Source organism: Triticum urartu, chromosome 3 (assembly GCF_003073215.2).
Source record: "Triticum urartu cultivar G1812 chromosome 3, Tu2.1, whole genome shotgun sequence".
NCBI lineage: Eukaryota > Viridiplantae > Streptophyta > Magnoliopsida > Poales > Poaceae > Triticum > Triticum urartu.
This window is the reverse complement of record NC_053024.1, coordinates 38,121,164-38,193,252: the sequence shown is the minus strand read 5'-3', so window position 1 is coordinate 38,193,252 and position 72,089 is coordinate 38,121,164. Positions and strand designations below refer to the sequence as shown.

Here is a 72,089-nt window from a genome sequence, read left to right as displayed (position 1 = left end):
TAGACCAAATTAATACAAGTTCATACATAAAGTTCATACAACACTTAAATGCAACAAACAAATAACTCTCTAGCTAAAGCATTTAAATGCAACAACAAATACGATCAAGATCGCAACTAAGGTAACAATGGATCCAACAGCATAATGATACCAAGCCTCACTATCGATGGCATATTTTCTAATCTTTCTAATCTTCAAGCGCATTTTCTCCATCTTCATCTTGTGATCATCGACGACATCGGCAACATGCAACTCCAATTCCATCTTCTCCCCCTCAATTCTTTTCAATTTTTCTTTCAAGTACTCGTTTTCTCTTTCAACTAAATTTAACCTCTCGGCAATAGGGTCGGTTGGAATTTCCGGTTCACATACCTTCTAGAAAAAATTTCTATGTCAACTTGATGGGCATAATTTGTCATAAACACGAAATGCAACTAGTTTTAAAAGAGAATATACATACCACATCCGAATCATAACAAGGACTAGGGCCGACGGGGACGGATATCAAAACCATGGCACTATATGTATAACAAACTAAGATAATTATACGAGTAACTATATATCCAAATCACACAAACATCAATTTTTATATAAAATTTCATGAACAAGAGGCTCACCACAAGGTGATGCCGGCGACGGGACGGTGCGGGCGATCGACGGTGGCTACGATGGAGATTTAGAAGGCACTAAGTAAACCACACCTACATATGCAAACTAAGTGTTATTTTTGACCTCAAATTGCATATAAATCAAATACTAGCACATATATATATATATATATATATCCTCCCAAATTACTGAACTCACAAATTAATCACTATATAAAGCATTGCAAGAGCTAATCTAGCAATGAGAGATGAAAGGACAAAGTTGCTAACCTTTGTGATCATTTGAATGGATGGGGGCCTTCAAATCTTGACAAATTTTGGGCAAAATGTGTGATGAGCTCGAGAGGAAGAGGGGAAGAACAGAGAGGAGAGGGGAAAGGGGAAGAACAGAGCGAGCTCGGGTGGACGAAGGGTTTATGTAGGACGACCTTTAGTACCGGTTTGTGCCAATAACCGGTACTAAAGGGGCTGGAGGGGCCCCATTCTGACAACATCCTGCCACCACTCTCATTAGTACCGGTTCGTGGCACGAACCGGTGCTAAAGGTTCGCCACGAACCGGTACTAATGAAAGCGGCCCGGCTAGCCGTTGGAACCGGCACTAATGTATACATTAGTGCCGGCTCAAATACAAACCGGCACTAATGTGCTTCACGTTTGACCCTTTTTCTACTAGTGAATGGGCAGCGGCGGCGTGGGTGGGGATGACGACATGATCGAACCTGAGTCTCTGATACCAAATTGGTAGAAACTAGGGTTCTACCCGGTCTAGGGCGTAGCCTGTAAGGGAAGGAGGGAGGAGGGAGGAGGAGATTGCGCGGCGGCCGGCGGCTGGGCGCCGTCCTTGCGGCTGGTGCGACGGCGGCGGACGCAAGAGGCGGCTAGGGTTTAGGTCTCCCGGCTCCCTAAAGGAAGCCGAGCAAATATTGATTGCTTCTTACTTGATTAGATTGATACATCTTCTCTCCTTATATAAAAAGGTTTACTTGACTCCTAAGCAAACGATCCTAATACAATAAGATAATTGGGCTAAGCCCCTAATAATGATTAAGATACTTGGGCCATAACCCACTTGGCTAAGCCCCTAATATGCTCGTCATAACATCCTTCCTCTGAAAAATGCACTGCAGGCTATGGCTATGGTTCTGTCCACTCAGTATAGTGTCCGCGAAGGTGGTCTCCAGTCCAGTAGCAATAATTCATGTGCCAGGACATGAACTGGCCCACTGGCCATTACTACTTTCATCTTGTCATGTCATGTCACACTTCTGTAGCTACTGGCCCCATTGACTAGCTGTACCGTTCAACTGTTGGTCTTGTTCAGATTAGCTCATCTTTTTCAGCAGCTTGTTGTTCGGAGATACGGATTAGAATTATTATGCAGACCTACAGTATCACATTGCTTTCCAAGAAACACGCAGGTCCAAACTAGTCATCGCAAAAGCATGTTTACATGCATAAACAGTGTCATCCAAAAAATAAGTGGAGATCTATACGACTATTTATATCCAATAATAACACAAGCTGTAAAAGAAACTTTCAGTAGTACAAAATCTCTAAAATTTCTATCCCATAGGAAAACCTGGGGATTCAAACTTTTTTTTTATGAATACCAAGGTATACTTGGATTACCCTGTGACACATGGATGTGGTAAGCAATCTAAACTATTTGAAAAGCTATACTTCGATTATTGTACTGCAATACGAAAGCGTCCAAGCTCTACTTCAATGCGGCCATCAACATAAATGCACCCAGCTGGCCATCTTTACCTGCTCCGTTTTCCTCTCATCATCCATGGCCTTAAACCGTTCACTGGAAAAATATGCAATGCCACATGGATACTGAGAGTGGCAATTTTTAGTTTTAAAACTAGAATCTTCAAAATAATATGAATTTGCACATTTTTTGTGATAATTAGCCAGCACGTGAAATCCACAAAGACATATACAAGATGCCAGACCATTAAAGGTTCAAAATAATCAAAATTATTACAGAAGCTTATGCTAGATTCTCTACCAACTCTGCTCTAGCTACTACTCCCTCTGATCCAAAATAAGTGTCATTGTTTTAGTTCAAATTCTGATTGCCAAATAGTAAAACATATTATTATTCAAAAATGCAGTTATTCATCCATGATATGACTGTCAATATTAACCCTCTACTGCAATAACAATAATCAACACTAACACAGTTTAAGAAATAAAGACATTTTCGTCATTGATCCATTAATCTCTTCCTAATTATGTATAAAAATATATAAAAACATCCAGGCAGGAACATCAAAAGGGCGTCATAATAAAAGGACCCATACCTCGAAAGATGCATTACAACTTATACATGAGAAAACCAACTAATAGCCAATTTTTGGAGTTCTTTCTGATCTGTCATAGTTTAGGAAGCTGCTACAGCCACAACCCCACATACCTGAATCAACCTGACAACCTCCATTATCTGAAAATCCTTTTGGTCTTGCTCTTTTATTTGAAAAATAAGGGCAGCCCAGTGCATGTAGCTCCCGTTTGCGCAGGGTCCGGGGAAGGGTCCGACCACTTTGGGTCTAATTGTACGCAGCCTTTCTGTAAGAGGCTGTTCTCAAGACTTGAACCCATGACCTCATGGTCACAAGGCAGCAGCTTTACCACTGCGCCAAGGCAGCAGCCTTACTATTTCTGAAAAATAGTTCCTGAATAATCCAATAACACATCATATAAATCAAATAACTTCCCCACAAAAAGAAATCAAATTAGACTGTTTTATTTTGCAAGAGAGCTAACCATGGAAAATATATAATCACGTAAAGTCCTTTTTTTGCGGGTGATAATCACATAAAGTCCAACACAGAAAGAAGAGAAGAACAAAAGCTAGTCTCGACGAGTCTCCATCAACTTACTTCCCGACGACATCCGCCAAGGGAGGATGCAAAACAACACCATATATTATGATTAGCGAGATGTACGGCAGAATCTGCACATGCCACAATTGCCAGTACAGATCATCTAAAAGAGATTTGCGACACAGTTTACAAAACCACTGACTTGTTTTATCACAGTTAGTCCAAGCAATCAAGTAAGTTCAACTTGGGGCTAGAGGATAAGAAGAGAACGCTTGTGAAGAATACTTAAGAGATGTGCATTAGCTAGCTAGTTATGATCCCTGATTCTCGTGAACAACCTAGCAGCCCACTGGGACAGCCTTCTCTTCAGTGTGAAGCTCACCACAATGCCAACAGCACGCAAGTCGAAAGAGACACAACCCGACTGCAATGCAGATTACCAAACGAATGTTAGTTGCAGGGAGCACAAGAAGCATCAAGGTTACTGTTATAGATTTACATGGACAAAATGTAACAATTGCAGCCTAAATCTAGAAAAGAAGACTAGAAAGATGATGCCAAATGTGGAAAACATGGAGCATTTAACTCTTTAACACAGATGCATCAATCTAATTGGCACCTTGGAGGACATATGCAGCTTTGCTCAGCAGCTGAAGACCACTCTCAACATGGCCTAGGCTCCTAACCCAGCTTTCATGCTCAACGTTTGAACTAGGGAATTTCAGTAAAACTTTCAACTCGAATTTGTAATAGAAACCCAAGATAAACCAAACTTTCAACTGTGCTGGTTCAACTTTCACCTAGGGGCATCAAGTACTTTCCAATCAATTAGAAGCCCAACAAACAGAACAACGTTTCAGTTAGGATGAAAAAGCAACTAGATCAGGTTTGCACAGATTTTGGGGGCTAATTTCACCTGAAGAGCTATGTCTTTCAATCCCCCACAGGCACTAGTCACGATAGGCGATCCCACTGTCCTCATTGGTTAAGGACTGGCGCAGGACTGTGAGGTGCACCGTTGTAGAATGCCAGATCACCGGAGGATACGTGTGAGGGGCAGTGGCACGGTGCGTGTGGAAATGACTTACAAGCCAAGTGGTTCACTTGTGATGGAAGGCTAAGGGGAAATTGGAGGCTACGATGGTAAAAGAAGGATATGGTTTATTTTTATTTTTGCAGGAACCAGGAAGCAGACAGTGAGAATCAGGCAGCTACAGTCACCTAATCGTCATTACTAAGAAGTTTACGCACACTAAGTAGCAGTCAGGGACATCATGATTTACCATTAATTGGGTGTACGGCTGTCAGCAATTGCCTAGTGCTGTGATGCCAAAGATGGAAAACATGGTTGTGCCATACAAATTTTACCAAGATTGAGCAGCGCACATAAACAGATAAATGGGGAGCATTGATGGTCAGATGATGCTTCGTTAAGCAGTGAACAATTACCCTCCTCCATTCCTCACCCAAACTTTGAAATAAATTCAAGCCAGAGGGGCTTATCGCCTTTAAGCAGGGAACTCAAATTCAAAAGTTTCATGGTAGTATAAACGTCCTATGAAGACATGCCAAATTGACCCAACTGTGCAACTACATTTCCCAAAATACGTCAGCCTGATTCAACTTTTAGTATACTAGTTTGGAAAGAAGAACGCGGATCATGAAGTGATTGATAGGGGCATAAATAAGGCTCCAGATTGATACAGGGGATTGTCATTGGGGACCGAATGTGTCTGTGAGATACTACTGCAATGCACACTAGTGTCAATATCTTAAAAAAAATTTCGAAAAGGGGGGGCTCCCCGGCCTCTGCATCAGAACGATGCATACGGCCATCTTATTAAACAAAAAAAGGCAAAAGTGCCAACAAGGTTCCACAGTCTCCAGCTAAACCAAAAGGAAAAAGAGACAAGCAGCTCACACAGAGCTCCAGGCGGCTAGATATACAAACTAGCCCAAAAAAGATGCCACAACCGGCTGGCTAACAATAGATAGGGAAACTAATTGCCTATCCTATTACATGACCGCCATCCAAACCGGTTGAAGATATCCCGAGCGACCATCTCCCAACGGATAGATCCAGTAACCAAATGCTCCCTGGCCTCCATCGGAGTGAGTAGCGACCATGAACGGATCAGTGCCGTAGCTCGGAAAATAACCTGCAAAAAATGAATCCGTGATGTTCTGTTAAAAACCAAATCATTTCTGCAATTCCAGATAGTCCATAACAAAGCGCAAACTCCAACCTGAATATGTCTTGTGAGAACAGGCCCAACCCCATGAAGCCATGTCCTAAATAAAGCAATGACAGAAGCCGGTGGAGGAAGATTAAAAGCAATATGAATCGTCCGCCAAAGAACTCTAGCCAACGGGCAATCAAAGAATAAATGCTTAATCGTCTCATCCCGATCACAGAAACTACACCTAGTAGGACCTGTCCAATTGCGTTTAATCAAGTTGTCCTTTGTTAAAATAACTTGTTTATGGACAAACCACATAAACACTTTTACTTTTAAAGGCACCTTGACAGCCCAAACAAACTTAGAGGTTGGAATATCAGTCGAATTAATAACATCAATATACATTGATTTAACTGTAAATACTCCAGAGCTAGTCAACTTCCAACGCAATACATCGGGTCGGTGAGAAAGTTGAACCTCCATTAGTCTCCTTACTAGATGAAGCCATTCTTCCCAACGATTGCCTGCTAGCGACCGTCGAAACTGAATATTAAGGGGGATAGATTGGAATATCGTTGCCACGAACACCTCACGTCGTTGAGCAATCCGATATAAAGACGGATATTGAATGGCTAAAGGTGATTCACCAAGCCAAGTATCCTCCCAGAAACGGGTACTTGTACCGTTTCCAATAACAAATCTCGTCCTATTGAACAAAGATTGTTTGAATTTTATAAGTCCTTTGCAGAAAGGCGAATCAGTCGGCCTGACTGCGACTTGGGACAATGTTTTAGTTTGGAGGTACTTGTTACGAAGGATCTGTGCCCACATGGCCTCAGTCCCGGAAGACAGCTTCCACAACCACTTACTAAGAAGACATCTGTTCTTGACTTCAAGATTTTCAATACCGAGACCCCCTTGGTCTTTCGGTCTACAGATGATGTCCCATTTAGCAAGCCGGTACTTTCTTTTAAGTTCATCACCCTGCCAAAAGAAGCGCGACCGATAGAAGTCCAGTCTTTTCCTAACACCAACTGGGACCTCAAAGAAATATAAGAGAAACATAGTCATACTCGTGAGCACCGAATTAATCAAAATCAACCGGCCTCCGTATGACATGAGCTTACCCTTCCAGCAACTCAGTTTTTTCTCAAATCGATCCTCGATGCACTTCCATTCTCTGTTTGTTAGCCTACGATGGTGAATCGGGATACCAAGGTAAGATAAGGGTAAACTCCCCAACTCGCACCCGAACAACTGCCTATAAGACTCCTGGTCGTCTTTGGCTCTACCAAAGCAGAACAATTCGCTCTTATGGAAGTTAATCTTTAACCCGATTAATTGTTCAAACAGGCATAACACAAGCTTCATATTTCTCGCCTTGGCCAAATCATGCTCCATAAATATGATTGTATCATCGGCGTACTGAAGGATGGAAACACCTCCCTCCAGAAGGTGAGGAACCAAACCACTCACTTGACCATTTTCCTTAGCCCGGCCTATCAAAATTGCTAACATATCCACCACAATGTTAAACAGGATAGGGGACATCGGATCTCCTTGTCTTAGGCCTTTATGTGTCTGGAAATAATGACATATGTCGTCATTCACTTTAATTCCCACACTCCCTTTTTGCGTAAATGATTCGACCTGTCGGCGCCAGGCTTCATCAAAACCTTTCATACGCAATGCCTGTTGGAGGAATGGCCACTTAACTTTATCGTACGCTTTTTCGAAATCCACCTTAAAAATTACTCCATCTAATTTTTTGGAATGGATTTCATGGAGCGTTTCATGAAGGACAACCACCCCTTCAAGGATGTTCCTGTCCGGCATGAAAGCAGTTTGGGATTGTTGCACCACAGATTGCGCAATCTGTGTGAGCCTATTAGTTCCGACCTTGGTGAAGATTTTGAAACTGACATTGAGGAGGCAGATCGGCCTGAACTGCTCAATCCTTGCAGCATCCGTTTTCTTCGGAAGCAATGTGATAGTTCCAAAATTCAAGTGAAATAATTGAAGCTGTCTAGAGAATAGATCATGAAACATAGGAAGTAAATCCCCCTTAATAATGTGCCAGCACTTTTTATAGAACTCAGCCGGAAACCCATCCGGACCGGGAGCCTTATTGTTTTCCATTTGTGCAATAGCATCGAACACCTCCTTTTCTGAGAACGGGGCAACCAGGATATCATTATCAGCAGCAGTAAATTGAGGCACGTCCTCAACCCTGGACTCATCGAGGGACACACAATTGGCCTCCGGCGGTCCAAATAGCTGTCTATAGTATTCGGTAATATAGGTTTTGAGATTATCCTGCCCTAAAATAATACCTTCATCCTGCTCTAGCTGAAAGATCCGCTTCTTCCTGTGTTTACCATTAGCAATGAGGTGGAAGAATTGAGTATTCGCGTCCCCTTGGACTACTTTGCGGACCTTGGCACGCAAAGCCCACTTCAATTCTTCTTCGCGGAGCAGTTCTTTCAGCCTCTTCTCCGCCTCATTTTTAACTTGGAGCTCGGTAGGCAACAACAGCGCGGATTCAGCTTTTACGTCCAAGGCCTGTACAAGAGAGAGGAGCCTATCCTTCTCAATCTTATACACCCCACTTAGATGCTTAGCCCAACCCCGTAAGTAGCTTCTCAAATGCCTAATTTTATTCTGCCAGCGCTCGACCGCCGTCCTTCCTCCAACACCCTTAGCCCACTCCCTGGCTATGATGTCTAAGAATCCCTCGCGTTCGAACCAGGCCATCTCAAAAGAGAAGGTGTTTTTGTTTCCTATATGGTTCGGCTCCCCTGAGTCCACGAACAAAGGTGTGTGATCGGAGATTCCCCGCGTGAGAGCTTGCACCGTAACAAGAGGGAACTTCTGTTCCCACTCCACGCTGGCGAGAACCCGATCAAGCTTCTCATATGTCGGGTTTGGCAGAGCATTAGCCCAGGTAAACTGTCTACCAGTGAGCTCTATCTCCCTTAGATCTAAGCTTTCAATAATAGTATTGAACATAAATGACCACCTGCCGTCGAAGTTATCATTGTTTTTCTCCTCTCTCCTTCTAATGATATTGAAATCACCCCCGACCAAAATCGGAAGCTGTTCGGACCCACATATACGAACCAGATCCGCCAGAAACTCCGGTTTAAGCTCGGGTTGGGCGGCACCATAAACCGCTACCAGCGCCCAGTTGAACCCATCAACTTTAGACCTAACTCGAAAACTTTACCGCGAAGTCACCCATTACTACACTCCGGACTTCAAGGGAATCACATCTCACACCCAGTAAGATGCCCCCCGATCGACCTCGTGGCGGGAGGCAATGCCAATCGAACTCAAGACCACCCACAAGAGAGGAAAGAAACTGCGGCGCAAAATTATCTCGACCGGTTTCCGACAGAGCAACGAAATCTAACCGATGTTCCAGAGAAGCTTCAGCAAGAAACCTCCTTTTAGCCAAGTCTTTCAGACCTCTGCTATTCCAAAAGATTCCTTTCATAGTTCATCATGGAATTTTTTAGCAGTCCGAATCCTAGCACTCCTACGAACAGCAGAGTCGGGGTAAATTTTTCGTTTCCACTTACACCTTAGCTTGGGGTGCTCCGTCACCCGGTCCTCATAACCGGACTGAACGGAATTGCTATCTACATCATCTAAGGGCACATCCTCGCCCTCCGACTCCTGATTAGAAGGTGCTAGATCCGCACATAGATTATTTAGCACTCTAACCCCTAACGCATCAATTTCCTCATCATTCATGGGCTTGACCGCAGCAAGATGACTAATAGTCTCTAAGGCCCGCTCCGCCTCTAAATCTAACATATCATTCACCGAGTTGGAGATTTCAATATCATTCGCGCCTAGAGAAACTCCTAATTGGTTTGCATTATTAACAATCTCCTCAGGAGCAAAATGCAATAACGAATTAGATATGTTAACGGACATACCACTAGATAGCGCAGCATCGTGAAGTTTGGCCGCCCTCATAGCGCACTGCTGCTGCATATCGTCCACCTCTGAACGGTCCAAAACGCGGGCACTGATCCGTCTCCCCGTCGAGACCGGGTCTGGGATACCGCCGAAGGCAACAACCTCCTCACGAGAATGAGAAGGCTGCGGGCTCCCGATGCCCTCAGACAAGTGCCCGGCGGGTGTGGCAAGAGGCGGGACAGCTGGGGCCACCTGCCCATGCCCTCCTCCTGCACCGCCCACCGGCTCAGAGCGAAGCGTCGAAGTCGCCGAGGAAGCGATCCTCCTGACCGCAGACGAAGAAGGAGAGTCTAGGGCCACCTGCCCCAGCCCCTCCTCCCCCGGCGTCCCGGGGGATACTGGCGCCATAAGTAGGGTCTGAGGAGGGGGAGCTGAAGCCACCTGCCTCGGGCTCCCGCTCCTATCGCTGGCGGCCCCCGACATGGCCGGTGACACCAATGTCTGTATAGGTAGGGAAGAGGACAAGGCCACCTGCCTTGACCCCGGTCCCATAAGGCCCCCCTCGGTCATAGATGACAATGTCGGAACCACCTCAACCGGTATAGCAAGGGAAATAGGAGCGACCTCCGGCTCTACATCCCGAACTGCAGTCTCAGCCAAGTCCAAAGAAGGAAGTGTGTGCTCAAACTCATCATCAGTCTCTACCCTATCACTCCATAGCCTGGGAGGCGCAGAAGCAGGCTCAAAGGACCCAAAACGCAGAGTCGTCGTGGGTACCGAAGGCGGAGTGGAACCAGCTCCGGACCCCTCCCCAAGCAACTGAGCATCAGGACGAGATCCGGTCGAACCCTCTCGAGCAGACTCGTCTGGCGCCCCCGTGGCTCCTGCACCACCATCACTCTCGTGCATATCAACATCATCCCCAGCAACCTCGTCAGTAAACATCTCAATGTCCTCAAACTCTATGTCGAGCGGGAATACCTCTCCCCTATATGTCCAGTGAACGACATCAGGCACGAAGTCAACATTCAGAACACTCACCAATATCCGAGCCACTCCATGAGCCCGAGTGAAAGCCATATCCACTCTCTCCGTTTTTCCAACCATGATACCCATACTCGCTACAACTCGAACGTCCTGCAGAGGCTTAGATGGGGCCCCAGAAAACCGCAACCAGATCTGCGTAAGCGGCTTGCCTTTAGGCTCCACCTTCGTCCACTCGTGAAACTCCAAAATACACGTAGTACCTGGAACTCTACACAAGCCAAAACTCAGTAATCTCTGTAAATCCTCCACAGAAGGGAAATCCACCTTAAAGACATTCGCTTCGAGTCTGACCAGCTCCCACTGATAGTCCCCCGGTGCCAACTCCTGAAGTCTGTGGATAATCTGAGCTTCAGTCACCTCTCCCTGAGTTGCTTTCACAATCCCGGTAGTCATGCACTGTGTATCCTCGGGGATCTCCCTCGCAGCCGGGGACTCGAAGAACAATAACTCCGCACAGTACAGCCCATACATAGTCAGAGATGGAGCCTGGTCACGCACTAACGGGCAATCTCCCGAATCATGTGCAAGCTTGCCACACGAGTCAAACAGCTCTGCGACACACTCTGCAATAAAATGGCCCTTCTCACCACACCGGTAACACAGCATCCTCTCCTTCTTGCGCGCCCACTTGGCCGCCCTCTCGAAGTCAGGCCTGTCTGATGTATCACCTACAGCCCCAGGCACCGTAACATCAACCTTGGCCAGTGCCGTTACCACCTCCATAGCCTGAGAAGTAATGTCCGTAGACTGAGCAGAATCCGCCTCAATCGTGGTGACCCTCTGGTCAACAGCAACCGGGGGCGGAGGTTGCCGACGAAACCTACCACGGCCCCCGCCCCGACCACCCCGACGTCCATGGAATCCACCTCTCTGGCGGGGGTCCGGGCTGGAAGCCCCCTCGACAAAGCCACCAGGAGGCCCGAGGAAAGGTCTCTCAGGAGACCCGTCACTCTGCCACGAATAACCTCGGCCTCCACCGGTAGACGAGGATCCGCGGTGCTGTCCGTCACCATAAGCATCAACTCCATCATCACCCCACTGATCACGGGGCGCCTCAACAGACTCCCGAACTGTCCACTCCTTCCTGGGCTGCGAAGATCCTGACCGATACTGAACCGGCCTCGCTGCATAGTGCGGCGGCGGAGCAGCCCGAGGCGGAGCACCACCCGGGGCCGACACCACATTACCAGGCCCACCGCCACGGCCCATGACTGTGGATACCAGAGGCGACGGTCCCGGAGGTCGCGGTCCGGCAGGAGCTCCTCTTCCCGCAGGAAAGTCCGGCGGCCTGGCCGGCGAAGGCCCCGAAGGTCGCGGCCCTACAGGGGCTCCTCTTCCCGCAGGAAAGACCGGCGGCCTGGCAGATGAAGAGCCCGAAGGTCGGGGACCTCCACTGCCCGTAGGCATCACCGGCGGCCGAGCCGCCGCAGGCACGGGCGGCCGTGCCCCTTGGTTTCCGCCAGCCCGACCGGAGGGGGCGGGAGCGCCACGCCCGGCCCCGGCTACAACTCGCCCGGCGTCGGCTGCGCTGGTCCCCGCGCCAGGGGCCCCTGTACCAGCCCTCCCAGGCGGCGGCGGCGGCCCAATCGCCCCGGCGTTACTCGCAGTTGCGCGGGGCTGCACTGCCGGCGGTCCACCCGCTCCTCGGCCGGCCATCGCCAGCAGCGGCGGGATCCGGCAGGCCCGACCAGGACCGCACGGAGGAAGAAAGGGCGTCCCACGCCGACGAACCCTAGAGGAAGAAGACGATACGCACGCAGAGGCGGAAACTACGTCTGTGCATGCGGCGATAGTCGTGCATGTGGCGCCCGGTATGGCCTGGGCCTCATACCCAGCCATATCCGGCCCACTTAGCACTGCGGCAACGCATGGAGAGTCCGGCCCAAAGCGGCCCAGCAAATCGTTCCATCGCTCGCTACGTTTCTCCTGGATCCCGCTCGGCAGCCTCGACGGCTCCACAGCCGCCGCCGCCGCCAGTGATCCTGTCCTCGACCGATGCGCAGCCCTCCTCTTCTTGACCACCGTCCAAGAATCCGGATGTATTAAATCGAACAAAGTAAGGTTTGGTAGGCATACCCTAGGCAACGGTCCCTTCCACGGCCTGACCGCCGAAGCCGCATATCTCCGGTGAACGACACGGCGTACCAATTCCTTCCTCTCGTCTGGACGAAGCCCAACCCTCGCCGGATCCTCCACCGGCACAACCGTGTCCACTGTAACGGCCACCTCATCTTCGTCATACCCTGCATGAAATAGATCACAAATCAGATCCGAAGGCGTAGGTGACGGCGGCGAGTACTCTGAGTTGTCGCTATCTCCGTCAGCCTCCTCCTCATCCGAAGCCAAAAGGGCCCAGAAGCGACCGCCGATGCCCGCCCGAGCAGCCGCAGCACGCGGCACGGCGGAGCCCCCCGCTGTCGCCCGGGGAGTCGCCCGGGGAGACGAGCTAGCCGCCATCCGGGCGTTATGTCAATATAAAGCGGGGTGAAAGCCTTTTTGGGTAAAGGAGACGAGAAGAATGAGAGAGTCACACGCTAAGTACGGTTAACTGAATAATATTAATACCAATGACATTCTAACATCCTACATATGATTAACATCCTACTGAGTGTCAATATCTTATACCTTCAGTAATTTTATTCCGATGCTCAGTTCGATAAAAATGCAGCTGCTCGTCCCAATTTTCAACAGACGGGAATGTGAAAATAGGCGAGATTTTCCTATGCCTCCCATTTGCCAGATAAATCCCTCGTGCCTCCACAGATCCGGTGTGCTCTGCTCCCGACTCCGCTGGCTAGTCGGGGTTCAGCGGCGAGCGGCGAAGAGGAACGGAAGCCGCACCTCGTCTGAGGGGAATTTTTTTATGTCTACCGCGGAGACTTTCCAGACGAAGGTTGAGAGACTATATTCTGGCAGGTGGGACCGCCCGGTCAGATCTTTTTTTTTTTCATACTCCCACTTGTCTTTAATTACTATTTTTTTCTTAATAATAAATTCATTTACGACATGCTCATGTCAAATGGTTCCAAGACAAGGAACAAGAGTGACACGCTCTGATTTTTCCATAACACGACCATTAAATTCACTGTTTTTTTTTCTTTCTAAAAATTATTCAAATATATTAATAAGACGTAACAGTAGTTCACACATCCATATCCATATATATACGTAGAAGACAAAAAAAATTGCAATTACATCCTCCGATCGCTTAGCAACTATTACAAACACCGGCGGAAGCCGAAAACGCATCAATGCATGATCACCATCGCCCTACCTCATGTCCACCATAACAGTTCGTAACAGATGGACAGTTGGATTAAACAAACAAACCAACTTAGTTATACGGCAGGAGTATTATTGTTTAGCTAGCTAGCTAGCTAGTTGTACCCTCCTGGTAGTAGAAGCCGGGCCGCGCGTACGCTCTCGTAGCAGAATGAGAATTCCATGCGAGATCGATCAGATGATCAGAGCTTGACGGTGAGCGCGAAACCACCCACCGCCACCATGACGAGAAGGAGGACCACGCCGAACCGCAGCAGGCCATTGGCGAACGCGAAGACGCGGCCGCGGTCATCATCCTCATCCTGGGCGCCAGAGCGGCGGGGAAGCCGGTAGGCGACGGTCATCTCGACGGCCACGATGGCGAGAATGGTGGCGAGGACGCTGTAGTAGGCGGTGCTGCGGCCGCCGAATACAGGGCCCCTGGCCGGCTGGAACAGCCCGGCGCTCACGTCTGCGGCCAGGGTGAGACAGCTCACTGCCCACAGCGCACGCGCGAGCTGAACGTGGATCGACGCCGGCGGTGCATGGCCGTCTGCTGATGCCAGCTCCGTGATGTGGCCTAAGCCTTCCATTTTCCATGTTGCCCGTGGTGGCGTCGACTTGAAAGCTTGCTGCGGTGGACATGCTTGATCAGCGATCAGCTCAACACGGTGTGGACAGATGAGGAATGGGGATCGTCCGTACATATCAGAATGTCAGGCGATGTATATTTATACAGTTTTGCTAGAACTCATCTAGATGAGATATAATTTGGTCTCATTCACCTTCTATAACCACTGGATGTGATACTATAAGATGCGTGTGGGCTGACGTGGGTTGTATCTGTTTTTGTTTTCAAAATGAATGAGACCAAATTATATCTCATCTAAATGAGTTTTAGGCACTCCCATATTTATAGACGCTGTACTCCGTCACGGCCGGTCTCGCCTGGGTAGGAAGGAACTACTAGTTGTCTCTTGTGTGTCTTTGGCTGCCAGGAAGCTTCCTTCTCGCCACAGTTTTTTTTTTTTGCGAAACTCCCCGCGACAGCTCTGTGTCGCCCGTACCGATTCATAATATTTTTTTTAGCTGCGTCGCCTGGCTGTGCTCGATCGATACAGTTCGGTGTTCTTGTTTTTGCATCAGTTTTCTTCGGGTTTTCTTGTTTCTTTGTTTTTTTATGTTTCATTGTCGTTTTTTTATTTTTCTTTTTGTAACACATCTCTACATAATCATGCACGTTGTACATTTTTTTGTATACATGTAAAACATTTTTTGTACTTGTTTAATATTTTTAAATACATGCTTAACAGTTTTACCAAAACATATTTTTAGTATATTTTCAAATACATGTTAAATATTTTTTCAATACATGTTAAAACATTCTCTGAATGATAAAAAAAATCATACACATGATTAACATTTCTCATACACACGATTAACATTTTTGGTACACATGATTAACATTAATAACTTTTTCATTCACGGTATACATTTTTTCGTATACACTGAAAACATTTTTCTGTATTTTTTCAAATATAGTAATAACATTACTCACATTAAATAAAATTAATAAAATAGAATACCAAATGTGAAGGAAAAAAAACACATAACGTCAACGTGACGCGGCTTCTGGTTACCTGGCCGGCCCAGGTGCAGTGAGCCATGCCTAGCCATTGCGGTAAGTGCGGAAACATACCAGCGAAATAGAGGCAAATAGGAAACTTCGCGTGAGGGGTTTCTCGTGCGGCCGTCGCAGCCATCATATGAGAAATGTAGGCCCTTCGCCTCTAGCTGTCATCTTGGCGCTGAGGTGGGGTGATATCGGATCTTCAAGACCTCTATGTTCTTCGTCAACGTCTAGTGATTTCCATAGTTTTGTGAGAATAAATTTTCTCTCGTTCTTTTTGGCAATGCCATGAGGTTAGAGAGTTTTATATCCTCGTAGATCCGATTTTTTGGATCTGGTGAGTTTATGTTGTTGTGTCAAATTCTTTTTTGTTGGTTTGATTTTTTGTGGAGGTGAAATCTTTCATGGACATCAGGGTGAAGATATAGTGATTCAATGCCTGAACTTCTAGGGGATTATCCCCCGCCCAAGTACGTACACCGATCAAGGCTTTCCATCTTTTTAGATGGGTGACTCAAGGCACTCGTAAAATCCATTGTTAGTAATGTGCGTGTGGGTGAAAGAGTGACAACATCATTATTGCTACAATCTACAGTCTCTTTATCGTAATCTTTGGAGTATTTTTTTTCAAACAGTGATTGATACTGTGAAGTTGTTTACTAGAGATTTCATTGTAATTCTTAGTCATAGGAGTTATCTTGCATTTTTTTTATATTAGGTCCAAATAAGTGTACCTGTAATTGTTATATCAAAGAAAAAAGATGACGTTGCAGTAAGCGGCACAAACCCCGTCCTGCAGCGAACTCTTTGGGCCGGCCCATGTGCATGACGAGCGCTTGATTTAGTTTCTTGTTTTTTGTCCTTTTTTAATGATTTACCCTTTTTATAAAAAAATAGAAAATTTTCATGGTATTTTTAAAAATTGAATTTAAAAATATTTCACAGTTTCTTAAAATGTTCACAAAATTTTATTAAATGTTTTTGAATTTGTAAAAGAAATTGTTTTAGAAAATATTTATGAATCTTAAAGTTAACTGTATTTTTTCCATGGAATACTTTTTCATAATTTAAAATAAATTAAGGAATTGAAAAGGAAAAATATAAAAAAAGACGTATAGAAAGCCACTAGACAAAAACAAAGAAATAATAGTACAACAAAATAATCCAGAACCGTTCTGAACTGAAGAAGAGAATAACTTGAGCCTGAGTCACACTCAAAGAACGAACATGTGTCCAATTCCTTCCAACTAAACGGCCATCGCGTATTTGCACTTAACAGTAGACACTTAAGTAAGAGGCGGATAAGATGCATTCATCCCCATCAAATACTAATTGAGTTCAGAAAAGATAGTACGTAGTAGTTTCTGCAATTTCCTTATTTTTCTTTAGCTTAGTTGCGGAAAACAGAGCTGCTTCAGAACGTATGTTTTCTGAACTCAATTTCAGACATCTCGAGAAGTCGTTGTCGCGGCCACCCTTCAAGTTTAGCCAAAGTATATGCAATTAACCAAACAGTAGTATATGCAATTCCTCCAAACTAAACTAAACTGCGACTGAGCCTGCCCCACAGTAACCAAAAACAGGCCAAACACTTCTTTCTCAAAAAAATAAAAAATAAAAAAATGACCACACCTCCCAGTTAAGCATATCCGTGAAGACCAACCATTCAAGTTTAGGGAAAACGACCAAGTCATTACATTCATTACATACATGATCATCCTTCTTGCGGCGGCTGGCGTGCACGAGGCTGAGCCAAGTCCTCTCGGCGTTGTCGATCACGCGGTTTCCCGCCACCTGGGAACAGCAGGAGGAACTACCAGGTCTCTTTCATACTACACGTTCTGGTGATGCCGGGTGTGTTTTGCTGCACGGCTGACGCGACGTGGACCTGCCAAATGCCCAAATGCCAGCGTACGTACGTCGTCGGTACTGCTACGAAAGATAGCACGTTGCACCTCGATAATGCGCTCTCCAGGCCGGAGCCCTTTGTTTATCTTTTTTTGGTTTCTTCTGAGAACTCTATTTGTACTTCACAAAAAAAATCTAGAAAAAGTGTGCTTGTACATATACATGTATAATTCGTACTTTAGTGATCTATTATTGTTTTTGAAGCTGGAACATCCTTCCAGTATTGAGAAGTCATGTACAAGACGACCGAGGCGACGTGGGACCGTTAAAACAACACAATGTTTTTTTTTTTTTGAGGGGACAACACAATGTTGATGGGGGTGGTTCATTCAGAGAACGCGGAGAATAATACATATATACACCTCGTACAAAAGAAATACATAAAGCCTGTCCAAAGCACATACTGAAAATAAGATTTAAGCATAACTTAGGCAGATCAGACAACAAAAAGCAAGTAACAGTCCCTCCTGCAACTGTTAGAAAAAACACGAGGCGTAATCACAAGCCTTGGGGCTGGGGCGTGGTGCGGCAGCCACTTCACCAGATACAGCTGACCAATTAACCACTAGCCTGTATACATTACAGTTAGGAACCAAGAAATCAGAGGGGTTTACCTTGCGGCTAGTTAGAGAGTAAGCAGAGTTCCTGATGCTAGCTAGTGAAGAAAGAAATTAAAAACCTGGAGATTAGGTTAGCTAAGCTAATAATCGTTCCTGATACTCTTGAATAACTTAAAATCAATAGTATAACCTGCTTGTTTCAAAGCCTGCTTTACACTGGACGTCTCAACCTGTGATTGAATTTTCTTCAGCATCCATTTCAACCAGGAAGTTTGATATAACTTTAAACTGGCACCAAATCAATACTTTTCAGCTAAGGAGGGAAAACCTTTCACCCCTTGCACTGCATTGCACTAATTAAGTTGAGAAAAGAAAAAAGATAGCACTGGAGAGCATCTGCATTGGACTACCTCTATGGAAGATCGTGTAGTGATGGTTTCTGCAATTTCCCTTTGCTGTTCTTCAGCTCCACTGCAGAGATACAGAGCTTGCCCATTCACAGATGATGGATCACACTTCTCACCAACATAGCTGCTTCAAAACGTACTTGAGCACCTCTGGCTTCGTCATCTTTCGCCACCCGCCCATGTTCCAGAGCTCTGGCGTAGGGTACCCTACCTCCCTCCCTCCGGGGCTGTGCTCCTGGAGCGCCGCACTGCACACGTGGTGCAGTGTTCATTCCGCAGCCGTGTCTGTCAGTTTGACATCACCTTCATCGTCTGTCTTTTGAATGATGCAGTTTGACGATACAGTGGAACACAGGTTTATAAGAGAAAAATGTTCTTTCTTACATTCGAAGAAACAAAAACGAAATTCACCACTTGCATTGAAAGAATCAAATGATAAAGAAACAGAATGCAGGTCTGGCGATACAGGTTACGCAGTTTCAGTGTGGCAACGCCTCCGGCCCAAAGCTCAAAATCAAACACGACAAAATTCATCACTTCCACTTGAAGAACAAAATCATGCCAAAATGAAAGTCATCGATTACATTCAAACAACAAAAGTCGTGCCACGCAGGTCCACCACAGGAAAGGGCCTCCGACCACAAGTTCAGAAGGAGATAAACGAAATGTGCGGGTTACGTCCAAAGAACAAACCATGCCACGCAGATTCAATACAACGAAGGTCTCTGGGACAATTTCAGAATGAAATAAGATGAAACTCGATGCATTAACTCCAGGGCAACTGCCCAAAGAAAAACAGGACACTTCCGTCACCAGCTCGCTACAGTTCATGGCACTTGCACATCTTCAGTATGGACAGGCCTCCTCAGCTTAGTATGCCTCGTGCTTTGACAGCCGAAAAAGAACCGCGCCACCAGTCCTAGGCTGCCACCATTTTGCGGAGTATATAATATGAATTAGGAAACACAATTTGGTTTATGCAAGAAGCCAAGAACACATGTTGAGAAATTCGGTTCAGATGCCAATATTATTGAACTCTAAAAGGATGATTATGATAATCTAAGCAACAGTATGGCGTTCCAATGCATGAATCAGATGAGTCAGAAAATTCTCTTGTGAGAATATGAATCACGATTTGAAACATGTGTTCAGATAAATATACCTTGAGCCATCTTCCTCCTAAATATTGAAGACATCCAGGTCTTTGCCATGAAGTCGCTGGTGCTGCTCTTGAAGCCCATGCACCCAGCGTGAAGAGATCTCTTGCATATCCTCGCCCACCCCGAGCTGCTGCAAACTGCCCAATCCCTCTACAAAGCTTAAATTTGGACAACCACCTACACGCAGGGCTGTCACTTGAGGGAGGTTGGAGATCTTCTCCAGGCCTTCACAATTCTTAATATCGAGGAGATCAGATAGCAGAGGGAAGTCCTCCACAACCTTCAAGCTATTTGTTCCAAATAATGTGACCACCTTCAAGCTGACGGCGACCTCTCCAAGCTGTCGTGGAAGAGCCCCCAGCTTCGGGCAAACTTTTAGATCCAACAACACCAAATGAGGCAGAAGTTGCAACCTTGCATATTGACCATCCTCTTTTCGGATCTCAGCACCTCCATCCTCTCCACGTTCATCAGCAGCGACTTGTTCCTCGAAAAATGACCACACCTCCCAGTTGGGCATATCATTGAAGATCAACCATTCAAGTTTAGGGAAAGCAACCAACTCATTGCATACAGGATCACCCTTCTTGCAGCCAACAAATTCAGGCCCAACCTTGGTAACTGCATGTGCTCCCTCAATCTTAAGAAATTTCAAGTTGGGTAGCTGCCAGATCGGTGGAAGATGCGCACATGATCGTACATCTATGAGTTTCAAGTACATTAAGGAAGACAAACAGGTGGTAGCAAACCAGGTGGGATACCGCTGACCAAAGAATCTAACAATACATAGGTCTTCCAGGTTGTGCGGAGGTATTAGCTGCTCAAAAACGTTCTCAGTATTACTAACATCTTCTTCTGAATATGACCCCTCTCCACGTTCAGTCCACTCTAGTGTCAGTTCTTTTAGATGTTTTTTGTCTGTAAGCACTGTATTTGTACTGCAGTAAGTTGCTCTTTCCAATTTAACAAGAGAAAGATACCTCATCTGCGACAAAGAAGACAACTCTTCCAACTTCCATCCATCTTGTACAACAGTATCCTCTCTTCCATCACCAATAGGATAATCTTCTACAAAAGTGAGGAACTTTAGTTTCCCTATCCCTTTTGGAACCTGATTTATTTCGGTGTAAAAAAGATTAAGACATCTTAAACTGCACAAGAGGGTCATTGCCAAAGGAAGACTGTGCAGATTATCACAACCTATCAAGCTCAGTACTTGAAGGTTCTTTAGGGAGCCAATGGATTCCGGAAGACAAGATATGCCAGTATAATCCAGATTAAGTAGACGTAGATGTATCAACTTTCCTATATAGTCTGGAATGCTTTGCACAAGTGTGTAATTAAGTACCAAAACACGAAGAAGCAGAAATCTCTTGAACAATGTATCCTCAATTCTCCATGGACCCATAACAGTTAGGAAAGTCCTCACCTTAACATCCACCTTATCCACTCTAGGTAACACTAGCATATCCTTCTTACTGACAGCAGTAACACGTCTATGTTTTGACATATTTCCACCCCTTAATGTTTCAACATCTCCAATAAAACTCTAAGTTTTGACATATTTCCACCCCTTAATGTTTCAACATCTCCAATAAAACATTCTTCTCTTGATATGTTACAAGCAAGTTGTCTTAAGAGGTCATGCATTCTGCAACTAGCCTGATAAATTAGCTCATAGTAGTACTCTTCTGCTATGTCTTCTATTAATTGACCTTGCTGATCCTCGATGAAGCCTTCAGCAATCCATAACCAGGTAACTTCATCACGTTCAATGACAGAATCTTCAACATACAAAGCACAATAAAGGAAACACTGCTTCAAACGATGTGGTAACTCATCATAGCTTAGATACAAAGCTTCTTCTATTTCATCCAAGAGGATGCTCTGAGAGCCAATAAATCTGCCCAAATACCTTTTCCACTCATTCTCTGTTAGTTCTCTGCTTGACAAAGCACTAGCGGTAACCTTGATTGCAAGAGGAAGGTGACCACATTTACGAACAATCTCAATCCCTGTGTTTCTTAAATTCTGCACTTCTTTCTCTTCGTCAATGTTCATGCTCTTCCAAAGCAGCTCCCATCCCATCTCTACTGACATGAGATCAACTCGGTGTGCATGGTGTACACCTATTCTCTTTGTAATTTGATCATCTCGTGTGGTTACCAATATTACTCCGACTGTTGTTTCATGTAATGCAGATCTTAATAAATCCGTCCATACATTGGAATGCCACACATCATCTAGAACCAGAAAGAAACTCTTCCCTTCTATTGTTTCTGCAAGCTTCCTTTGTAGCTCTGTTATGGTTTCCCCTTGCTCATGATGCACACCAATATTCCGAAGAACCTCTTTAAGAAGAGTTACTTCATTGTAGTCTCGTGAAACACAAATCCATGCGTGCATCTTGAAGCTTCCTTTTAATTTTTGGTCATTATATATTTTCTGAGCTAGTGTTGTCTTACCAACTCCTCCCGTTCCAACAATACCAAGCTTGTAAGACTTGTCTTCCTTGTGCGCAAGCACCAAGTCCACCAACTTCCTGCTAGAATGTATGATCTCCTTCCCCACAAGGTTGGGCTCAACAAGATTGGAGCTTCTTATCAGTTTGGATGTTGGACCATTTCTAGTAGGCTGTATACTAGTGTTGAATGTTAAGAATATCTTGTCCTTCGAAATGTTCTCTATCTTTTTGTTGAGGCTTCTAATGCGAACAGCAACATCACGACGTGACCAGATGTTACACAAGCAAGAGGAGACTGAGAGGCCTTTACATGCAGCTGATTTGCTTGATGATGACGATCAAGGTTCATCAGACAGTAGCTTGTTTCCTTTACATCTAGCCACGTCCAGGATTTCATGAACATCATATATAACATCTCTCAGTTGACCAAGCCAATTGTTCACCGCTAGCTCTTTTGTCCTCCTTTTCTCAGCATCATATATACAACATCGTATTAGTTCTGCTCTTCGCATTACTTCTCTGAGCTCTTCTTCCACCCCAAGGATTAGTATGGCCTCATCTGTAATGATATTTTGCAACTTACTGGCACATGATCCAAGCAAAGATTCAAGTACGGCTGCCATGGATGAGACAAACCCGGCAATGGAGATCCACCAAAAACACCAGAGTGACTTGATTCTGAGAATGGCAGAAACTGGAAGCTGAAAATGAATGCACACGGTATCTTATCATGCTTTGAAAAATTTAGATAAGGATCGACGGATAAACTAGAAGATATCACTACTTAGTTGCTATTACATTTAGAATAGATTTTGGCGGCCCCTAGGCGCCATCCAGATGCCATGCAGCGGAACAACATCCGCCTAGTCAGCCGTTGCATGCACGTCATCTCAGCCATCCGTTCAAGCTCCCACATCCACGAGCCCATGACTCAGTCGTCGTCTTTCTCTATTTGTGCAATAAACAACTCTACAGCATCCCAGCGGCACCAGATCAAAACTTTGTCGGAGCCTCGCCGGAGTGTCGCCGCCCGGTTTGCAGCATCGGCCTTGCAGCACGGCGGCACCGTCGCAGCACTGCCTCACAACACGTTGCCGGTTGTCGCAGGCTCGCAGCATCGGCTTGAAGCACAACGGCGCTGTCACAGCACATCGTCGGTCGTCGCGGCACCGCTCGTAGCACGACGTCTGGTCGCAACATCACCGGAGTATCCTGAGCCGTCGTGCTGTTTGTTGAGTCGCCGTCGCAGCACTAGTTCGCAACACGGCGGCTCCATCACAGTATTGTCGGAGCAGCCCGAGCCGTCGTCGCAGCACTAGTTCGCAACATGGTGTCATCGTCTCAAACATCAACATTGCTGCCAAAGCCACCATCACAGCATCCATCGCGCAGTTGAGCCCCGCCGTCGCAACATTGGTTTATGACTCGGCCGTGCTGTTGCAGCAACGCCGGACCAGCCTCACGCCGCCACCGCGACAGTATCCTGGCTACTTTGATGATTCTACAGTGACATGCTTGGACGACTGCGGTGATGCTACGAGGCATGTTACGACGACTGCGACGATGGCACGAGATGACATGCTTTGAAACGCGTGTGGTGTGCTTTGACGACCGTGGCAATGCAGTGATGACATGCTTTGACGACTGCGGTGATGCTACGAGGCATGTTACGACAACCGCGACAATGACACAACAACATGCTTTGAAACGCCCATGGTGTGCTTCGATAACCGTGGCGATGCAGTGACGACATGCTTCGATGGCCGCCGTGATGCTATGATGCGTGTTGTGACAGCCGCGATGACGGCACAGTGACATGCTTCGAATACCCATCGTGTGCTTCGACGACTGATGAATGCTACGACATCATGCTCTGAAGGTCAAGGACATGTCGCGGGATCGTGCTTCAGACAATCGTGGCGATGTTGCGATGTCGTGCTTCGACAACCTCGGCGATGCTGCTACGGAGGCCCGACTACTTCAATGGTGTTGAGATGGCATTCTTTGTGATCACTACAGTGTTGCGACGATGACACGGCTGCTTCGACGATGTTGCGACGCCATTCTTCGACGGCCGTGGCGATGTGGCAATAACGGCCGGCCTACCTCTAGTGATGCTGCGATGGCATGCTTCGAAGAGGGCTGCGGCGGCGTTAGGATGCTTCTCTGAGTATTGCTAGAGGGGTGGGGATGAAGAAAAGGAGCCACGATTTTATGCGGAATTGTGGTAGCGCTATATCCAAACAACCTTTACTACATGAGCTTGCTAGTATCAGGTCAAACCAACACCTGTGAAGATGCGGTTTTACAATCCTCGTTTGGTGCTTGCTATGCGCTCCTCTTGAAATTATTTGTGCCATTACATGTATAGGTACGTGCAAGCACTACCTGCGAAGTATAAGTGTAAAAAAGGACCTAAGGCTGTCACGGGGACCATCAGCTTCATGCGCGTGGCAAAGAGTAAGATAGATGCACTACCTTCACGTGCCAGACACAGAGGCGCTGCGCCACACGATCGGATGGGATCGGATGGCGCCGGACCCGGCTGGCAACGCCTGAAAATCATCCGACTGTTTGTAAGCATTTTCCATAGATTTTGCATAATGAAAGCTATGTACGCAATCGTACATACAGATTCAGCAACTTGAGTAGCACCACGTATCGAGGACTAAATTCCAGAGCTGCTACTGAGTCCCTTCAATTTATTTTCCGTTCTTGCAAATTTACATGTATGAAAGAAATACTTATTGGTTTGTCTTGCCCAGTTTACATATCAATCAAATCACAGAAAATGTCGCATCGCATTATATTTCTATCTCTTACAACAGACATCCGGCCAAGTTTTGTTTTTTCTGATCTATCTTCTCAATGAATAGCCCTAATGCTAGCTTAGGAATCATGAAAACTAACTACTCCCTCCGTCCCACAATATAAGCTTGCAAAAACATCTTATATTGTGGGAAGGAGGGAGTAATATATTTGACTGTGGTAATGAAAGTTAAGTCGATTGCAAGTCATTACATCACAAACTACTTTTCCAACAAGGAAAAACCATCAATAATAAGAATCAATATATAGTGATCATCAATTCATCATGCATCTCGAAGAAGCAGTTTGCTACTTTTAAGATCACGCAAGGCTGGGTGCAAGCTAGAATCGAGATAGATAATAGAAGATTATCGGTCAATCACCAAGTGAAAACGTTGTTGCTGCTACACCTGCAACATCAAGATAATACAAGATTATCAAGTAACGCCCACAGTGTTATAGATCCAGAAGTGTAGAACATTGAGATCGAATATATACCTGGACACAACGGGCCGGTAACTCCACATGATCAAACGACGAACACAAGTGGACCAAGACAAGCTTCCTCGGGTGCGAAGAAGAGTAAGAACAGAGCAGAACAAAATATTGAGGAAATTGGTGAATGAGGGAAACTTGGCAGGGAATTTCTTTGGTTTGAAGCAAGAATGAGTCGCATAAGGCTGATGATGAAGAAGGCTTTGGGTGCTGGCTAGAAGAGAAAAGAGATGAAGATGCTCATCTTTGTTTACTTGGACGTAGGGCTAAGTAACGATCCCTTCCTTCAAACCATTGCAGCAAAAGCAAAAGCACTCAAGGTGGCTCACCTTTCTTTCTTGGTGATTGAACCTGATGCCTTGCCTGAGCCAGTAGCAGCATATACATACTGGAAAGCCAAGCAACAGCAAAGATTTCGTTTGAATTAAATAGATACCCAATAAACACTGGCTGCTACAGCCCCCTCCTCTGCTTCAATTGTTAATTCATGTGTCAGGATATATTTGACCAAACAACATCAGCTCATCATTTTTAGCTCACCAAGCGGCACCATGCCACAATTGCAGAATATGCACATGCCACAATTGCCAGTACAGAACTATGTCCCCTAAAGGAGATTTGCGATACAGCTTACGAATGACTATATCGTATCCATCACAGTTAATCCAAGCAGTCAATGAGGTTCAACTTGGGGTTACTACAGAGGTAACTAGAGCGCACTTGCCAACAAAATTTCTTTCAAGATTAACTGTACTAGCTAGCTACTCATCGTCCTTAATTCTCTTGAGCAGCTTGGCAGCCCACCGGCGCAGCCTTTTATTCAGCATGAAGCCAACCACGACGCCAACCACATTGCTGACGGCGCCGAACTTCGCGCAAGCCGACAGAGACACCATCCGGCTGCAATACCAAAGGATAGTACGTCAGTTGCAAACTTGCAATGAGCATAACTTCAGTCAGGGATTACAGATTTACAGTACAACATGTGCACGTTTACATCACCAAAAAATTTACGGCTGCAGCCTAAATCTAGAAAAGAAGAGTAGATGCCAAATGTGGAAAACATGCATGTGCCATACAGATTTCACAATATAGGCACAGATGGAGGCCCCAACCCTCCACATTGCCTTTGTTCCATCTTCCATCCCCAGCATTCAATTGCATGTCACAAAATTTCAAAGCATGCTATCTACTGGATGTTTGAACTTGCGATTGATTTTTCCAGTCTTTAAACTGGGTTCTGAACTGATAGAACTTCGGACTAGTGAAAAAAAACTACTTTCCATTTCACCGAAAACTTGCATAAAAAATGGAAACAGAAACCAAACTTTCACCTACAAGTATTAAGCAGCTTTCAATCAGCTACTGACCAAATAAATAAATAAACTGGAGCCATATATCAAAATTTCAATTAGGATCAAAAAATTCGACTGGGTCAGGTTTCTTCAGATTAGGGGGCTAATTTAACATAGGATCAGTGTACTTCAACCCCCTGCAGCCACTGCTCAAGGGTGGCAACCTCAGTTGGCGCAGCACAATAGGGTGCACAGTGGCAGCACGGCACAAAGCAGGAGGATGAGCATGGGAGGGTGAAGGCGTGAAGCAGAAGAGGAGGCACAGGGGAAGTCAGAGGGTACAGCTGTAGAAGTGGGATATGGAAAATTCAGCAATAATCATGTACTCGCAGACAGCAGCATAGTGAGGCAGAGTTGCAATCTCCTAAATCAACGTGGCTAAGTATGTACACTGGCAACCGAATATCTGCTGTTTAGAAGTTCCACAAATACATGGACAACATACAGAGTACATTGCCCAGCCTAATTCTTGTTCTCAGGTTTACGGTTTGGCATCGGTTAAGGTACAGAAACCTACATATAGCACCATATGGAACAAGAGACGATGTCGTATAGACACCCAAAATACTGGCATATAACAGTAAACATAAGTCGAATAATTGGGTTGCCCTACCATACACATAACCGAAGCTTTCCCCAGCCAAATATTTATTGTGGATCAAATCAATTTTACTCCCAGATGCAGAGGCCGGGGGTCATCCTCCTTTTCTAAAAAAAATCAATTTTACTCGTTTAGTCAAGCTTTCAGCTCTGACCTCTGATGATAGGAGCCACAGATAAAACATGCGGTGCAGGTGTTACAAGGGATTTCCTACATGTGCGTCAGCTACTACTATAGTGTGAAAAGTATAATATGCTTGATACACCCAAACTACAGGCAGCCTAGCGCGAAATCCACCCCCAAATCGAGGCAATCTACCGGGCGAGCGAGCCAAAACAGGGCGCATCGATCGGAGGGGGAGCTCGGACGTACCCTGCCTCCCTGGGCAGGAGGAGCTGGTCGGAGAAGGCGGAGCGCGAGGAGTAGGAGGAGGAGGAGTTGGCGGCGTTTGTGCCGTGTTTCTTCTGCAGCTGTGGCTGTGTGTGTCTACGATTTGGGCATCATCTTGGTCGTCTACGATTTCCTAAACACACAGGCTTGGCGGTACAATGCGATTTCAGTGTCATCTGCGGTGTTGATTGATTGTCCCACACACAAGATTTAAGTTTTGATTACACCCAATTAATCCAGCGTGCAAGTAACTCACGAGATGCGCCTCGCTTCAGTTTGATCACAATACAACGTTCCAAAATACTCCTATATCCAATCCTCCAAACTAAACTAAACGGCCACTGAGCCTGCCTAACAGTAGCCAAAAACAGATCACACACTTACCTTAAACCAGAGTGCAGTGCAGTGCAGTGCGTTTCACATAAGTAATTAAAACGCAGATAAAACGTACGAGAGTATCATCGATCTCCATCACACAATGATTAAGTTCAGAAAAGAAAACGATAGTAGTACCACTGAAGAGCACTGCATTGCACTATTAAGTTTTTTGGCAGATGGTGCGGCTATTAAGTAGTTTCTGCAGTTTCCTTCTTCTTCTTCAGCTCCATCACAGAGAACATAACTTTGCCCCTTGTCCTTCACGCTTCTCCTCCCACTGATAGCTCCATGAACAAGTACTTGTCGCCGCCTTTCACGGTTTGCCGATATTATCAACTCTAAGAGGAAAATTACAAGAACGTAAGCCACAACATGGGTGTCCAATCCAATGCATGTTAGTTACAGCAGGAAAACACATGAGTTTTTTAGAGCTAAATTATACTGCACTTAAGAACTTGTATGCTTGCACTCTGTAGCCAATGGACATCTACCAGTTTTGGAATGTATACAAAGTTCTGCTCACGCATTTTTGTTCCATAAGCTTAAAATTCAATTTTCAGAACATGAATCATGGCTGCTAAAAGAATCGAAGACACAAACACTAAATATTGAATCAGTATGTGTTGTTCAAATATACCTTGTGCCGTCTAACTGGTCCATGTGTAGATATCCAGGTCTTCGCCATGAAGTCGCTGGTGCTCCTCTTGAAGCCTAGGCACCCAGCGGGAAGAGACCTCTTGCATATCCTCACCCAGCAACAGCCGCTGCAAACTGCCCAACCCCTCTACATGGCTTAAGTTTGGACAACCAGATACACGCAGCTCTGTCACTTGAGGGAGGTTGCAGATCCTCTCAAGGCCTTCACAATACCCAATAGCAAGGACCTCAGAGAGCATTGGGCGGTCCTCCACAGCCTTCAAGTTGCTTCGTCCACTTAAACTGAGCTCCTTCAAACAGGCGGTATCCTTTCCAAGCTGTTGCGGGAGATCCCTCAGCTTCGGGCAACCGTGAAGTTGCAATTTCAACAAACGGGGCAACAGTCGCACCCTTGCAGGTTGGGCATCCACTTTTCGAATCTCAGCAGCTCCATCCTCTCCCCTTACATCAGCAGCAGCAACTTCTTCCTCAAAAAAAGACCACTCCTCCCAATTGGGCATATCTGCGAAGATCAACCATTCAAGTTTTGGGAAAGCAACCAACTCATCACATACAGGATCACCCTTCTTGCAACCAACAAATTCAGGTCCTACCTTGGTAACTGCATGTGCTCCATCAATTCTCAGAAATTTCAAGTTGGGTAGCTGCCCAATGGGTGGAAGATGCACACATGATCGTACACCTATGAAGACCAAGGACATTAATGAAGACAAACAGGTGGCACCAAACCAGGTGGGATACTGCTGACCAAGGAAATGTAAAATACACATGACTTCCAGGTTGTGCGGAGGTATTAGCTGCTCAAAGACCTTCTCAGTATTACTAACATCTTCTTTTGAATATGACCCCTCTCCATGTTCCGTCCACTCTAGTATTAGTTTTTGTAGATGCCTTTTGTCTGTAAGCACTGCATTTCTACTGCAGTGAGCTGCTCTTTCCAATTTAACAAGACAAAGATACCTCATCTGCGATAAAGAAGACAACTCTTCCAACTTCCATCCATCTTGTATAACAGCATTATCACTTCCATCACCAACAGGATAATCTCCAAAACAAGTGAGGAGCTTCAATTTTCCAATCCCTTTTGGAACCTGATTTATTTTTGTGCCAAGAAGATCAAGACATCTTAAACTGCTCAACAGGGTCATTGCCGAAGGAAGAGTGTGCAGATCATCGCACCATCTCAAGCTCAGTACTTGAAGGTTCTTTAGGGAGCCAATGGATTTCGGAAGACAAGATATGCGAGTGTAATCTAGATTAAGTAGGCGTAGATGTATCAGTTTTCCTATATAGTTTGGAATGCTTTGCACAAGTGAGCAGTTCAATACTAAAACACGAAGGAGCAGAAATCTCTTGAACAAGATCAAGACACCTCATCTGCGACAAACAAGACAACTCTTCCAACTTCCATCCATCTTGTACAACAGCATTATCACTTCCATCACCAACAGGATAATCTCCTAAATGAGTGAGGAGCTTCAGTTTCCCTATCCCTCGTGGAACCTGATTTATTTCTGTGCCAAAAAGGTCAAGACATCTTAAATGGCTCAACAGTGTCATTGCTGAAGGAAGAACATGCAGATAGTGACACCATCTCAAGCTCAGAACTTGAAGGTTCTTTAGGGAGCCAATGGATTCCGGAAGACAAGATATGCCAGTATAATCTAGATTAAGTAGGCGTAGATGTATCAGTTTTCCTATATAGTCCGGAATGCTTTGCACAAGTGAGTAATTCAGTACCAAAACACGAAGAAGGAGAAATATCTTGAACAACGTATCTTCAGTTCTTTGTGGACCACGAACAGTTAGGAAAGTCCTCACCTTAACTTCCACCTTATCCACTCTAGGTAACACTGACATATCCTTCTTAATAACAGCAGTAACACGTCGCAGTTTTGACATATTTTCACCCCTTAATGATTCAACATCTCCAACAAAACATTCTTCCCTTGATATATTCAAAGCAAGCTGTCTTAAGAGATCGTGCATTTTGCATTCAGCCTGGTCAAAACTTATCCTATTTGGCTGGAGGAGATTCCGATGTATTAGCTCGTAGTAGTACTCTTCTGCTATGTCTTCTAGTAGTTGGCCTTGCTGCTCCTCGATGAAGCCTTCAGCAATCCATAACCAGGTAACTTCATCACGTCGAATGATAGAATCTTCAACATACAGAGCACAATAAAGGAAACACTGTTTCAGACGATGTGGTAACTCATCATAGCTTAGATACAAAGCTAATTCTACTTCGTCCAAGAGTATGCTCTGGGAGCCAATATATTTACCCAGATACTTTTTCCACTCATTCTCTGTTAGATCTTTGCTGGCCAAAGAACTAGATGTAACCTTGATTGCAAGAGGGAGGTGACCACATTTACGAACAATCTCAATCCCCGTGTTTCTAAAATTCTGCACTTGTTTCTCTTCACCAATGTTCATGCTCTTCCAAAGTAGCTCCCATCCCACCTCTACTGACATGAGATCAACTTGGTGGGTACGGTCTACACCTATTCTTCTTGTAATTTGATCATCTCGTGTGGTTACCAATATTACTCCGACAGTTGTTTCATGTAATGCAGGTCTTAATAAATCCGTCCATACATTGGAGTGCCACACATCATCTAGAACAAGAAAGAAACTCTTGCCTTCAATTGTTTCCGCAACCTTCCTCTGTAGCTTTGTTATGGTTTCACCTTGCTCACTGTGCACACCAATATTCCGGAGAACCTCTTTAAGAAGAGTTATTTGATTGTAGTCTTGTGAAACACAAATCCATGCATGCAACTTGAAGCTTCCTTTTACTTTCTGGTCGTTGTATATTTTTTGAGCTAGTGTTGTCTTACCAACTCCTCCTGTTCCAACAATAGCAAGCTTGTAAGACTTACTTTCCTTGTGCGCAAGCACTAAGTCCACCAACTTCCTGCTAGAATGTATGATCTCCTTCCCCACAAGGTTGGGCTCAACAAGATTGGAGCTTCTTATGAGTTTGGATGTTGGATCATTTCTAGTAGACTGTATACTAGTGTTGAATGTTAAGAATATCTTGTCCTTTGAAATGTTCTCAATCTTTTTGTTGAGGCTTCTAATCCGAACAGCAACATCACGACGTGACCAGATGTTACAAAGGCAAGAGGAAATTGAAAAGCCTTTACATGTGGCTGATTGGCTTGATGATGAAGGATCATCAGGAAGTAGCTTCCTTCCTTTACATCTAGCCACATCTAGGATTTCATCAACATCATATAAAACATCTCTCAGTTGGCCAAGCCAATTGTTTACTGCTAGCTCTTTTGTCCTCCTTTTCTCAGCATCATATATGCAACATTTTATCAGTTCTACTCGTCGCAGGACTTCTCTGAGCTCTTCTTCCACCCCAAGGATTAGTATGGCCTCATCTGTAATGATATTTTGCAACTTACTGGCACATGATCCAAGCAAAGATTCAAGAATGGCCGCCATGGATCAGGGAAACTCAGCAAGGGAAATCAACCAAAAACACCACGGTGACTTGATTCTGAGAATGGCAGAAACTCGAAGCTGAAAATGAAAGCACAAAGGTATCTCAACATCCTTTCAAAAATGAGACAAGGCTCTATAGATACACTAGAAGATATTTCTACTGAGTTTCTATTTACATTTAGAATAGATTTTACATAATGAAAGCTATGTATGTAACGTACATACAGATTCAGCACCTTGAGTAGCGCCGTGTATCGAGGACTAAGTTCCTGAGCTGCCACTGAATCTTTTAATTTATTTTTTGTGCTTGCAAATTTACATGTGTTTCAGTTTTTCATGCAAAAATATTTATTGGTTTGTCTGGCCCACTTAAGGGCGCCATTCAATGGCAGCTGCATAGCAGTCTACATACCGATCGAATCACAGAAAACATTGCATCGAGTTATAATTGTTGAGGAAATCGTTAACTGGTAGCTGCTCGGTCGGCTGGCGAGTAGGGGATTAATAGGCTAATTGGCAAGTTAATCGGCCCTTTAACCAATTAATCAGACGATTTATCGGTTTATCGGCTACTCGGTGACCCTACGAGTAGGGATTAATCGGCAAGTTAACTGGTTAATCGGACGAATTCTTGAAATCTGTTATGTTACAACAGATAGATTGGTCATCCAGCCGAATTTTTGTTTTTCTGATCTATCCTCTCGATGAGTAGCCCTAATGCTAGCCTAGAAATCATGAAAACTAATTTATTTGGTTGTAGTAATGAAAGTTAAGTTGATTGCAAGTCATTACCTCACAAACTTACTTTTCCAACTAGGAACCATCAACAGTAAGAATCAATATGAAGTGATCATGCATCTCGAAGAAGCAATTTGCTATGATGATCAGTCCATCTCCCTACTTTTAAGTCACGCAAGGCTGAGTGCAAGCTGGAATCAATCAAGATAGATAATCAAAGATTATCAGCCAATCACAAGGGAAAACCTTGTTGCTGCTAGCCTGCTACACCTGCAATATCTGGATATTACAAGCTTATCAAGTAACGCCCACTGTGTTATAGATCCACAAATGCAGAACATTGAGATCGTATACATACCTGGATACAACGGGCCGGTAACTCCACAGGATCAAATGACGAACACAAGCGGACCAAGACAAGCTTCCTCTGGGTGCGAAGAAGAGAACAGAACAAACAAAATATTCAGGTAATTGGTGAATGAAGCAAACTCGACAGGGAATTTCTTTGGTTTGAAGCAAGCATTAGCCGCATAAGGCTGATGATGAAGAAGGCTTTGGTGCTGGCTAGAAGAGAAAAAAGATGGAGATGCTCATCTTTGTTTACCTGGACATATGGCTAACTAACGATCCCTTCCTTCAAACCACTACAGCAAAAGCAAAAGCACTCAAAGGTGGCTCACTTTTTCTTTCTTGGTGATTGAACCTGATGCCTTGCCTGAGCCAGTAGCAGCATATACTGGAAAGCCAAGCAACAGCAAAGCACTCATTTGGAATTAATTTGATACCCAAACAACACTAGCAGATAAGGCCCCCTCCTCTGCTTCCACTATTTATTCATGTGTCAGGATATATTTGACCAAACAACATTAGCTCATCATTTTTAGCTCACCAAGCGGCACCATAGATTTACGACCAGCGAGCGAAACAAAGCAGAATCTGCACATGCCACAATTGCCAGTACAGAACTATGTCCCCTAAAGGAGATTTGCGATACAGCTTACAAATGACTATATTGTATCCATCACAGTTAATCCAAGCAGTCAATGAGGTTCAACTTGGGGTTACTACAGAGGTAACTAGAGCACACTTGCCAACAAAATTTCTTTCAAGATTAACTGTACTAGCTAGCTACTCATCGTCCTTAATTCTCTTGAGCAGCTTGGCAGCCCACCGGCGCAGCCTTTTCTTCAGGGTGAAGCCAACCACGACGCCAACCACAAAGCTGACGGTGCCGAACTTCGCGCAAGCCGACAGAGACACCATCCGGCTGCAATACCAAAGGATAGTACGTCAGTTGCAAACTTGCAATGAGCATAACTTCAGTCAGGGATTACAGATTTACAGCACAACATGTGCACGTTTACATCACCAAAAAATTTACGGCTGCAGCCTAAATCTATAAAAGAAGAGTAGATGCCAAATGTGGAAAACATGCATGTGCCATACAGATTTCACAATATAGGCACAGATGGAGGCCCCAACCCTCCACATTGCCATTGTTCCATCTTCCATCCCCAGCATTCAATTGCATGTCACAAAATTTCAGAGCATGCTATCTACTGGATGTTTGAACTTGCGATTGATATTTCCAGTCTTTAAACTGGGAGGTTCTGATTGAACTTCAGACTAGTGCAAAAAACTACTTTCCATTTCAACTAAGGGGGGACAAACATTTCGCCTAGAACTTGTATAAAAAATGAAACAGAAACCAAACTTTCACCTACAAGTATCAAGCAGCTTTCAATCAACTACTGACCAAATAAATAAATAAACTGGAGCCAATATCAAAATTTCAATTATTAGGATAAAAATATCGACTGGGTCAGGTTTCTTCAGATTAGGGGGGCTAATTTAACATATGGATCAGTGTACTTCAACACCCTGCAGCCACTGCTCAAGGGTGGCAACCTCAGTTGGCGCAGCACCGTAGGGTGCACAGTGGCGGCACGGCGCAAAGCAGGAGGGATTTGCTTAAGGAGGCACAGTGCAAGTCAGAGGGGTACAATTGTAGAATTGGGATATGGAAAATTCAGCAGTAATCACGTAGCAGACAGCTGCATAGTGAGGCAGAGTTGCAATCTCCTAAATCAACGTAACTAAGCATGTACACTGGCAAGTAACTGACAGCTGTTTAGAAGTTCCACATACACATGTACAACATACAGAGTATGTTGCCCAGCCTAATTCTTGTTCTCAGGTTTACGGTTGAGCATAGGTTAAGATGCATAACGCTATATAGCACCATATGGAACAAGTGATGTCATAGACACCCAAAATACTGACATAAAAGTTAACAGAAGTCGAGTAATTGGGTTGTCCATATGATGTCATAGCACCATACGTAGGGTGGAGCATGTTGGAGCAAGTCAGGGTTGCTGCACATGGACGCGTGACCTTGCGAGAGTAAGGCCATAGGTGAGCAGAGGGCATGGGCGCGGCCAGAGCAGGTGGTCGTCCACTGGAGAACTCGTGGATGAGCGACTCAACAGGGTGGGCGCTGGAGGCTTCTAGACATGAAGGAGCTGGGAAGAGGCGCGAGAGAGAGGCCTCTGTAGGTTTTCAAGTTTTCTGTAGGTTTTCTCTTCAGAGTGAAGCTGATGGCGCCAACTAAGCTGAGCCACTGCAACACCGACTATCAAGAAATGCGTATTATAATTAAGGAGCAGAATAATTAATCATCAATTCTAGTGTTACAGACTGTGGATCACAAGCTAATTACAGGAATCAAATGTTCGTTGAGCAGTGAAGCATCAAAATGAGTTCGACGGTTCAATACAAAAGAAGGAAACCATGCCACACATGTTCATTACAGCAATGGCCTCCCTGGCCCCAAGTTGAATCAAACAAATAAAACGAAATACAACTGTTAAACTCACAGAACCAAACCTTGCGTACCAAGATGAGTACAGCAAAGGCCCCAAGTTCAGAAAGAAACAAGACCGAATTCGATAACATTAATTCCAGGGCGGCACCTGCCCGAAGAATAAGATCAGCTCTCTGCACATCAATGACTTGCACATCTTCAGCATTGACAGCCTTCCCCAACTTAGTGCCGTCTCACGCTCCCTTTGCCCGTTGAAGTGAACTTGTCCCCATCAGTCCTAGGATACACCCACTCTGTTCGGCAAATAACACGAATTAGGAAGCAATCAGCAGTAAGCAGTAATAATAAGCATATAATGATATTATATGTCTACTCATATGTAAGACCGATGTATCCATCAAGCCTCTCCTCCCCTCCTCCCCTCCGCGCCGCGTGCCACTCCGGCCGCGGCGGCCACCTCCCCTCTCCGGCCTGCGGGCCGCCGTTCACCTATGGCTCGTAGGCGGTCCTCCCGCTGTAGCTCAGGCAGTAGCCGCTGTTCCTCCCCGCGCTCCCCTGTACCCGCTGGTCGCGCGGCCTGCGGCGTCCTCCCGCGAGTTAATGGCGGATCCGGCCGATCAGCCGCGTTTCCCGCTACGGGGCGAGCGCCCCGGGTCGTCTGCGCCGGTGGACTCCAGTCCATCATCGTGGCCGCGGCAGATCCAGCGGGCTCTCCCCCCTCCCCTTCCCAATATGGAAGGCCGCGCATTCAGTCCATCGTGGTTGCCCCGGCCTCCTCGGTCAATCCTTCCTCCTCGGGGGCGGCCGGTGGATGGAAGGAAGTTGTTTCCAAGAAGAGCAAGAGGGCTGGTCGTGGCCCGCCGGGCAATAGCGCGCCCCGCGCGCGGCGTGGCCCGGGCCGGCGCGCCTTCAATGCCGACCCCGGGCGGGCGGCCTTCTTAAGCCGCTTCCAGGGGGTCTGCTTCCGCTGCCTTAGCTCCGACCACCACCGCAAAGATTGTCGCGACCCCGTGCGCTGCATCATCTGCAAGCTTCAGGGCCACTTTGGCAAGGAGTGCCCACAAAATCCTCGCCGGCAGGGCGCCGGCGGTCCTGTCCGCGCCAGGCTTGGCCCTGTGCAACCGCGTCAAGCGGTACAGCAGCGCCTCCGCTTCCCCGCCCCCGCTCCACCGCCTCCCGCCCTGGCCCCGGTCATGGACCGCTTCCTCCACGCCGATCCCTCGCGTCGGCCCCGCACCAGCCACAAGTTCATCGTCGCCTCGCCGGCGGTGGAGCATGAGGAGCACGTTCTGGGCCAGCACGCCGTCACGCTGTCCGCGGTCGACCGGAGGAGCTCCACCACCCCCATGGTGGTGGGCCTTGCCATCGAGGAGCAGCTGCGCTCCCCGCCGCACCAGCTCCAGGTGACTGCCCACAAGCCGGAGGACTTCCTCGTCATCTTCGACCTCCCGGCTCACCGGGACAATGCTGTACGGCGCGGCGTCCTCAAGGTGGAGGGCATCAAGTTCCTGATCCAGGCTTGGAACAAAGACGACCACGCCGCCCTCCTCAAGCTGACGCTGCACGTCAGGGTGGTGGTCGAGCACCTCCCCATGCAGCTCTGGACCCTCGAAGGCGCCGAGGAGGCGTTCGGCGACTGCTGCCGCATCGACCGCCTTGACAGCCGCACCATCGCCCGCGACAACACCAGGTTGTTCTCCTTCTGGGCATGGGTGTGGGACGTCGCCCATATCCCGACGAAGCGCGCCCTCTGGGTGCTCAAGCGCGGCGCGGGACGGGTCGACGAGGTGCTGGGGTTCGCTCCCCCGGACTGCAACACGCCTCTGCCGCCAGGCGTACGCCGCTACGACCTGCTTGTCCACGTCGACCGCGTGGAAGACTGGGCTCCACCCTCCTCCGACCGCTCCTCTCACTCTGCGCAGAGCGGCATCCCCTCCTCGGAGTCGGAGGACGGCCGCCTGCTGCCTCAGATCGAGCCGGGGTCATGGGCGGAAGGCGCGGAGGACGGCCAGAGCCAACCCCACCGGCTCGCCCCGCGGGTTTCCGCCTCGGGCTGCCACGGCGTCCCTCGCGGCACGCGTCGGGACCATGATGACGAAGACGGCAGCGGCAATGGAAACGGCAGCCATGGCCGCCGCTCCTGGAAGGACACGTTGCTCGGGCGTGGCAAGGACAAGGGCCCCGTCGTTGTGGAGGCGCGGCGCAGGCGGAGCAGAACCCCTTCAAGTGGCCGGAGGGAGCATCGGGCCCGGGGACGCTCCTCACAGCGTCGGCTTTCTGGCTCTGCAAGCCCTCCCCCGCCAGTGATCACCGCCTCCCCTCCTCTCCCGCCGCTCCGCCGCGTCTCCACCACCCCGCCTCCCCTGCGTCGCCCGGCTCCGGAGGTCGACCCCATCCTCGCCACGTTCTTCTCCGACAGGGGAAGGGCGGTTTCCCTCCCTCCCAGAACCGACGTGATGCAGCTGGAGTTCGAGCGTGCCATGCTGGACGCTCTGTCCAAGCCCCTGGAGTTTGCGGGCGATCGCGTTCTGGGGCCTGAGCTTGGAGAGGTCCATGACCATGCTATGGGCCCTGACTTGCTGATGCGCTGCCGTGCCGCCCCAACTGCGGTGAACGTCGAGCTCTAGGTGGGAGCGGTGACCCAACAAGTTGATCACCTGCAGTTGGCCGAGCGCGAGATGGGAGAAGAGGGCATGATCATGAAGCTGTTCAAGAAGCCACCGTAGGCCAAAGACTCGTTCCCACCCCCGCCGCGGCCCCCAAGCGGTCCTCGGCCCCACCAAAGACTCGTTCCTCTTCAACTCCGGCAAGGCAGAGCGCCCGTCAAGCTGCCACAAACAACGCGGTGCCCGTGTCCAAGAGGGGCACCATGCGGCTGATCCAGGAGCTGTGCGGCCTTGGCCCCAAGGACAAGTTCACGGAAAAGGCGGTCGCGGCGCTGGCGAAGAAGTTCAATGAGCCCCTCTCTGAACGCGACATCCTGGGCATTGCAAAGCTCACCGATATGGACCCGGAGGCGCTCAAGATCGCGGCCGGCATGGCCGGCCCTGATGGTGCTGCCGATGCGGCTGATATGTGATGTCTCTAGTTCATCCCAGTAGTAGCCTCCGTCGGCGGCCAACCTTAAGCTGGTCTGAGTTAGGTTTAGTGTTTATGTTAGTCTTCCTAGTAGAGTGGGTTAAGTCCTGTCGTCGCCGGGGTTTTGGGCCTGTTGGTGGCCGGCGACGCCCCCTGGATTGCTTGGTGGTGTGTTGTACTCTCGCAAGTTCTTCCTGCAATAGTACCTGTAGTCGACGGAGAATCTTCAAGTGTCCCCATGAATGAAAACAATTGCGCCATGATGTGCTAGAATGTGCGGGGTCTGAACTCGCCGGCAAAGAGGGAGGTGATCAGAGAGGTAGTAGACGAGCATAGGCTAGCTATTCTCTGCTTGCAAGAGACCAAGCTTGAAACCTGGACGCCCCAGCTGGCCCGCGATGTAGGGGGTAGTAGGCTAGATGGTTGCACGGTGCTGCCAGCGATGGGCACTAGAGGGGGCCTCGCCATTTTTTGGGACAAGGAGGTGTTGCTGGTAGACTCCCACGCGCTAGGGCAGTACTCCATCACCATTTCCGTTCGCGACATCGCCTCCTCGACCACGTTCTGGCTTACAAACGTCTACGGCCCAACCGATGACAACCTAAAGGATACGTTTCTAGCCGAGATCGCCGCTGCAGCCCCGCCGCTAGGGCAACCTTGGATTCTGATGGGCGACTTCAACATCATATATCAGGCCAGCGACAAGAGCAATCTCAATATCAATAGAAGAATCATGGGTAGATTTAGGAAAGCCATCGACTTCGCGGGTCTACGCGAGATAAAGTGCAAAAATAGAAAGTTCACGTGGAGTAACGAGCGGGAGCTTCCAACTTTCTGTAGCATAGACAAAATCTTCTGCAACAACGACTGGGAATCGCTCTTCCCCTCCTTCATGCTGATGGCGGCCTCAACCTCCTGCTCCGACCACTGCCTGTTGCTGTTAGCTAGTGCCGCTGCTCCGCCAAGACGTGCTCGTTTCCGCTTCGAGAGCTTCTGGGTGCGTTTTCCACACTTTCAAGAAACCGTTCGCCGGGCCTGGGAGAGGCCTATTGATCACACCTGCCCAATCATTAGAATCAAGGTGAAACTGCAGAGAACAGCGCAGGATCTGCTGATATGGAGTAAGCAGCTGTTCGGGGGGGCGAAGCTCAAACTTCAGATTGCCAATGAAGTCATTCTGAAACTAGATATAGCCCAGGAGCAGCGCCCCCTGTCCCCCGCTGAATTTCAGTTACGCAAACAGCTGAAACTCCGGGTCTTGGGGCTGGCGGCGATCGAGCGGGCAAGAAGGAGGCAGGCATCACGAGTGCTCTGGTTGAAGGCGGGCGACGCCAGCACGCGGTTCTTTCATGCCAAGATCTGCTCTCGGAGAAGGCGCGATTTCATCCATTCACTCACCACAGTCAGTCGCACTGCCACTGCTCACGATGAAAAGGCCAACATCATTCATGACCACTTCAGCTCCCTCCTTGGATCCAGCCTCCAGCGCGGCTACACGTTTAACTGGGATGAACTGCACCTGCCCTCTGTGGATTCCCGAGGTCTCGATGCTCCTTTCACAGAAGCTGAAGTGTGGGCTGCGATCTGTGCTTCCCCGACGGAAAAGGCGCCAGGGCCGGACGGCTTCTCAGGCGGATTCTTCAAAGCGTGCTGGCAAACAATCAAGCCCGATATCATGGCCGTGTTTAGTCACTTTCACTCCATGGCAGCAACACATTTCGAGGAGATCAACGGCGCTCTCATCGCCCTGTTGCCAAAGAAGGATGGGGCAATAGAGGTGGGGCATTTCAGGCCCATAAGCCTCATTCACTCGATCGCCAAGCTAATTGCAAAGGTTCTGTACATCCGTCTGGCCAGTGTCATTGCACCAATCATATCTCCGGCCCAGAGTGCTTTTCAGAGATCCAAGTGCATCCATGACAGTTTCCTGTTCGTGCAAAATTCAGTTCGTTCTTTGCACAGAAAAGGGAGAAAGGCTCTGTTGTTCAAGTTAGATTTCGCAAAAGCTTTTGACTCCATCTCATGGGAGTACTTATTGGAGCTCTTGGGAAGGCTGGGATTTAGCAATCACTGGCGGGAATGGATTGTTGTCCTGCTCTCTTCATCAACGTCTGCGTGCATGCTCAATGGGGTTTTGGGGAAACGCATCAAGCATCGAAGAGGGCTACGTCAAGGAGACCCCCTGTCCCCTCTGTTGTTCATATTAGCGATCGACCAGCTGCATCGTATCCTACAGGCTGCCACGAAAAATGGAATGCTTGCGCTCCTCCCTGGCAAGCTCAGCAGTACCCGGGTTAGTCTTTATGCCGATGATGCTATGATCTTCGCCAACCCTGACAAAGGGGAGGTTGACGCGCTCATGAAGATTCTAAAACTCTTCGGGGAGGCCACGGGGCTAACGATCAACTAAGAGAAATCCACGGTTTCAGCGATTCGATGCTCCGACCTGGACCTTGCAGAGATCCTTCAGAGCTTCGGCGGCAAGCAGGTGGGCTTCCCCTAACATATCTAGGGCTGCCAATCACCTTGGGGCGGTTAAGGATGGTGCAGCTTCAATTTGTTCTGGATAGAATCAGAAACCGCCTCGCAGGATGGAAGGGCAGGCTCCTGACGCTGGCCGGCCGGCGCGTTCTGGTTCAGTCTGTTCTATCGGCCATGCCCACCTTCGCAATCACCATTCTACGAGCCCCAAAGAAGTTCTTCGCTGAAGTGGACAAGATTCGCCGCAAATTCCTGTGGGCACATGAGAAGGAGATCACTGGCGGCACTTGCAAGGTGAACTGGCAACGCGTCTGCTCTCCGACTGACTCCGGGGGTCTGGGTCTCCACAACCTTGATAAATTCAGCAGAGCGCTCTGGCTACGCTGGCTCTGGCTCGCCTGGACGAGCCTGGAGCGTCCATGGGTGGGTACGGATCCCCCATGCAACGACACAGACCGTCGGCTCTTCGAGGATTGCACCAAGGTCTCGGTGCACGACGGAAAGCGGGCTATTTTTTGGCGCTCAAACTGGCTGCCAGGGGGGCCACTATACAGGCGCTTTCCCACGCTGTATCAGCATGCAAGGAGGAAGAATCGGTTGGTGGCCGAGGCCCTTTCAGGCGATCGGTGGATCGCTGATCTACAACACGGTAACTGCGCTGATCTGGTGGTTGACTTCGTTGGCCTGTGGCGCGTCCTTGGATCGGCCGACCTCGCACTGGTGCAAGGTGCTCCGGACGACATCAGATGGACGGCGTCCAACTCCGGCGTATACACCACGTCCTCGGCTTACCTGGCCCAATGCGACACCTCAAGAAGGCCGGGCTTCACTAATCTCTTCTGGAAGACGTGGGCGCCAGCGAAAACAAAGATGTTTTCCTGGCTCCTCCACCAGGACCGGCTATGGTGCAACGACAGATTGCAACGACGAGGATGGCCCAACAACTACTTCTGCGGCCTGTGCACAAGACACCTGGAGTCCTCCCAGCATTTGTTCTGGGAATGTACCATCTCCAGATCAGTCTAGCAAGCTGTGGCTGCATGGCACGGCTGCGGCGCGCTCCATCCGGGCACCTGGAGACCAAACACCAACGCCGCTGCCTTGGTGAGAGAGATCATCGCAAAAACCCCGAGCGCGACACGGAAGGGGATTAAGTCGATGATCGTGCTGATCACTTGGGAGATCTGGCAGGAGCGAAATGAGGCAACTTTTAGAGGCAAGTGCCCTTCAGCCGCATCCATTCTTGCCTCTGTCCGGCGCGCTCTGGATCAATGGAGAGTGGGGGGAGCAAAACATCTCATGAGCCCCTTTCGGGACAGTCCGGAAATTATAGCCTAAGGTTCCTTTTTTTGGCCCTCTGCTGCTTGCACAGCAAGGCCGCTTTATTTTTCTTTTTCTTGGGCTCTACTCTAGCCACCCACCTGATCACTTAATCATCATGTTTCCCGCCTTCTTCCTTCTAAATCAATGAAACGCCAGTAGTGCTGGATCTTTCAAAAGAAAAAAAACAATTCACAAGACATGTGTTCGTCAGTTAATTTTCTGTGGGCGAAGCAAGGAAAATGTCGCGATCGAGCAGGTTGTTACAGTTATATGTGGCGGTCCAGCATGAGTATATATGGCCACAAGTTTGTAGTCATGCACTATGTCATATGCAAAACATGGGTATTCTTTGCCTCAAGTCTCGATGAGAGATCAAGGCCTCAACAACTATTACTATATTTATACAAGCATAGATGTCCAGTATGTGCTGCTTTTCTAACTGCATATACACGTAGATACATATCGAAACGAATATAGGATGTTATCAACGCCAAAAGCATAATTATGAGAATCTAAGGTTTCCAATGTTAGATCCTTTGGATCGGTGTAGGGTAGGATTTCCGGTAAACCTACCTTCTCCAGCGGTTGATGAACTCGAGCCGGAGGCCATCGTGGAGAGGGTGATGGTGGCGATGGCAGAGAGAGGTGAGGTGGTTACGGCGGCGATGTGTGGGCAGTGGCGGCGGCGGAGCTTCCCGTCACGGTCAGCGCTAGACCTAGATCGGGTCGGGTGTTTCGGTGGGAAGCCTGTCAACACGGTGAACCTCGTATTGCGTGCTATCGGCCCGCACCTCTTTATGTAGTGTTGCGTGACAGGGGCCCGTCAACCATATTGCGGTTGGGCGCCCCCGATCAGGGCATGTAAACCTACCTTCTCCAGCGGTTGATGAACTCGAGCCGGAGGCCATCATGGAGAGGGTGATGGTGGCGATGGCAGAGAGAGGTGAGGTGGTTACGGCGGCGATGTGTGGGCAGTGACGGCGGCGGAGCTTCCCGTCACGGTCTAGCGCTAGACCTAGATCGGGTCGGGTGTTTCGGTGGGAAGCCTGGCAACACGGTGAACCTCGTACTGCGTGCTGCCGGCCCCCACCTCTTTATGTAGCGCTGCGTGACAGGGGCCCGTCAACCATATTGCGGTTGGGCGCCCCCGATCAGGGCGTGTAAACCTACCTTCTCCAGCGGTTGATGAACTCGAGCCGGAGGCCATCGTGGAGAGGGTGATGGTGGCGATGGCAGAGAGAGGTGAGGTGGTTACGGCGGCGATGTGTGGGCAGTGGCGGCGGCGGAGCTTCCCGTCACGGTCTAGCGCTAGACCTAGATCGGGTCGGGTGTTTCGGTGGGAAGCCTGGCAACACGGTGAACCTCGTACTGCGTGCTGCCGGCCCCCACCTCTTTATGTAGCGCTGCGTGACAGGGGCCCGTCAACCATATTGCGGTTGGGCGCCCCCGATCAGGGCGTGTAAACCTACCTTCTCCAGCGGTTGATGAACTCGAGCCGGAGGCCATCGTGGAGAGGGTGATGGTGGCGATGGCAGAGAGAGGTGAGGTGGTTACGGCGGCGATGTGTGGGCAGTGGCGGCGGCGGAGCTTCCCGTCACTGTCAGCGCTAGACCTAGATCGGGTCGGGTGTTTCGGTGGGAAGCCTGTCAACACGGTGAACCTCGTATTGCGTGCTATCGGCCCGCACCTCTTTATGTAGTGTTGCGTGACAGGGGCCCGTCAACCATATTGAGGTTGGGCGCCCCCGATCAGGGCATGTAAACCTACCTTCTCCAGCGGTTGATGAACTCGAGCCGGAGGCCATCATGGAGAGGGTGATGGTGGCGATGGCAGAGAGAGGTGAGGTGGTTACGGCGGCGATGTGTGGGCAGTGACGGCGGCGGAGCTTCCCGTCACTGTCAGTGCTAGACCTAGATCGGGTCGGGTGTTTCGGTGGGAAGCCTGGCAACACGGTGAACCTCGTACTGCGTGCTGCCGGCCCCACCTCTTTATGTAGCGCTGCGTGACAGGGGCCCGTCAACCATATTGCGGTTGGGCTCCCCCGATCAAGGCGTGGATCAGGGGTCCGGTGGGCCGTTGAGCCCACACCGGAGAGATCAACCTAACATCCAATACATGTTAGTTTAGAGATGGACACACATAAGCAACTTAGAGAAGTATTATGTAACACTTGATGCCTTGTACGCATGCAATCTGCAGCCATGGACGTCTACTAAAGCTCCTTTGAAACATGTACAGGCACAATAGATCTAAGAAATTCTGAGTAAGCATAATGGCGCACCATGTACAACTTATGCATCTATCCAATATGATGAAGCAGAAAATTGTGTTGTGAGGATACGAATTATGGTTCAGAGAATCGAAGACACAATACAAAATGTCCAACCAGTATATATGCAGTGTTCCAACTTCCAACTCAAAAAGAAGTATATATGCAGTCTTCATACCTTATGCCAGTGATTGCCATCTAACTGGTAGACCACGTGTAGACATCCAGGTCTTCACCATGAAGTCGCTGGTGCTGCTCTTGAAGCCCAGGCACCCAGTTTGAAGAGATCTCTTGTTGCATATCCTCGCCCAGCCCCAGCTGCTGCAAACTGCCCAACCCCTTTACATGGCTTAAGTTCAGACAGCCATGTAATTGCAGGCCTGTCACTTGAGGGAGGTTGGAGATCCTCTCCAGGCCATCACATTTCTCAATACGAAGGAGCTCAGTGAGGTGTGGGAAGTCCTCCAACGCCTTCAAGTTGTTTATGTTAAATACAATATGCGTGATATGATGGCGTGTACAGCAAGGAGGATCACCACCGAAGGAGGAGTAGTTATACAGGATATTCATGTAGTCTTTATCTTGTTTTATCTCTTGTATTCTTCTCTCCCAAGTTGTAATCTCTCCAACAACCTGTACGCGTATTGGGCTCGCAACCCCTCTATTTAACACGCAGCACGTCAGCCTGGATCGGCAAGACGTTTACCGCAATCGCACATGGTATACAGAGCTATCTTCTTCCCAAAACCCTAGCTACCCATCTCCACCAAAGTGCGCAGCATGTCTTCCTCCACCTCCTCCTCCCAGCCAAACCTCAGCGGCGGAGTCACGGAGAAACTCTCCCGCACCAACTACATCCTGTGGCGGACCCAGATCACGCCACAGCTGCGGGGCGCCGGAGTCTACCACTACGTCGACGGCACGTCGACCGAGCCGGCCAAAACCCACGTCACCAAAGATGCCGCTGGGAAAGAAACCGAGGGGCCGAATCCTCTCCATCCACACTGGGTGAAGGAGGATCAGCAGGTCCTTGGATATCTGCTCCAACACCTATCCAAGGAGGTGCTCGTCACGGTGACCGCGATCACCACGGCGCGGGAACTCTGGGTGGCGCTGGCGAGCATGTTCTCGTCGCAGTCACTCAGTCGCGTCAACAACATTCGCACGGCGCTGATCAACGCGCAGAAGGGCAACCAATTGGTGTCCTCCTTCTTCGCCGCCATGAGGGGGCTTGCTGATGAGCTCGCCGCCGCGGGAAAACCAATCCAAGACGACGAGCTCATATCTTACATCATCCACGGGCTGGACCAAGACTATCAGCCCCTCGTCTCCGCCTTGGACGCCCGCGTCACTCCGGTAACCCTTGATGAGCTTTTCACTATGCTTAGCAATTTGATCAGCGCATGGCGTAGTTTCACGGCTCCGGCGGCGGCTTCAAGTCCTCGGCTAACTCTGTCTCCAGAGGCCGCGGTGGCGGCTCTCGCTCTCGTTCCTTCTCTCGTGGCAAGGGGAGGTCCGGTGGCGGCGGCTACTCCAACAACACTCACGGCGGCGGACGTTCTAGCAGCTCAAAAGGGCGCCGTGGTGGCGGCTCCAACAGATTGCGTCCGGACCTGCCTCGCTGCCAAATTTGTGGCAAACCCGGCCACACGGCGAGGGACTGTTGGTACCGTTACGAAGATGATGATGGTGATTCCTCACAAGACGAAGAAAAAGTTGATGCCGCTGCTGATGGTTCCTATGGGGTCGACACAAATTGGTATGTCGATAGCGGAGCCACCAACCACATCACCAACGAGCTTGAGAAGGTCACCATGAAGGAGAAGTATCATGGAAAATATCAAATCCACACGGCCAGTGGTGAAGGTATGGGCATACGTCACATTGGTCATTCAATTTTTAATACCCCCAAACGCAAAATACATCTCAAAATAATCTTGCATGTTCCTAGTGCCCACAAAAATCTTCTATCTGTTCATAGAATTGCTATTGACAATCATGTTTTTCTCAAGTTTCATCCTTATTTCTTTTTGATTAAGGATCAGGCAACGAAGAAAGTGCTTTATCGAGGTAGATGTGTTCGAGGGCTCTACCCGTTGATTCCGGAGTTTAGAAGATTCAATAAACAAGCTTGTGGTGCTGTCAAGCTTTCGTCCACACGATGGCACGATCGTTTAGGACATGCCTCTTTTTCTTTAGTTGAAAAGCTACTTAGGAAAAATAAGCTCCCGTTTGTTGGTGAGCGAAATATTGAAACTATTTGTGATTCATGCCAGTGTGCTAAAAGTCATCAGTTACCATATCCTATATCTACTAGTGTCTCCACTAAACCTTTGCAATTGATCTTTTCTGATGTGTGGGGCCCTGCTCCCTCCTCTGTTGGCAGACATACTTACTATGTCAGCTTTATTGATGACTATAGCAAGTTCTCCTGGATCTATCTCCTTAAGAAAAGGTCCGACGTGTTTCAAGTTTTTCAGAACTTCCAAGCACTCGTTGAAAGGAAGTTTGACAGCAAAACTATAGCTGTCCAATCCGATTGGGGAGGGGAATACGAGAAACTCAATTCCTTCTTCCAAAACATAGGCATATCTCACCATGTATCATGCCCACACGCTCACCAACAAAACGGGTCGGCCGAACGCAAGCATAGGCATATAGTTGAGGTCGGTTTGGCCCTTCTAGCAGGAGCTTCTATGCCCCTCAAATTCTGGGACGAGGCGTTTCTTACAGCTGTCCACATCATCAACATGCTACCTAGTCGTGTCATCAATAATGAAACACCTATGGAACGCCTTCTCCATGTCAAACCAGACTACACATCTCTCCGTGTTTTTGGCTGTGCTTGTTGGCCAAATCTCCGTCCATACAATAATCGCAAACTCGTGTTTAGATCAAAGCAATGTGCTTTTCTTGGCTATAGTGCTCAGCACAAAGGTGTCAAGTGTCTTGACATCTCCACTGGACGGGTCTATATCTCACGGGATGTCGTGTTTGATGAGACCAAGTTTCCCTTTGCGGACCTACATCCCAATGCCGGTGCTATCCTACGCAAGGAAATCTTACTTTTGCCATCCCATCTCTCTAGCTATGATCAAGGGGGCATTACTAATTGTGATGATCATATGTTGACTAACCCTACTAATAGCCTTTATGAGCCTTGTGATGATGCAGAAAACAGCGGTGAAAAAATCACAGAAAATGGTGGAGAAAACAGTGCAGCAGCTCCATATTTCATGTGCCCTGAGCTGAGCAACAAATCCCCCTCGGGATCTGGGCAGGTGCTGCCGTTGCGCAGCGAATCTGCCTCGGGATTGGAGCCCTGCCGCGGATCTGCTGCACTAGATCCGACAGGCGCAGGAGCGCGTGCCGACGCGACAGCCGCAGGTGGGCGCACCGAGCCACCCGCAGGCCGTGGGGACTCTCCTCGCACGCGCCAATCGCCGCCGGACAGATGGCGGGCCAGCACTGGTCTGGACCGCGCGCGGCCTCAGGCCCAACAGCTTGTTTACAAGCGGCGGGCTGTGACTCGCCTGACGAGTGCGGGGACAAATTCTGTCGAAGCGGGGCCCAGGCAATCACGAGGAGATGATGACGCCGCTCGGCCTAGATTTTCTGTGGCTGATTCATCGCGTGCATCACAGCTGGCGACCACAGAAGATCCAGACCCGGCTGCTACTATCGACAACGCCGGTTCTGGAGCTGCGTTCGGATCCTCCTCGGGATCGGTAGAGGATCAGCCTGATCCAGGTGTGGGATCTTCTGCGCCGGGGTTCTCTGCAGTGCCTCCTGCTACTACTCCACGTCGCACACGGCTACAACAAGGTTTAATTAAACCCATTAATTATAAACATATTGCAAAGTATGGTATGATATGTTCAACAGGTGAACCAGGAGAACCCAATACTCTTGAAGAGGCCCTTGGTGATGCACATTGGAGAAAGGCAATGCATGATGAAATTGTGGCACTAAAGAAAAATAAAACATGGCACTTGGTTCCTCCAAGACAAGGTAAAAATCTTATTGACTGTAAGTGGGTCTTTAGGATAAAAAGGAAAGCTGATGGAACTATTGACCGTTACAAAGCCAGACTCGTTGCAAAGGGTTTTAAACAAAGGTATGGTATTGACTATGAGGACACGTTTAGTCCAGTTGTTAAAGCAGCTACCATACACCTTGTCATGTTCATTGCTGTGTCTAGGGGATGGAGTTTACGAAAGCTAGACGTTCAGAACGCGTTCCTCCATGGTGTTCTGGAAGAAGAGGTTTACATGAAACAACCTCCTGGGTTTGTAAATGCACAGGTACCACTTCATGTGTGCAAACTTGACAAGGCTTTGTATGGACTGAAACAGGCTCCAAGAGCGTGGTATTCTCGCCTCAGTAAAAAGATGCAAGCACTTGGTTTTATTCCTTCAAAGTCTGACACTTCGTTATTCATTTATAACAAGTCAAAAATATCCATATTTGTTCTCATCTATGTTGATGATATAATTGTGACAAGCTCATCTGATGAAGCAATAGCAGCACTGTTGAAGGATTTAAGTGCAGAATTTGCTCTCAAAGATCTAGGAGATCTACATTACTTTCTTGGTATTGAGGTTAAGCAGCACAAGGATGGCCTTCATCTCTCTCAAGAAAAGTATGCAACAGACTTAGTGAAAAAGGCTGGTCTACAAAGTTGTAAGCCTACACCCACTCCTTTATCTAGCACAGAAAAATTATCTCTTGCTGAAGGGGAACTTCTGGGCTCAGAAAATAGTATAAAGTACAGAAGCTTGGTAGGTGCTCTTCAGTACTTGACATTGACACGGCCAGATATCTCATTTGCTGTTAACAAAGTATGTCAATTCCTTCATGCACCTACCACAGTTCACTTGACTGCTGCAAAACACATAGTGAGATATGTGAAAAATACATTGAGCATTGGTCTGAACTTTAGCAAGTCATCCTCCACACTTATCAGTGCTTTCTCTGACTCAGATTGGGCAGGGTGCTTAAATGACAGACGCTCAACTGGTGGGTTTGTAGTATTCTTTGGACCTAATTTGATATCTTGGAGTGCAAGGAAGCAAGCCACAGTTTCTAGATCTAGCACAGAAGCAGAATATAAAGCATTGGCCAATGCAACCGCAGAGATCATATGGGTGCAGTCAATTTTGAAATAACTAGGTATGAAAAACACCAAAACTCCATGTCTATGGTGTGATAATCTAGGTTCTACTTATTTATCAGCAAATCCAGTTTTCCATGCTAGAACTAAACATATTGAGATAGATTTTCACTTTGTCCGTGAGAGAGTTGCAAACAAACTCCTAGACATTCGGTTTATTCACTCCCAAGACCAAGTTGCGGATGGTTTCACCAAAGCTCTTCCTACAAAAAGTTTTGAAGTCTTCAAGTATAATCTCAACTTGATGAAGTTGTGATTAAGGGAGGGTGTTAAATACAATATGCGTGACATGATGGCGTGTACAGCAAGGAGGATCACCACCGAAGGAGGAGGAGTTATACGGGATATTCATGTAGTCTTTATCTTGTTTTATCTCTTGTATTCTTCTTTCCCAAGTAGTAATCTCTCCAACAACCTGTACGCGTATTGGGCTCGCAACCCCTATATTTAACACGCAGCACGTCAGCCTGGATCGGCAAGACGTTTACCGCAATCGCACAGTTTAGTCCAAATAATTTGAGCTCCTTCAAGCTTGTGGTATCCTCTCCAAGTTGTCGCGGGAAAGCCCTCAGCTTAGGGCAACCTACTACGTGCAAGCTCTCCAAACAGGGTAATAGTTGCAACCGTGCAGATTGGGGCCCAGTTCTTTTGAGTAGATTGTGGAGAATTTCAGTCTGGAAAATCTAGAGCCAAAAGAACTCGAATTCACTTCCAAAATCTGGAGAGGATTCTCTAGAATCCTAGTGCAATCCAAAAGCTACCAAAAAGCATGATTCTCCCAGAATCTCAGGATTTTGGCAAGTCCCACCAAAGAAAACGTTTCAAAATGGAAGTGTACCCCTATCCCATGGAGAATTTACACCCGGAATGCCACCGGACCATCCACGCACTGGCCCGAGAAAACGAGCGAGCGCCTTCGCTCGACCCCTGCCTGTTCGCATCAGGGAAAGATTCCCCAGCCGCAGCAAGGGCTAGGGTTCCGCCGCAGGATCCACCCCGCCGCCCAGGCCCTTGCCGCCGCCGGCCCGGTCCCGCCGCCGCCGACCATAACTCCCTCCGCCTCCCCTCTTCCTTCGCCGCTCATCCACCCCTCTGCCTTGTCTCCGCCCGCAACCACCGGCGCTGCACCTCCACGGCGACCCCGACGGGCTTCAGCTGCAACTGGACGGCCACCGGCGCTGCACCTCGACATCCACGAGCAGCCCACGCGAGGAGCGGGCCACACCAACGGTGAGCCATCTTGTTTCCTATCTCTCTGTTCTTCATTTATCTTATGCGAAATTGGATAGATAGACTGATTTATGTTGCATAGGTAGATGGATTGATGCTTGAATCTGTTAGATAGATGGATGGATTGATTGCTGATGGATGGATGGATTGAGCCAAATGTTGTAACTGGTAAAAGCAACAAAGATTCAGAACAATTGCTGTCAACAGCAGCAGTCTTGAACAATTGCTGATGGATGGATGGATTGATGCTTGAATTTTTTTGCTTGCTGATAGATAAATGGATGGATGGATTGATGCTTGATTTTTTTGTATGTGTGCTACTGTCAATGCTACTGTGGTATTGATGTTATTGGTGCTATTTGCTACTATATGCAGATGTTGTTACATTGATTTTTATGGTAGAATGCCAATGTGATAATGCTTATGTCAATTCTGTTCAATGCTAATGTGATAATGGTGAATGGTAATGGTAGATGGAGAAAGTCAAAGAACCCAAAGAAAATTGGGACAGTGCTGATCATACAATTTTTATGAATGCATGCGTAGAGGAGGTTCGAGCAAATAACCGCAACGGTGGTTATTTGTCTGACATAGGACAAGCTAATTTGCATAAAAAGTTCAACGAATGCTCTGGAAGAAACTATTCGACCCGGCAAATCAAAAATAGGTGGGGTGTATGTAGAAGCGAGTACAACACATGGAAGACATTGATCCAGCAAGCATCTGGCTTAGGAAGAGATGAGCATACACACACTATTGCAGCTACAAATGAGTGGTGGGAATTGGAGATAAAGGTATTGTTGTTGTCATGTAATTTCTTTAAATAACGAGTCATGTTGCTTCAGTTTTGATATTAACCTGTGGTGCTATATGATTACAGGCACATCCAGAAGCTGCCAAGTTTCGCTATGCTCCACTAGCGGAGGAGGAAAAAATGTCAGAGGTTTTCGATACTACTTGTGTCACAAATGAGCATGCGAGGGTGCCAACTCCCTCGTATCAAGGTGATCCCTCTCGAATCAGTTTGGACGATGACTCAGGGTGTGATAGTCATGAAGGCCAAGTTACCCCTGTTCAAAATCGAGCCAAGGGTGGGAAGAAGATGGCGTGTCCTTATTCGCCAAGTCCAAAGATGAATGACAAGTGGCAAATGAGAATGCTAAAAATGAGGCTTTTGTACGCATGGTGGACATCTTTGGTGCAAGAGACAAGAGGGATGCAGAGGAGATTGCAAGGGAGAAGAGGGATGCAGAGGAGAGGGCAAGGGAGAAGAGGGATGAAGAGGAAAGGGCAAGGGAGAGGATGGATGCAGAGAAGAGAGATGTAGAGGAGAGTGTGGATCCAACAAGAGAAGAGATTAAACAAATGATGGCCATGGTGGAAGCGGATGGTGCAAAACCAGGAAGTGATGAGCATTTCTATGCTACATTTCTTTTCATGGAAAAGAAATATCGTGATGTTTTCTCCACTTTCACGGCTCATGAATCTGTTGCAAGGCTTGGATGGATAAAGATGATGTGGGAGCTCAATAATAAGTAGAACATCTATGTTTTAATTGCTTTCTACCAGACTATTTACTTGTAATGTTGTGAGCTAAGCTACTTGCTTTGGAGGTGTACTTTTGTGAACTAAGCTATTTGCTTTGGAGATGTACTGTTATCTGAACTGTGTTGTATCTAATATTGCACTATGTGCATGTTGTTGTGGCAGATGGATAAATCCAGAAAGAAACAAGAAGAAAAGGAATTTGAGGCGGCCATGCTTGCATTTGCTCTGGATGTGGCGTCATCAAGTGTGACACTGCCATACGCACCGAGAAAGTTACATCTTGTTACAGGCCTCCAATGGGTAGAAGAGACGGAGAAAGATGCAAAATCTTTCTATGCTATGTTCAGAATGAGGAGGTCAGTGTTTCGCACATTGCATGATCTGTTAGTTCAGAAGTATGGGCTTCTTCCAACATTTCATCCAAAGAAGCATTGGCACAATTTTTATGGACTGTGGGTACATGTCAGACAACTGATAATGTCGCAGATCGGTTTGCACATAGTCGTTCTGTCATTAATAAAAAATTCCACGAGGTTTTGGAGTGTGTAGACCGCATGGCCGGTGATTACATAAGACCAATTGATCCAACTTTCTCTGAACCACACCCAGTACTTAGAAAAACAAAGTTTTGGCCTCATTTTCAACATGCTATTGGAGCCATTAATGGAACACACATTAAGGTGATTGTGCCAAAGGAGTTGGAGCCCCAACACAGGAATAGGAAAGGTTACACAAGTGAAAATGTTATGGCAGTATGTGATTTTGATATGAGGTTCACGTTTGTTGTTCTCGGATGGCCCGGATCTGTTCATGACACACGTGTATGGAGCGATGCCATAGTTCATTATGATCACTTTCCACAACCCCCCACAGGTAACATCTCGCATGTATCCATATTGTTATATACAGGATGGTATGTTGTAAATTTCTAATTTCTTTTGTTGATGTTGTCTTGTAGATAAATATTATCTTGTCGACCCCGGATATCCAAACAGGGTTGGATATCTATCTCCATACAAAGGGCAACGATACCATGTACCAGATTTCCAACAACACCCACCAGTTGGGAGATATGAGACATTCAACCATCAACATTCTTCTTTGCGAAATGTCATCGAAAGAACATTTGGTGTTCTCAAGATGAAATGGCGAATTCTTGGAGATGGAGGCATACCTCGGTACAAACCGAAGACCGAAAAGATGATTGTCACTGCATGCATGTGTCTCCACAATTGGATTCGTGATAGTAAGTTACGTGACGAGCATTTTGACAAGTTCGACAATGATGCATATGTGCAACCTCCATTGCCGTTTACAGGTGCCAATGCTCTACCACCAGAAGATGATGGATCCATGAACGCAGTACGCGAGGCGATTGTTGCTAGTCTCGTACCTTGAGATTATCCTTTTTTAGTTCATCCACTTTTGTAATGAACAAATCTTTAAATCCATTCTAAATGTAATATTTAGCACTTTTTATGACATTCGGAAATCACTTTCGTACTCATATTCGACTAGATACTGTTAGAAACAACAAGGTGTTAATAAATTCATCAAACATTTTCTGTCTAAGGGTACTACAGACATTTCAACACACAACTCTTTCCAGAATCTCAACCTACAATCCCAGAAAAGAACTCGGCAACAGATTCTGGGAGAAGCAGATTCTGGGAGAATTTTCCAAAATCTTGATTCTGCAGAATCCTGTGTGAAAAGAACTGGGCCTGGGATGCTTTACAAATGTCAGCAGCTCCATCCTCCCCCTGTTCAACACCAGAAACTTCTTGCTCAAGAAAAGGCCACTTCTCCCAGTTGCACATATTTAAGAGAAATAGCCATTCAAGTTTAGGGAAAGCAACAAACTCATTGCATATGGGAGCACCCTTCCCGCAGCCAACAAATTTAGGTCCGACCTTGGTGACTGCATCTGCTCCGTCAATTCTCAAAAATTTCAAGTTGGGTAGCTGCCCAATCGGTGGAAGATCCACACATGAGTGTAAATGTACTATGGACAAGTGAATCACTGAATACAAACAGGTGGTTTCAAACCAAGTGGGATACCGCCGACCAAAGAATCGTGAAATAAATAGGGCTTCCAGGTTGCATGGAGGTATTAGCAGCTCAAAGACCTTCTCAGAATTGCTAACAACTTCTTCTGAATATGATCCCAATCCACATGGACTCCACGATAGTACTAGTTCTTTTAGATGTGCTTTGTTCATCAACAATGTATTTGTACTACCATGAGCCGCTCTTTCCAATTTAACCAGAATAAGACGCCTTATCTGCAACATAGAAGACAACTCTTCCAACTTCCATCCATCCTGTACATTAGCATTTTCACTTTCATCAGCAACACAAAATCCTCGTAATTCGGTGAGGCACTTCAGTTTTCCTATCCCTCTTGGAACCTGATATATGTGTGTGTCAAGAAGATAAAGACATCTTAAATTGCACAACAGGGTCAATGCTGAAGGAAGACTTCGCAGATCAACACACCCTGTCAAGCTCAGTACTTGAAGGTTTTGTAGCAAGCCAATGGATTCCGGAAGACAAGATATGCCAGTATAATCTAGATTAAGTAGGCGTAGATGTATCCGTTTTCCTATATGGTCTGGAATGCTTTGTACAAGTGAGTAATTCAGTACCAAAACACGAAGAAGCAGAAATCTCTTGAAAAATGTATCATCAATTCTCCGTGGACCATTCACAGTTCGGAAAGTCCTCACCGTAACTTCAAACTTATCCATCCTAGGTAGCACTAGTTTATCCTTCTTGGTGACAGCAGTAATACGTCGCAGTGTCAACATATTTCTACCCCTTAATGTTTCAACATCCCCAATAAAGCATTCTTCTTTTGATATATTTAAAGCAAGTTGTCTCAAGAGGTCATGCATTCTGCATTCAACCTGGCCAAACAATTCATTACATGGCTGGAGGAGATTCCGATGGATTAGCTCGTAGTAGTACTCTTCTGCTATGTCTTCTAGTAGTTGGCCTTGCTGCTCCTCGGTGAAGCCTTCAGCAATCCATAACCAGGTAACTTGATCACGCCGAATGATAGAATCTTCACCATACAAAGCACAATAAAGGAAACACTGTTTCAGACGATGCGACAACTCATCATAGCTTAGATACAGAGCTCCTTCTATTTCATCAGAGAGGATGCTCCGGGAGCCAGCATATTTCCCCAAAAACCTTTTCCAATCATTCTCTGTTAGATCTCTGCTTGCCAAAGCACTAGCGGTAACCTTTATTGCAAGAGGGAGGTGACCACATTTACGAACAATCTCAATCCCTATGTTTCTTAAATTCTGCACTTCTTTCTCTTCCTCAATGTTCATGCTCTTCCAAAGTAGCTCCCATCCCACCTCTATTGACATGAGATCAACTCGATGGGTATGCTCTACACCTATTCTCCTTGTAATTTGATCATCTCGTGTGGTTAGCAATATTACTCTGGATGTTGTTTCATGTAATACAGGCCTTAATAGATACATCCATACATTGGAATGCCAGACATCATCTAGAACCAGAAAGAAACTCTTCCCTTCAATTGTTTCTGCAAGCTTCCTTCGGAGCTCTGCTATGGTTTCACCTTGCTCATGATGCACACCAATATTCCGGAGAACCTCTTTCAGAAGAGTTACTTCATTGTAGTCTCGCGAAACACAAATCCATGCTTGTAGATTGAAGCTTCCTTTTATTTTTTGGTCATTGTATATTTTCTGAGCTAGTGTTGTCTTTCCAACTCCACCCGTTCCAACAATACCGAGCTTATAAGACTTGTATTCCTTGTGTGCAAGCACCAAGTCCACCAACTTCCTGCTGGAATGTATGATCTCCTTTCCCACAAGGTTGGGCTCAACAAGGTTGGAACTTCTTATCAGTCTGGATGTTGGACCATTTCCAGGAGGCTGTGTGCTATTGTTGAATGTGAAGAATATCTTGTCATTTGCAATGTTCTCAATCTTTTTGTTGAGGCTTCTAATCTGAACAGCAACATCACGACGTGATCCAATGTTACAAAAGCAAGAGGAAACTGAGAGGCCTTTACATGCAGCCGATTTGCTTGATGATGATGAAGGATCATCAGGCAGTAGCTTGCTTCCTTTACACCTAGCCACGTCCAGGATTTCATCAACATCATATATAATATCTCTCAGTTGGCCGAGCCAATTGTTTACTGCTAGCTCTTTTGTCCTCCTTTTCTCCGCATCATATATGCAACATTGTATTAGTTCTACTCGTCGCAGGACTTCTCTGAGATCGTCTTCCACCCCAAGGATTAGTATGGCCTCATCTGTAATGATATTTTGCAACTTACTGGCACATGATCCAAGCAAAGATTCAAGTATGGCTGCCATTGATCAGACAAACTCGCCAAGGGAGATCCACCAAAACCACCACAGTGACTTGTTCTGAGAATAGCAGAAATTGGAAGCTGAAAATGAATGCTTTCAAAAATTAGACAAGGCTCTATACACTAGAAGCTACTTAGTTACTATTTATATTAGAATATATTTTTGTTTTGCATGACAAAAGCTATGTATGCAACATACATACAGATTCAGCACCTTGAGTAGTGCCATGTATCGAGGACTAAGTTCCAGAGCTGCCACTGAGTCTTTTAGTTTAATCTTTGTGCTTGCAAATTTACATGTGTTTCAGTTTTCCATGCAAAAAATATTTATTGGTTTGTCTTGCCCAGATAAGGGCACCATCGAATGGCAGCTGCATAGCAGTCTGCAGTCTACATATCAATCGGAACCAAAGAAAATGTTGCATCAAGTATATGCGGAGTAAAAAGGACCGGATGGAGTATATTCTATCTGTTACAACACCTAGATTAATCATCCAGCAGCTTTTTTGTTTTTCTGATTCATCTTCTTTGATGAATATATAGCTCCAGTGCTAGCCTGGAAATCTTGATAACTAGTTTATTCAATTGGAGTAATGAAAGTGAAGTCGATTGCAAGTCTTTACCTTACAAACCACTCTTCAATAAATAGTGATCATCATAAATCTTGAAGCAGTTTGCTATGATGATCAGTCGATGTCATAGAAGTCAATCACCACCAGAAAACCATGCTGCTGCTACACCTGTAGTATATAGATAATACAAGATTATGGGCCAACTAGTGAACAGAAGGAGTACCTCCCACCGTGTTACAGATCAAGAAGTTCAGGACACTGAGATCAAATATATACCTCAACATGGCACGGGCCAGTAAGTCCGCAGGATCACTTCAATCAATGGTGACCAGTGGACCAACGGGGAAGGAACGATGAACATGAGCGGATCAAGAGAAACTTTTCCTCTGAGTGTGGAGAAGAGGAAGAACAGAGTGAACAATATCTTCAGGAAATTAGTGAAAAGCACACTGGAGGAGGCGAACTCAGGGGGGAATTTCTTTGGTCTGAAGCAAGAATTAGTCGCATAATTAAGGCAGGCTTTGGTGCTGGCTGGAAGAGAAAGAGATGAAGAAGGCTATTAATCTTAATTTGTTTACTTGGACATGGAACCCACTAATTATTCTTTCCTTCCCACCCACCATTGCAGCAAAAGGCAAAAGCAAAAGCACTCAAGGTGGCTCACCTTTTCTTTCTTGATGAGTGAGCCTGATGCCTTACCTGAGCCTGTAGCAGCATATATATACTGGAAAGCCAAGCAACAGCAAAGCACTCAGTTGGACTTAATTGGACACCCCAACAAAAGTAGCTGCTTAATTTCATTATTAATTCATGCGTCAGGATGTTTAACCAAACAACATTAGCCCATCATTACAAGCCAGTCTCAACACAACGGCTCCATACATGTACCGCAGAGTCTGCACATGCCACAATTGCCAGTAATAAAGATCCCCTAAAAGAGATTTGCGATACAGCTTACAAACGACTATGTTGTATCCATCACAGTTAATCCAAGCAGTCAAGGAGGTTCAACTTGGGGTTACTACAGAGGTAACTAGAGCACACTTGCCAACAAAATTTTGAGATTAATTGCACTAACTTTGCTAGTTATCATCCTTATAATTCTCTTGAGCAGCTTGGCAGCTCACCGGCGCAGCCAACCACGATGCCAAACACAAAGCTGACGGCGCCAATCTTCGTGCATATGTCCACAGACACCAACAGACTGCAATACCAAATGATTATATGTCAGTTGAATGAGCATGACTTATATCAAGGGTTACAGACATACTACAATAGAACACGTACAGCTTTGCACCAACACAAATTTTAGATTGCAGCCTAAATCTCGAGAAGAGTAGAGGGTCGGTGCCAAATGAGAAATGACGAAAACATGGATGTGTACATATTTTACTCTGTTGGTCATGTTCTAACTTCTAAGGGCATTTTTAACCTATCTCCTAAAAATATAGGAGGATCCCGCGGAGTAAACCCTTAGTGGAGTATTTTTACATCACTAAGTTTTGTTTGGACCCAGCCGATCCTCTAAATTTAGCGGAGTAAAACTTATAATTGGCTTTATGCATTTCATCGAACACTTGGCACGCGCACTCCAGCGACGGCAGGACGGACAAGGCGGCCATGTAGCTCTCGCCGGCAATGTAAAATTCGCGGCATGCCATAAAAAACAACCTCATCAGCAACCACTCGCCAGGAAAACTGAAATGGCAGAACTGGACCATGCACAGATGCACCCAAAACCATGCAACTCGGCGAGGACTTCTTTCACGGCTGTCTTCTCTCCCTACGCACTCCCAAGTTTCTGCCATCGATCCGGTGGTGCATCCTACAAGTGGTTCTTCGCCGTGCCAGGGCATGCATCATGTCCAGGCGGCGGGCCGCCCGGTCACGGGACCGGGCGACGCCGGGGCGCGGCGCGCGTGCGCGTCGAACCGATGGGGCATCGCTAGGAGGCGACGTGCGCGTTGGCGTCGACCACGGCGCCGCAGAATGGGCAGGAGTGCGAGGCGGCTCCCTCAGCCAGGGCAGCGGGCAGCCCCAGTGGAAGCGGTGGCCACATGGCAGGTGTGTCAGGACGCCGCCCACGCGAACTCGTCTAGGCACACTGCGCACTTCGCCTGCTCGGCCTCCCACCGCAGCCGGCTCCACCTCCAGCCGCCTCATCAGCCACTGTTTTCCAGGACGGACAAGGCGGCGATGCAGTGGTCCGCTGGCGTCCAGGGTTGCAGACCAGCTTCACACGTCCGGCTGCACTGCGCGATGTCACCGGCGAAGCCCGAGCCCAACTGCCCGAGGTCGCCGCCGTCGACAAGGGAGCTTCACGTGTTCGCCGGCCAGCCACCTTTGCGTGAAGAAAATTTATCCACGGCCACCTCCAGACGGAGTATATTTTGGGGTTGGATAGGGGCCGGAGTAAAATTTATTCTCCCTTATAGGTTTTAGGACTTCAGCTAGGGTGCGGCGTAAGGAGGAAAACCTAATTTATTCTCCCTTATGACCGAACAGGGGATTGGTTAGAAATGCCTTAACTTGTTAACACGGATACAGAGTACATTTGGCGGACAACTGCAGCTTTGGTTGGCAGATGCAGACCCCAACCCTCCGCAATCCGAACGGGCGTTCAAACCCATCCAGGTGCCACGTCATCATCCAACCGCCGTCCCGCCCCGCGCGGCTCGAGCGTGGAGAGGAGTGAGCCCCGCCACCGCCTACACCGACCGGGCTTTGCCAGGCGGCGACAAGGGGAGGAGACGCCTGAAGATGACCGAAGTCCCGATGGCTAGGATTCGCCCCTCGGTCGCTTCCAGGAGCGACGCAAGGGGGAGGTGGGGTGAGGTGGGCGTGGGAGGAGAGATCACGGTGGCGCTGGGCGACGGCGGCAGCGGCGCTAGATCTTCTTTCGCGAGGGCCGCCTCTCCTTTCGCGAGGTGGCGCTGGACGCTCGCCTCTCCTTCCAATGGGAGTTTATAGTACATTGTTGTACCTAATGTGTCCACCTCATCAAGGCACTAGAAAAATCCTCCCTCCGTGATGCATTGCCATCTATGAGTGGGCCAAGCCATTTACTCCATCCGTTTTAAAATAAGTGTCGTGATTTTAGTTTGAACTAAAAGCAAACCTTATTTTGGGACGGAGGGAGTATTTAGTTAGTATAAATAGAGTGTTAGCTGTGTAAAGTTGTTGTAATATGCACTTGTTAAAACATGGGAGGTGCCCATGTGTTGGCGCACTGTGGGTGAGTGGGGTGATGGCGAACTGCATCTGCTGCTGCAGCCATCAGTAACCACTAACCAGTGTGTCCTGAGTAGTGTAACCTGTGTATGTCCTACTCTGCCCCTCCTCTGTTTTTCTCGCGTCAATTTGCTCGAGCAGTTTGTGTGCGTCCACCGGGAACAAGGCGACAGAGCACCCTTGTGTGAAGAAAAAATCTTGAGAGACTGCGTTAGCAACTTAATAAACAGCCTACCACCTTCCACGTCGCCTGCCTTTGGGGCATTCAAATGGACGTCTGTCTGGAATTCCGACTAAGTTGTTCAGTGATTCAGAGTTTGACAGTTTGAGTTTTTTCTTCTGAAGAAACTTTAAACTACTAGTGCAAATCTTAATCTTGCATTGCACAAATTAACCTCAGAAAGGAAGAGATAGTACAACAACTGAGGAGGATGTGCAATGGGCTATACCATGGGTTTCAAAATCATGTTAGCTAGAGAAGGAACACACATAAGCAACTTAAGAGCAACATTTTACAACATGCACGCTTGCAGTCTGCTGCCAATGGGCATGTCTAATTCTGGAATAGTCTGTAAAAGATCTAAAGATTTCTGTTGGATAAGCATATATTGTATAATGGTGCACAACTGAACAACGATGCAATCTGTGCATGATCCACGGAGGGAGAAAACTGAATTGTCTGAACATCAATCATGGCTGCTAAGAGAACCAAATATACAATAGAAAATATCCAACCAGTATGCAGTGTTCATATATACCTTGTGCCATCTAACGTTTAAACCATGTGTAGACATCTAAGTCTTTGCCATGAAGTTGCCGGTGCTGCTCTTGGAGCCCAGGCAGCCAGCGGGAAGAGATCTCAGACATATCCTCGCCTAGCCCCAGCTGCTGCAAACTTCCCAACCCCTCTATATGGCTTAAGTTTGGACAACCATATACACGCAGCTCTGTCACTTGTGGGAGGTTGGAGATCCTCTGCAGGCCTTCACAATCCTCAATATGAAGGAGCTCAGAGAACAGACGGAAGTTCTCCACGGCCTTCAAGTTGTTTAGCCTTCTTAAAAGGATCTGCTTCAAGCCGGCAGTGTCCTCTCCAAGCTGTGGCGGCAGAGCCCTCAGCTTCCGGCAACCTTGAAGTTGCAACACAACCAAACGAGGCAGCAGTTGCAACCTTGCCGATTGGGCATCCTTTTTTCGAATCTCAGCAGCTCCATCCTCTCCTCGTCCATCAGCAACAGCAACTTCTTCCTCAAAAAAAGACCACTCCTCCCAGTTGGGCATATCTTCGAAGATCAACCATTCAAGTTTTGGGAAAGCAACCAACTCATCACATACATGATCACCCTTCTTGCAACCAACAAATTCAGGTCCCACCTTGGTAACTGCATGTGCTCCATCAATTCTCAGATATTTCAAGTTGGGTTTCAAGTGTATTAAGGAAGATGCACACATGATCGTACATCTATGAGTTTCAAGTGTATTAAGGAAGACAAAAAAGTGGTACGAAACTAGCTGGCATACCGCTGACCAAAGAATCTGACAATACTTAGGTTTTCCAGGTTGTGCGGAGGTATTAGCTTCTCAAAGACCTTCCCAGTATTACTAACATCTTCTTCTGAATATGACCCCTCTTCACGTTCAGTCCACTCTAGTGTTAGTTTCTGTAGATGCCTTTTGTCCGTAAGCACTGTATTTGTACTGTAGTGAGCTGCTCTTTCCAATTTAACAAGAGAAAGATACCTCATCTGCAACAGAGAAGACAACTCTTCCAACTTCCATCCATCTTGTATAACAGGATTATCACTTCCATCACCAACAGGATAATCTTCTAAATAAGTGAGGAACTTCAGTTTCCCTATCCCTTTGGAAACCTGATTTATTTTTGTGCCTGTTGAGAGGACCTACTAGTGACATGAACAAGAATAGAGGGACGAAAATGTAAAACCCACCTTGTATATACTACTCCCGTGGAGGGATGGAAGGATAAGGTCAATCCTCAATGTTCCAGACTCCTCTCCCGTTCTTGAGCTAATCAACATGGCATCAGAGCCACCCGTCTCCGGCGAGGCAGCGGTGGCCGTGGAACGGCGTTGAGTGGGTTCGGAGGCGGTGGAAGTTGGTGGTGGTGCTGGTGGTCAACGGCGCTGTGAAGGAGGGCGACCTGGCCCCGTGAGGCGACTCAGTGCAGTGGCGGAACTAAGCAGAGTGCTGCGGCGGTGAAGGAGGTGCTGGGAGGAACAAGGCGGCGAGGAGCAGTGGTCTGATTTACCACGGGTGAGTTGGCTGTTTGTGTGGTTGCGTGTGGAGGTTGCCCAGGCTGGTGGTGTGATTAGGGAGGAGAAAGGAGCCGACGGCTAGCTAGTGCAGGGTGCAGAGGCTTGAATCTAAGAAGTGGAAGTGCAGCGTGTAGAGGAGATGGCTGAAATCAGTGATGCCCCAGCAGTTACTTCCGGTGAGCTTGCGGCTGTATTGCGAGCGATGGATGAGAAATACAGGGCTCTGTTTGATGCAATCAGCAAGCAAGCTAGCAGCTCCAAATCAGAGGCTGAAATAAAGGAGGAGATACATCCCTTACAGATGCCACATGTGAAGTTAGAGGGTCCTGAGAACTATGTAAGCTGGGCTGAGCATGCTGAAACCATCCTGGTTTCAAGGAAATTGGAAGGATACATCATTGGGACAGTAGAGAAACCTGAGGAAGAAGGTTCAAAAGAAGGCCAAAAATGGAGAGCAACCAATGCTTTGGTCAGGGCATGGCTTCTGAGTTCGATGTCTTCTCAGATTGCAAAGCAGGTTGAGAGAATCAAAGATGCTTCAGAGATTTGGAGGCTCCTGAAAGGCACATATTCAGGAGTGGGAAATGAGATGTTAGCATGCAAAATTCAAAATGAGTTGCAGGAGCTGAGCCAAGGTGAGAGAACAGTGGTGGAATATGTGTCTGAACTTAAAAGGTTGTGGAGTGACCTGGACTACTATGATCCAGTTGAAATGGAGTGTGGGAAATGTATTGAGAAGCATAGTAAGTGGACTGAGAGGAGACGTGTTAGAGACTTCCTAAATGGCCTCCATCCCAGGTTTGAAAATAGGAGAGCAGCTCTATATGGCAGTGGGAAGCTACCAAGTCTTGAGCAAGCAATTTCTGCAATAGCGAGTGAAGAAACTCGGCTAAGGTTGGAGGCAGCAGGATCGGCTTCACAGGGAGTAACGCAAAGGCGCTCAGCTTTCTCGGCTGCAGGAGGTGGAAGATACCAAAGAACAGGAGCAGGTAACGGTGAAAGAAAATGTTTTGAATGTGGATCACCAGAACATCTTGGGGCAGGCTGCCCTAAATTGATGGGAGGAGGTCGTGGTAGAGGCCAGGACTGGCGAGGTAGAGCCAGAGGCAGATTATTTGATGCATGTGGTGGCCGTGGAAGAGGCATGTTGTTTCCCGGAAGAGCAAACACTTCAACTGCCGAGGAAGTGTCTCAGAAATTGAGCATTGAGATAACCCCCGATGAGCTAGAGAAGTGGCGTCAATTCAAGAACCTAAATCTTGGTGTCGAACAGCCTCAGGAGTCACATGCATCATCCTCTTCATCAGCAAATTTTTCTGGTAATAATTCTCATACTGTAATGTGTACTGATTATCTTGCAGCTGGTGCACAATGGTTAATTGACTCAGGGGCTTCGAGACATATGACTGGTTCTATTAGGGAGTTGTTCAACTATATTCCTGTTTCTAAAAAGGAAAATGTGAAATTGGCTGATGGTTCAACCCAAGCCATTGTTGGGTCTGGAATTGTCAAATGCAGCCCAAATATGTCATTATCTTCAGTTTTACATGTTCCAGCATTTCCCAATTAATCTTCTATCTATAAGCTGCATCACTAGAGAGCTAAATTGTGCTGCAATATTCTTCCCCACTTGGTGTATTTTTCAGGAACTTGGAACTGGAAAAGAGATTGGGATAGGGAGCATGCGTGATGGGTTATATTACTTGGATAGTAATATATTTCCTGCAGTGGCTGCTACAGTGTCTCCCTCGTCACTAGAAGAATTCCTACTTGAACATCGTCGGTTGGGACATCTTTCTTTTGCTATTTTGGGTCAGATTTACCCTAATCTCTATTGTAAAATTAGTAAAGAACAACTAATGTGTGATGCTTGTCAGTATGGAAAGCAAGTTAGGAGCTCTTATTTATCATCTGATAATAGAAGTGATGTGCCTTTGCAAACTATACATTCAGATGTGTGGGGCCCTAGCAAAGTGACATCTATTAATGGTTATCGCTACTTTGTCACTTTCATTGACTGCTGCACTAGAACTACCTGGGTTTATGTGTTACGCCATAAAAGTGAAACATTTGAATGCTTTAGAGATTTCCATAATCTGATTAGGACTCAATATAGTGCTTGTGTGAAAGTGTTACGAACTGATAATGGCACAGAATATGTGAATGGGGACTTTGATGAATATTTGTCAAACTTTGGAATTATCCATCAAACTAGTTGCCCAGGTACTTCAGAACAGAATGGTTTGGCAGAAAGGAAGAACAGGCATATTTTAGAAATTGCAAGGTGCATAATGTTTGCCATGAATGTTCCAAAGTACTTGTGGAGTGAAGCAGTGATGACTGCAGCTTATTTGATGAATAGGATGCCTTCTCGGGTGCTTGGCTACAAGACACCAATAGAGTGTCTCACTGGGAGAACTACATATGTAGTTCCACCAAAGGTGTTCGGGTGTACATGTTTTGTAAAGGACTATAGGCCTTCGGTTGGGAAGCTAGATCCAAGAGCAGTAAAGTGTATATTTGTGGGGTATTCTGGTAAACAGAAGGGCTATAAATGTTGGTGCCCATCCGAGAAGAGAATGTTTGTGAGTATGGATGTGGTGTTTCGTGAACATGAACCATTTTATGGGGAATCAGTCGACTTATCTGATGTATTTCCCGATTCGTTTACTGATGACCTCTTAGATGCAAACTATGAGACAGGGGGAGATAAAGAAGTGGAGAACACCGATGCTACATCACAAAAGATGATTATTGGAGTGATACCTGCTGAAGGAAGGGAACAAGATAAACCAAATGAGGTACAACAATGGCGAAAACCAAACGAAGAAAGGGAATGCCAAGTGTATACAAGAAGGCAGCAATCAAAAGAGAAACAAATGCAGGGGGAGGAAGTAACTTCTTTGGAGCCTCACCATGAAGCCTATGAACCAGAAAGAACACCATCCAGAGTGGAGCAGCCTGATGCGAATGACTCAACACCAGACCCACCATTACCATCTCAGGCTCCACAGGTAACTCCGTCATGTGATGATAATGCTCTTACATTGGATGATCTAGATATACCCATTGCCCACCGAAAACAACCTCGATTAACTGCTGGGAAATTGCCATCAAGAATGTCACCCTACAATGTCTCCAATCATGTTTCATATTCCTCTGTGGGTCCTCAATACAATTCATTTATAGCTGCTCTAGATTCGATGGCACCACTACCACATGACTGGCAGGAGGCAGTAAGGGACCCAAGGTGGAGAGCAGCAATGGTTGAAGAAATGACTGCACTCGATAAGAATAATACTTGGGAACTCTCTATACTTCCTGCAGGTAAGAAAGTTGTGGGTTGTAAGTGGGTGTTCACCATAAAGCAAACACCTGAGGGCAAAATAGAGAGATATAAAGCCAGACTAGTGGCAAAAGGGTACAGTCAAACATACGGAGTGGATTACGATGATACTTTTGCCCCAGTGGCTAAGATGAATACTATTAGAACCCTGATCTCATTAGCAGCGAATTATAAGTGGAATCTTTTTCAGATGGATGTTAAGAATGCTTTTCTACATGATGACTTGCAAGAGGAAGTATATATGGAAATCCCACATGGGTTTAATAGTAAGGAGACAGAGGGTAAGGTGTGCAGACTAAAAAAATCATTATATGGACTCAAGCAATCACCAAGGGCCTGGTTTGGGAAGTTTTGCAAGGAGATCCGCTCACTTGGCTATCAGCAAAGCAATGCTGATCATACACTGTTTTTCAGGAGTAATCATGGCAAACTTACAATTCTTGTGGTTTATGTTGATGACATTGTTATTACAGGTAATGATGATGAGGAGATAAGACGGTTGAAAAAAATGCTAGCAAAAGCATTTGAAGTAAAAGATCTTGGGCATCTAAATTACTTTCTAGGAATTGAAGTTGCATATAATATGTTCTTGATTTACTTGTTGAGACTGGAATGCTAGACTGTAAACCTGCCTCTACACCAATTGAGGCAAACCATCGAATTAAGGCAGATATGGGTGATCCTGTTGATAAAGGTCAGTATCAACGGCTGGTAGGGAGACTAATCTATTTGTCCCATACTAGGCCAGATATTGCATATGCTGTGAGTATTGTGAGCAGATATATGCATGACCCAAGATCTACACATTTAAATGCTGCATATAGAATCTTGAGATACCTAAAGGGATGCCCTGGGAAAGGAATTCTATTCTCAAATTCTAGACATCTCAGTATAGAGTGTTACACAGATGCTGACTGGGCTGGGTGTCTAGATGATAGAAGGTCCACTTCTGGCTACGGCATCTTTGTTGGAGGAAATTTGGTTAGCTGGAGGAGCAAAAAACAAAGTGTAGTGGCCAGGTCTACTGCTGAAGCAGAGTTACGGTCCATGGTCTCTGGAATATGTGAATTAGTATGGCTACGCTTACTACTTACTGAACTACAATTGTACAAAGGGGGGCCTCTTCGGATCTACTGTGATAATCAAGCCACAATAAATATAGTAAATAATCCAATCTAGCATGATAGGACGAAACATATTGAAATAGATAGGCATTTCATCAAAGAGAAGCTAGATGAGGGAACTCTTCAAGTTAGCTTTGTCAACTCAGGTGATCAGCTTGCTGATGTATTAACCAAAGGTATTAGTGTTGTAAATTATATGAAATTATGTAACAAGATGGGGCTCATAGACATATTTGCCCCATCTTGAGGGGGAGTGTTGAGAGGACCTACTAGTGACATGAACAAGAATAGAGGGACGAAAATGTAAAACCCACCTTGTATATACTACTCCCGTGGAGGGATGGAAGGATAAGGTCAATCCTCAATGTTCCAGACTTCTCTCCCCTTCTTGAGCTAATCAACAGTGACCAAAAGAGTAAGACATCATAAACTGCACAACATCGTCACTCAAACAAAATTAACTCAAAGAACCAATAAGCTCAGCATGAACGTTCAATAGGGAGCCAATAGATTCCAGAAGACAAGATATGCCAGTACAATCCATATTAAGTAGACGTAGATGTATCAATTTTCCTATATAGTCTGGAATGCTTTGTACAAGTGAGTAATTCATTACCAAAACACGAAGAAGAAGAAATCTCTTGAACAATGTATCTTCGATTCCCCATGGACCCTCAACAGTTATGAAAGTCCTCACCTTAACCTCCCTCTTATCCACTCTAGGTAACACTAACATATCCTTCTTAATAAGAGCAGTAACCCGTCGTAGTTTTGACATGTTTTCACCCCTTAATGTTTCAACATCTCCAATAAAACATTCTTTTGATATGTTACAAGCAAGTTGCCTTAAGAGGTCATGCATTCTGCAGTTAGCCTGGTCAAAACTTATCATTTCTGGCTGGAGGAGATTCCGATGAATTAGCTCATAGTAGTAGTCTTCTCTATGTCTTCTATTAGTTGACCTTGCTGCTCCTCGATGAAGCCTTCAGCAATCCATAACCAGGTAACTTCATCACGTTTAATGACAGAGTCTTCAACATACAAAGCACAATAAAGGAAACACTGCTTCAAACGATGCGATAACTCATCATAGCTTAGATACAAAGCTTCTTCTGTTTCATCCAAGAGGATGCTCTGAGAGCCAATAAATCTGCCCAAATACCTTTTCCACTCATTATCTGTTAGTTCTCTGCTTGACAAAGCACTAGCGGTAACCTTGATTGCAAGAGGGAGGCGACCACATTTATGAACAATCTCAATCCCTGTTTTTCTTAAATTCCGCACTTCCTTTTCTTCCTTGATGTTCATGCTCTTCCAAAGTAGCTCCCATCCCACTTCTACTGACATGAGATCAACTTGATGGGTATGGTCTACACCTATTCTCTTTGTAATTTGATAATCTCGTGTGGTTACCAATATTATTCCAACACTTGTTTCGCGAAATGCAGGTCTCAGTAAATCTATCCATACATTGGAATGCCACACGTCATCAAGAACGAGAAAGAAACTCTTGCCTTTAATTGTTTGTGCAAGCTTCCTCTGCAGCTCTGTTATGCTTTCGCCTTGCTCACTATGCACACCAATATTCCGGAGGACCTCTTTCAAAAGAGTTACTTCATTGTAGTCTTGCGAAACAGAAATCCATGCGTGCATCTTGAAGCTTCCCTTTATTTTCATATCATTGTATATTTTTTGAGCTAGTGTTGTCTTACCAACTCCTCCAGTTCCAACGATACCAAGCTTCTAAGACTTGTATTCCTTGTGTGCAAGCACTAAGTCCACTAACTTCCTATTAGAATGCATAATCTCCTTCCCGCCAAGGTTGGGCTCAACAAGGTTGGAACTTCTTATCAGCTTGGATGTTGGACCATTTGGAGTAGGTTGTGTACTATGGTTGAAAGTTGAAAATATCTTGGCATTTGCAATGTTCTCAATCTTTCTGTTGAGGTTTCTAATCCGAACAGCAACATCACGGCGTGGCCCAATATTGCAAAAACAAGAGGAAATTGAAAGGCCTTTACATGCAACTGATTTGCCTGATGATGATGAAGGGTGGTCATCAAGTAGCTTGCTTCCTTTACATCTAGCCACGTCCAAGATTTCATCAACATCATATATAACATCTCTCAGTTGACCAAGCCAATTATTTACTGCTAGTTCTTTTGTCCCCCTTTTCTCAGCATCATATATACAACACCGAATCAGTTCTACTCTTTGCAGGACTTCTATGAGCTCTTTTTTCACCCCTAGGATTTGTATGGCCTCATCAATAATGATATCTTTCAACTTATTGGCACATGATGCAAGCAAGCATGCTACAACGGTTGCCATCAAACAGATAAAATTGCACTCACGGGGCAGAGATCCACCAAAAAATACCACGCTGAAAATGAATGCACAAGGTATGTTAATATGTTTTCACAATAACAAAGGTCTCTATAGTAAACACTGGTGTAGAATATTAATGAATTTAGAATAATGGAACTATCCAACATAGAAATTCGGGAGTGGAGTCAGGTATTGAGGTCTAAATCCATGAGTTGGCATTATGTCCTTTTATCTGCTTTGTGCTTGCAACTAACATCCGGTTGCTTGGTTGAATAGCAACCAGATGACAGCTGCATAGCAGCATATACACAAAATGTTGCATTGAGTACAACATACAAATAATCATCCAGTTTCCCACATGCAGCTGCAAAAAACCACATTAGTCGCAAGCTTTGGAGAACAATAGCAAGTCTTACCTTACAAACCAGTCTTCCAGCAAGGGGAAGACTTTAACAATAGGAATCAATAGTGATCATTTTGAAGACGCAGTTTACTCCGATGGTCAGCCCATTACCACTCATAAGATGTCATAAGATCGAGCCAAAGCTAATTAAACTAGATAACAGAAAATTGTCGATCAATCACCAAGAGAAAACCATGTTGCTACACCTGCAATACACAATAGAAGATTATTGATCAAATAGCGAACAAAAGGAGTACTACTGCATTATAAATATGGAAGTACAAGACATCGAGATTGAATATAAGACGTAAGTCATTGATTCAAATCTGATAGAATACTTTTGTACTAAATTGATTTACCTTTTTCTTTGTTTTTGAAACTTTCTCTATATTTTTAGAGAATTTTATGACTTATTGCGGGATGCATGCTTTTTTGGTCTAAACCAACAACAAAAACAACAACAACAACAAAGCCTTTAGTCCTAAACAAGTTGGGGTAGGCTAGAGGTGAAACCCATAAGATCCCGCGACCAACTCATGGCTCTGGCACATGGATAGCAAGCTTCCACGCACCCCTGTCCATAGCTAGTTCTTTGGTGAATACTAAATGAAGCACAGAATGGAAATTGCAGAACAAAAATAAAATTGGACTCTTTTTCATCATACATCAATCAAATAACTACCTGTAATGAACTATCTAGAATCCCTTTTAGTATTTTAGTAAATATATACCTGACTATGGGTGTTGTTAGCACGAACCTTTTCCTGTCTCCACACTCCACAGATCCACTTCAATCGGTGGCGATGAGCAAAGTAAACTGATCAGAGTTCTGCAAGGGGATCTGGATCATCATGAAAGGAAGGACTAACACAAGCGACCAAGACGAAACTTGCTCTGCGTCCTGGCAGCAGAATAGAGGCACACATATGTACACACAACGATTAACTGGAGAAGAACAAGAAGAATGGAATGAACAAAATCCACAAATTTCCTGGTGCCTTACAGCCCCCCCCCCCCCCCCCCCCCCCCCCCCCCCTTCTGCTCGCGTAGAAACTGCAGGTTAGACAGCAGAGTCGACGGAGGCAGCCATTAGCTGGGATGGTGTCTCGACTCTTGAGAAAGAGATTGGTGAACTGCCCCATGAGCTGCTTTGCCTATTGGCTACTTATATTAAACACTGTTTAATTAGCTACTCCCTCCGTCCCATAATGTAAAACGTTTTTTGACACTATAATTAAGCTGCATCAACATCTGCTCATAATTAAGCTGCTTTGTTTTATAAGGAGGTGCGGCGATCGTATATGAACACCGGGCGACAGAAATTACCTCACCAACCACGTCCCAATATAAGAGTGGATAATTAAACTGTTTCAATCAGGAGCAAGAAAAGTGACGAAGACCACAGATAAATTTAAACAGGAATGCTGAATAAAAATAACATGTAACGAATTTTATGTAGAAAGTAGATAACAGATAAAGATAGTGTGATCTTTCATTTCAGGTATGACATTTGATGGGTTTCAGGAGTAACATATATTTAGATCGTCAATTTAACTGTACCAAATATGAAGAATTATGTGTCACTCTGCTATGCCGCTTGTCATCTAGGAGTAGGAGTGCGCCCGACCATATTCAGCGAGCATTGAACCAAAATCTG

At 46.5% G+C, this 72,089-nt stretch overlaps 2 protein-coding genes and 2 pseudogenes across 2 annotated transcripts; all 4 read right to left on the bottom strand.

The window, feature by feature from the left end:
- Positions 1 to 14,059: 14,059 nt before the first annotated feature.
- Positions 14,060 to 22,608, bottom strand: LOC125546587 (annotated as a pseudogene).
- Positions 22,609 to 27,876: 5,268 nt separating this feature from the next.
- Positions 27,877 to 33,378, bottom strand: LOC125542625 (putative disease resistance protein RGA4). Its single transcript, XM_048705722.1, has 5 exons — positions 33,222 to 33,378; positions 32,918 to 33,142; positions 30,173 to 32,203; positions 28,650 to 29,760; positions 27,877 to 28,350 (listed from the first exon to the last, which is right to left on the bottom strand). Exons 3-4 carry the CDS (start codon positions 32,123 to 32,125, stop codon positions 28,660 to 28,662), a joined length of 3,054 nt encoding a protein of 1,017 aa, XP_048561679.1. The 5' UTR covers positions 32,126 to 32,203; positions 32,918 to 33,142; positions 33,222 to 33,378; the 3' UTR covers positions 27,877 to 28,350; positions 28,650 to 28,659.
- A 20,901-nt stretch (positions 33,379 to 54,279) lies between these two features.
- LOC125542624 (putative disease resistance protein RGA3) lies at positions 54,280 to 58,385 on the bottom strand. The gene is made up of 3 exons (XM_048705721.1): positions 58,001 to 58,385; positions 57,776 to 57,892; positions 54,280 to 57,233 (listed from the first exon to the last, which is right to left on the bottom strand). Exon 3 carries the CDS (start codon positions 57,154 to 57,156, stop codon positions 54,403 to 54,405), a length of 2,754 nt encoding a protein of 917 aa, XP_048561678.1. The 5' UTR covers positions 57,157 to 57,233; positions 57,776 to 57,892; positions 58,001 to 58,385; the 3' UTR covers positions 54,280 to 54,402.
- A 3,338-nt stretch (positions 58,386 to 61,723) lies between these two features.
- On the bottom strand, positions 61,724 to 71,434 carry LOC125546586 (annotated as a pseudogene).
- Positions 71,435 to 72,089: the final 655 nt, after the last annotated feature.

Coding starts and splice junctions, on each gene's coding strand:
- LOC125542625 (XM_048705722.1), bottom strand. CDS start 32,125: ATGGCGGCCATTCTTGAATCTTTGCTTGGATCATGTGCCAGTAAGTTG. Junction 29,761..30,172: donor TTGGCACAGAAATAAATCAG/GTTCCACGAGGG, acceptor AAAATAAATCAG/GTTCCAAAAGGGATTGGAAA.
- LOC125542624 (XM_048705721.1), bottom strand. CDS start 57,156: ATGGCAGCCATACTTGAATCTTTGCTTGGATCATGTGCCAGTAAGTTG.